Raw genomic sequence first — 72,089 nt, forward strand, 5'->3', positions numbered from 1 at the left:
CTCAACAGGAGCAAAAAAATAATTTATTTTTTTGGGGCGTTTAGAGCACTTGTGGTTTTCATATGCTCTGTTTATCAAATTAATACTCATATTGCCACATGAGAGTAGGTTACCGCAATATATACACACTATCTTCATGTGCACAAAATTTTCTTGGATGTTTGGCACTGTTTCCCGTGGCTTGGGCCCCGACAGAGTTACCTGTGCCGATGTCCTGGCTACAGGAGTTGGTGGGTTGTCTTGCAGGTCACGCATCTCTGCCCTGCTGTAATTCAGTGGATGCCACCTCTGCATATGACGATGCATAGTATAGTTGCCGTAACTATACTTCTTATCTGTGCCTCTAGATAAATCTTCTTTGCATATGAGGCATGTCACATAGCGAGCATTCACTTTTTTTTGTCCTTCAGGAAAAGAAAAAAACTGCCAAATAAAACTATTTTTGTGGTGAGATATCCGGGGCTCCTCACGTAAAAACTGTCTTGGCTGTACTTCCTCTTCCTCTTCTTCGTCCTCTTCCTCCTCTGTGTTGGGAAGGAACTGTGGAGGTGGTCCTCTCTTCCTTGATGGTGGTGGTGGTGGTGGTGGGGGTGCACCAGCTGCAGCTACTACTGAAGCCATTTTCTACTCAGCAAAATAGGTCTTCCTTTCACAAAGTTGAAAGTCAGAGTGAGAAAAAAGGTGGGGGCTTTCATCATTTTGGAAAAAAAATAGTTCTAAACCAATAAAAAGTGTTATTTTTAGGTCACATGACCTAGCCTTACATCATTAGGAAACCAAAAGTGAAATGAACCAATGAAAAGTTTTATTAACAAGTCACATGACCTGTTACGCTTAAGTTACGCGCTGCGGGCCGCGCCCCAGATCGCTTCCGGGGAGCTGCGCTTCGCGCCTCGGTTCGCGCTCCGGAGCACTTCCGGGTGCGCTAACGCGGCGCGTCATAAGACGCATTACGCGGCAACGCGATACGTCGCGCTTTCGCGACGCGCCCCGGATCGCTTCCGGGGAGCTGCGCTTCGCGCCTCGGTTCGCGTACCGGAGCACTTCCGGGTGCGCTAACGCGGCGCGTCATAAGACGCATTACGCGACAACGCGATACGTCGCGCTTCCGCGACGCGTCACGATGTTGATTTCTAACGCGGCAGTTGCGCAAACGGAACGTTTACCGGTTCGCGTACCGAGTCGCGGCACCAAATTGAGCTAACGGGAAGCTACCCGGTTCGCGAACCGGGAGCGAACCAAAACATAATAATAAAAAAAATTATTAATAAACATATAAAATATATTTTTTGATTTAAAGAAGAATACATTTTACAGCTATAGATATTAGTTTTTAAAAAAACAATGAAATTCACTGAAAAAACCATAGGTTATAGACCATATATAGTTAGGAATTAGCATTTACAAAACCTTGAAAATTCACTGAAAAAACCATAGGTTATAGACCATATATAGTTAGGAATTAGCATTTAAAAAACCTTATTTTACTCACACAAAACCATTGAAATTCCATATATAGTTAGTTGTACTAACTATATATCGCGCACCCGCAATCCACTGCTGATCATGTCACATATTACATCATTCATGACATGGTCAGTGACATCACTGATGACATCTCAAATGACATCACTGATGACATCACTGATGACATCTCAAATGACATCACTGATGACATCACTGATGACATCTCATTTGACATTACTGATCACAACACTGATGACATCATTCATGTGATAATACGATGAACCTCTTCAGACTCTAATATAACCTTAGATACACTCAGTGTAAACAGACACTCACAGACTGTCACTCATCCATGGAGTTACTCACACACCTAGTTAGTCACGCAAAGAATCAATCACACCTCCATTTCCTCAACTATACAGTTATACACACCTTACTTATTCAAACATATACTAGCCGCTCGCTTTGAGGTGTCTTTGCCCTGAGAATCGCTTGCCGCTACAGGAGTAGCTGAGGAGAAGCCTAATCACCTTTGCTGTCCAGAGGGAGGAGGAGACCATCTTTGTGGCCGCAGAGGAGGCGAGAGGCGCGGCCCCGGGACTGCGAGGACCAGCATTCAACACCAACAGCTGGGTCCTCTTCCCGCGTGAGCCACGCCCCCTCCCAGTGCCACGCCCCCACCAAAACGCTCTTCACCTCTCGCGGCCCCCGCTACGCGGGAGCCGCTCGCTTTGAGGTGTCTTTGCCCTGAGAATCGCTTGCCGCTACAGGAGTAGCTGAGGAGAAGCCTAATCACCTTTGCTGTCCAGAGGGAGGAGGAGACCATCTTCGTGGTCGCAGAGGAGGCGAGAGGCGCGGCCCCGGGACTGCGAGGACCAGCATTCAACACCAACAGCTGGGTCCTCTTCCCGCGTGAGCCGCGCCCCATCCCAGTGCCACGCCCCCACCAAAACGCTCTTCACCTCTCGCGGCCCCCGCTACGCGGGTGCCGCTCGCTTTGAGGTGTCTTTGCCCTGAGAATCGCTTGCCGCTACAGGAGTAGCTGAGGAGAAGCCTAATCACCTTTGCTGTCCAGAGGGAGGAGGAGACCATCTTCGTGGCCGCAGAGGAGGCGAGAGGCGCGGTCCCGGGACTGCGAGGACCAGCATTCAACACCAACAGCTGGGTCCTCTTCCCGCATGAGCCGCGCCCCCTCCCAGTGACACGCCCCCTCTCATACAAACAGGAACTTAAGTAAGTCCACTAACGCGCATCGCGGGACGCGCATGGGTCGCAGCCCGGGGCGAAGCCCGGGCCAAGGGCGGGCCCGTTGTTGCCCGTTAGTGCCCGGTAGAGTCCGGTCCGGGCCACCCCTCTTTGTCCCTATTGTTAAAAACTTTATAAACCACAAAAATCTTTCCATCTCACAGCACACAGGCTTATCGCATACGTCTATCATGTCCACTAGAACAAGAAGTAAATCTAAAATCAAAACCAAAAACGCTCTGGCTGTAGCCCAAATAACTGGAACAATAGACCAATTCATCTCACGGACCAACGAGGTAATTGACCACAGCATTTCCCTTCTTGAACGTAGAGTGTCACTGGACCTCATGAATGCAAAACGCTCGTCCTTGGGCCTTTTAGCAACCGCAGTTTCTCCTATTCGGCAATCTTTACCCACTTCTCCCCTTCCCATGTTGGTGACTGTTGCTGACATCAATACAGTCCCCTGCACAGTAGACTTATCTGTAACTCAATCTGAGTCTGATTCACCACCATCAGATGACTTAGACTTATGTATATATATATGTATTACATAATATATATATTACCTACTGGCGGGAACCAGTAGGTGGTTATATTTAAGATCTTGTTTCTATTCAAATAGCGTTTTTTCTTTTCCCAATATCTCTGGCGCCGGTTGACGAATCTTTGCAAAATTTTCTAAACTAAATGGCCCGCTCCGGTCAGCTCCTGCATTGAAAGTTTCAGGGTGATTCGTCAAGTGGGGGCCGAGAAAGAAGGGGGGCCCCAAAACACATTTTCCCCATGTTCATTTCCATAGGAAAAATTGGAACAGGCTACAGCCCGAACTGCTGAACGGAATTACACCAAATTTGGCAAAAAGGTAGCCCTTGGTTCAGAAAGAGCCCTTTTTCTAAAATTGTGTAAATCCATTCAGTAGTTCCTGAGAAATTAGAAAAAGAAAAAATATTGATATCTGAGCACCGAGGATGGTTCGCGAACACTTTCCATTGGTATTGTTCTCTGGCTTTTTAATTGGAACAGAGGGTAGTGAAATAGTGCAACAGTGGTGTATGTTTTGATAGAGCTTCTCAATGAATTGAATTGTAAAGAGCTTCACTTTGATTGGCTGCCAACACTCCAAACCAGGAAGTGTTGGCAGCCATGTTGTGACTCTGTAGAACCGAGTCACAAGAAAACAGTGAAAAAGGTGAAAAGCAAGAAAAGGGGGCAGGGTAGAAACACCCTGACCCACTGGGCTAGCTCAGGGGGTCCCACAGGACCCCCAGGGCTAAAAAAAGCATTTACAAAAATAAATAAACAGCAGAATTCACGTTGGGGTTGCGAATCCCACCGAAAAAGTTTAAAAAATGAAGCGCGGAAAGTGTACTTGATAATTCTTAAATTGTTTTATGTGGCCGTATTCAAAGATTATGCCTGCCTTCTGTAAGGCACGAACATTATACTATGGTATTTGATTGATATTTTCCTTTAGCATTATTCACAAACTTTTTTTTTTTAAACTTTATTTTTAAATTTTTTGCAAAATACAAAGCAAGAAAACCCCCCTGCAAGGCATCGTTAAAAACATTTGCACACAGATCGATGGACTCATTATGGCACATCTCGGATTAGGACAACATCTGAAAGCACACAAGTTCATGCAGTACAGTAGTATAACAAGCAGGTAACAGATGACATTGTGAGAAAATCAGGCCAGACCCAGCTCCATGCACTGCTCCATATCCCCTCAGTTGGTCCCTCCCCCCTTCCCCTCAGATTCTTTCTCAGAGAATAAATCACCACTAGTCCCTTCAGAGTCACTGTTTGACGAGTGCCCTTCTGCAGCCAACCCTACACATGGCTCACCACGCCAGCAGATCCTCCTGCAATTTCTCATCCGTCCTAGTGTGTTGCATGTGTGTTTCCTCTGTGAGTGTCCATTCCCTCACATCCTTGAGCCATGTGTCTACATCTGGGGGCCTCTGTCCCATCCATGTGATGGCGACCCTGCGCCTAGCCAGCACGAGCATCAATTGCAACAATTTGTATGAAAACTTCCATTTCCTTGGCTTCGGGACCAATGACAACAGACAATGTAAGGGTGTTAGTTCGATTCGGAGGCCAGTGGTGGCCGTTATCCAAGCTACAACCCCTGCCCAAAAACTCCCCACCAGCGGACATTCCCAGGCCAGATGCAAAAACCCTGCTTCCACTCTGCTGCACCTGGGGCAGTTGTCCCTTCTATCCTCCGAGAAGCGGCTCATCGACTTCGGGGTTAGGTAGGTGCGGTGCAGGAAGTTAAAATGGATAAGTTTAAAGCGTGCATTACAAGACACCCGCCACGTCAAGACCCCTATAGGCTTCCGTTGTCTCTGATCCAGAGGCGCTCCCAGGTCCGCCTCCCAGGCCGCCCATGCCGGTGGCACCGGAGGGGCAGAATCACGCTTCATAGCCGCATACAACAAGGCTATCAATCTACGTCCTCTGCCGCAGGACAATATGATGTGTAAGATATGGGTCATTGGGGGTATCTCCAGACACTTCGGCCAGACCGAGCGCACAATAGAACGCAACCCTTGGTAATGTAAGTATTGTCCGCCACTTAGGCCAAATGACTCCTCTGCCTTCTCATATGTCATGAAGCTCTCCGAGGGGTATAGATCTGCTAGGACCTCACAGCCCCGTCTCTCCATTCTCAGAAGGACATATGGTGTTCTATCTCTACCATAGGGGCCAGTATCCAGATCGGTAGATCCCTGTGAAAAGGGGCCGAGCGTAGGACCCTTTCTATAAAACGTTGCCGTACACCCGCTGTGTGTCTTACCACATAGGGTAGCTCGGCATCAGCTCCTGCCCCCCGCATCAGTGCCAGCTGAAGCTCCTGCACTGTCGCCCTTCCTGCAAGTAATCGCGTCTCCTATACATCCGCGTCTGCGATCCATCTGGCAGCCGGAAGTATCTGTGCTGCGTAATAATAAAGATCAAAGTGTGGGGCCTCCAATCCCCCCTCCTCAAAGGAGCGCACAACAGTAAGGAGGGCAACTCTGCTTTGCCGACCCGCCCAGAGCAGGGATGTGAGCAGCGAATTGAGGGTCCGAAATATCCTAGGCGGAAAAGGGCACAACGTGTTCTGAAGGACATACTGTGTCCTTGGCAGCATCACCATCTTAGAGACGGCCAGCCGCCCCATTTGAGACAGGGGTAGGGTGTTCCAAAAGGACACGCTTTGCTGGAGAGACGTAATCACCCGGTCTATGTTGCGGGTGAGGGACTGCTTCTCCGTCGAGGCCACATGAATGCCTAGGTATTGGAAACTGGTCTGTTCCCAACGCAGCCCAAGCTCTGGCAAGTCCTCCAGGGGAACCGTTTCATATCCCGATAGCGGGAAAATAAGGGACTTACTACGGTTAAGCCGCAATCCCGACACCTCACCAAAACGGTCCAGCTGATGTAGTAACCTCGGAAGCGCCTCCCTCGGGGTTTTCAGGTAAATCAAGTCCTCAGATACCTTCCACAGAACCCCTGTGTGGTACACAAGCCTGTGCCCAACACATGCGGGTTGATTACCGTTAGTGAAGATAGGAAAGGTTTGAAGGCAAACAACAAGCGTTTTTCTGTTTTACAAATACATTACACAGAAAATATCATTAAGCACCATTACAGCAAACTATACAATCAATCATCTGTATAGGGTGCATAAGCAAGTCGACGGCGTTTCGGTTCCCCTTAAAGAGTTATGGGAACCATCATCAGGACAAACAGTAATATTGCCTTTCTCATTAAACCTTACTTTGCCAATTATAGGCGATAGCGGCCGTGTTACAGAATCGTAACAGGTCGGCGCCAGGGTGTGCCGAAAGGCGCGGTCACAACGATCTTCCCTGGCGTCACGCCAGGGAAGATCGTTGTGACCGCGCCTTTCGGCACACCCTGGCGCCGACCTGTTACGATTCTGTAACACGGCCGCTATCGCCTATAATTGGCAAAGTAAGGTTTAATGAGAAAGGCAATATTACTGTTTGTCCTGATGATGGTTCCCATAACTCTTTAAGGGGAACCGAAACGCCGTCGACTTGCTTATGCACCCTATACAGATGATTGATTGTATAGTTTGCTGTAATGGTGCTTAATGATATTTTCTGTGTAATGTATTTGTAAAACAGAAAAACGCTTGTTGTTTGCCTTCAAACCTTTCCTATCTTCACTAACGGTAATCAACCCGCATGTGTTGGGCACAGGCTTGTGTACCACACAGGGGTTCTGTGGAAGGTATCTTTGTTCCACTTGTGTAAATCTTGTTTATTCAGTAAACTTGAAAGACCTCTGTCCGGCTGGACAAGTCCTTCCAAAATATAGATTTGATTTCGTCTATATTTATTGTATGTCTATCTTTTCATGCACGGGACCATTGTTGTTTCAAAAAATTGCTCCCCGAGGTCCCTGGCTGACTGTTTTTTGGGGTCCCTTGTTGTTGAAAAAGAATTCAGGTAAATCAAGGCGTCATCCGCATACAGCGACAATATATTGCATGTGTCTCCCACCTCAATACCCCATTGTCTCATCTCAGTCTGTGTCATGACAGCAAACGGCTCGATGGCCAGGGCGAAAAGTAGTGGTGAGAGAGGGCAACCTTGTCTCATGCCCCCTCCCAGCTGCCACTCCTCCGATCTCACGACTCCTAGACGCACCCTGGCTCGAGGGGAAGTATATAGGATACGAATCCAACGGCTGTAATTGGGCCACAGGCCCATCTTCCGGAGGACCTCCTGCAAGTAGCCCCAGTCAACAGTATCAAACGCCTTGGCCAAATCTACGGAGACCAAGACCGTCTGTTCTTCCCTACCTCGCACTTCGAGTTGGATATGGTTCAAACGTCTTAGATTCATAGCTGTGTTCCACCCAGGAATAAAACCGCATTGATCTTGGTGCACTAAGTGCTCCATGTGGGGTGCTAGCTATGTGGCTAATAATTTAATCAGAATTTTGATATCAGAATTTATCATGGTAATCGGGCGATATGACGAGGGGTCGTGTTTGTCCCCCTATGGTTTCAGGATCATGCAGATTTCCTCCTGGGCCATGCTCTGTGGGAGCACTCCACTTTCGACTGCCTCATGAAAGACCTGTAGGAGGAGCGGAGCCAATACGTCCCGGTATTCTTGATAAAACTCCGGTGGGAACCCGTCACTTCCCGGCGACTTTGCACGCGGTAAGGGTGCTAGTGCCACACGGACCTCGGTCAACGTCAGGCCCGTATCTAATTCCTCCCTGTCCGAGTCCGAAAGGGTTGACATATGCAGGCCCTGTAAATAGGGGAGATAAGAGACCTCTGAAATGGCAGGGTCTGCCGCGTATACTTGTCGTAAATGGGATTGAAGAACCCCAAGGACGGCCTGCTCTGAGTAAACCACTTGCCCGTTCAGGTCCCGTAAGGCTACAATACGCTCGGGAGTCTGCTCTCTCCTTAGAATCCATGCCAGGAGCCACCCTGACTTATCACCCTCCCTGTGAAGGCGCTGCCTATATTGGCCCAGGGTGTATTTGTCGAGTCTATCTAGGATGTCATGTAGCCTAGTTCGGGCTGCTTGTTCCTCTAGCTTCTGCGGGGCACTAGGATCCGCTATATGCTGAGCCTGCAGGAGGGTGTCCTCCTCTTTCTGGAGATCTCGGAGGAGCTGTTTCCGAACTCCATAGGTAAGCCCCATACAAGCGCCCCTCACTACTGCCTTCAGGGCCTCCCACTTAGTGGCCGCGGATAAGCCCCCCTCTCCCCAATTGAGGTCCACATAGTCCCCAATGGCTGTTTCCACGTGCGCTTTTCCCACTTGGTCGCTGAGTCCATCCACCGGGAGCCTTCAAGTACGAGGACGAACAATCGAAGGCCCCCATTGAACCATGCAAGCCACTGGAGAGTGATCCGATAAAAAACTGGCCTGGTGAGTAACTTCCACAGACATATTGAGCTCAGCATTTGCCACTAAGACTTTATCTAAGCAGCTGTAGGTGTTGTGTGTGGGGGAGAAGCAAGTGTATACCTTCTGCATTGGACTCCGTTGGCGTCAAACATCGACTGCCCCTATGTTTCCCATGACCTCCCTGAGCTGTACAGTCATACGGGGTTCCGTGCACTCCCGGGGCGGAGACCTATCCAGTGCCGGGTCAAGAATACAGTAAAAGTCCCCAAACCAAAGTGTCGTGGTCCCCAGGTCGTGGATCAAGACGTCTTGTAAGGTCCTAAAGAAGGCCGGATCATCAGTGTTGGGTGCAAAGGAATTTAAAATGACAATGTCCCTGCCATCCAGTTTAGCCCTGAGGAGCAGGTATCGACCATGAATGTCCGCTTCCATATACTGCATAGCGAACAGTTCCCCAGGGGCAACCCAAATCAGAACCCCCCTGGCATATGCAGAGAAGGACGCATGAAACATCTGTCCGTGCCATTTTTTGGCTAACTTCTGTGCCCCGTCGTCTACCAGGTGGGTCTCCTGGAGGCAAGCGATGGATACTCTATGTCTTCGAAGGAAAAAAAGGACTCTGTATCTCTTAGTGCATGTGCCTAGCCCCCTCACGTTCCAGCTCAGAAACTTGTGTCCCATGATTTCCAACCTAACCTACCCCACCGCAACCGCCCGCTCCCAGTGTAGTTCCCCTCCGGTGCCCGACCTGTAATACAAACGATGCCTAAAACATTCCCCTTGAACATTCCCTTTGAACAGTCCCCCCCTCCCCCCTCCCGCGAGCAATATACCAGCAACAACCAAACATGCCAATATGCCCTTTCCCTGCTGGTGCCAGGACGTGCACAGCCACCCCATTCGCCCAACGAGGCAATATACACTCAAGAACGAAAAAAGTAACTCCCTCCCCCCACCCCGACTCCCTGCAAGGCCCGATTCAAGACATTTATACCGGGCTCATACTGTCTAGCTCAGATCTATATATACTCCCACTTCCCCTGGCCATGCTCACTTTCTCCCCCTCTCTCATACCGTACCTAGAGAAGAAAGGCCTCTTTCATACTTCATGCAACACCCACACCCCTTCCTGAATCTATCCCAATGAGGACCAAGATCCTGTCGCATGTCATAAACTCCTCCCCCCCAGCCACTCAACTACTTCAAGATGGATCCACCGTCTCAGGAGTCCGACCCCCGCGGTTTCAGGGATCACCGGGGTATTTAGTGATATGTCCTCTGCCGTGACCTGCAGTGTGTCTGGGACTAATGTTTCTTTGGGCACCATAGATGTCGAGGGCGCCGTTCCATCTCCAGCTTCGGGCGGTTCCAGATGTAAGGCTCCATCTGCTCCCACCATTACTCTGCGTCTCTCCTCACTTTCAGCTGCCTCGGTTCATCGTCGTTGTCTGTTCATACGTCTTCTCGGTGCTCGAGCACCCCACATCCCGCGGTGTCCACCATGTTCGCCAGGCGGAAGGTCGTCTCCTCTTATCTCCAACCATTCCCAGACCTCCTCCGGGGAGTCAAAGAAATGAGCCTTCCCCTGAGCCAGTACCTTCAGTTTGGCCGGATATAGCAGCATGTACTGTAGGTGCATCTCCCGGAGTTCTTTGCTCTTGGACTTGCTGGGTGTAATCCGGGTAAATGGAGATTCTGCTGTTTTCAAAGGTGAGGTTCGCCGATTCTCTTGCTGTCTTGAGGATACAGTCTCAGTCCCGGTAATTATGAATTTTGGCGATTAGGGCCCGCGGAGGTGCCCCCGGCCTTGGTGGCGGGCCAGTGCACTATGGGCTCGCTCAATCACAAAGACCTCAGATAGGCCCCTCGGACACAGCTGAGTACGAATCCAGTTCCAAGGACCCTAATGTTACTGCAGCGCGCCCTCCCTTTCACGTCCTCTGCTCTTCGCTCCAGGTCTCCAGTCGTGGCCGTGAGTTGTGCGACTGTTTTTTTGAGGGCTGCCACCTCCCCTTGCAGCTGTTCTATGTTTCCTTCTGCGTCGGAGATTTTATCGGCCACCTTCCATAAATCCGCCCGCAACAAATTTACATCGATGGACACCGTCTCTATTTGGCGCTCCAGTGCCGAATGTGAACACTGGATCGCCTTTAGCAGCTCTGCCCGGGAGGGCTCCCCGGGAACCTCCGCCCCCTCATCTTGGCCCGACTGTCGTGTGATCCGCTGGGATGGTAGTCTTTGAGTGGTATATTGCGTTATTGTGTTTGGCTGCGTGGAGCGCGACATCCTATCTTTGCGCATTGCAGACGCCCCTCGTGTTCTTTTCGACTCCCTGATGGGTGGCGGCGCCTTCGATGTTTATTGACTGTACTGCCTTGAGGCCAATCACTGATCCCAAGTTCCAGGAAAACTCTTCGTAGATCCACGTGCCTACCGGCTACCACGACATTACCAGGGGGCCTGCGGCTGTCAGGGATGGCTCATTGACTTAGGGGGTCCCTCTCTGCCCCTCGCTACCACATCAGAGGGTCAATGCCCGTGCCCCGCCGCCGCTCCACCCACCAGGCACCAACGCTTCAGTGGGAGGATGCGCCCTGGGGCCGCAGGCATGCCGCACAACCCGCGGGTCTTGCAAAGTATCCCATCCATGACTGGCCCTTCCATGCACCCTCCCTGCCAAGGTTCCTCAGAGGGCCAGCACATCCGATTGCCCGCAAACAGCTTCCGCCCACCTGTCCGCTGTGCCTTGCAAGGAAGCCCTCAATCAACGACCCCGTCGCTGGTCCCACCTCGGAGACGGCCTGACCCTCAGCGGTGTATCCCGCACATCAGGGTGGACGCGGGTATGCCTGCTGATCTTATTGTCTCGGGGCCATCCCTCCAGACTGTGTTCTCAGTCCGACTGACGCAGGGGGGTCAAGGGAAAGCAGCCAGGTCCTATACCGGCCCCCAGGACCTCAGCAATGATTCTGGCCCAAAGGAACCGCTGCACCAGGTCTCCACCCTTAATGTCCACTCTCCCTGGGGTTTTCCCTACCAGATCTCGCTGTCAGATGTCAGATCCTGCGCTTCATGGCCGGCTCCGGTGGCAGTCAGTCCCAGGATATTCCAGGCGCGTTTCCTGCCGGGCCTAGCGCGGCCTCCAGATCACGCGGGGCCGTCGTCTCTCCCCAGCGCCGGCCGGCACGGGGAGTCGCATGAGAACCTCCTTGCCGACGGTCCCACTATGACTGTCCTCCACACTCCGGGCCCGCCGAGGACATCAGGCCCCCCGCAGGTTCCACTCGGTACTCTGTCCTAGTCTCAAACGCCGTTTTCATTAGGCCTTGGGGCCCCGCCCCTCCGGAGGTGCAGGCCTCAGTCCGGGGCCTCGCCTAGCGACGGGCCGCCTCCACTCCCCCTCGACAGGGCTCGCCGGGCACACACGAGACTCCCTCAACCTCCGAGGGACCCCGCAGATGGGCAAGGATCCCAGCGGTGATGCCCCCCCCGCGAGGCAGGTGCAGGTCCTGGGGTCTCAGCTGCTCCGCAGATCACGACCACAACCGCAGCAGTGCCGGCAGTGAGGGCTCCGTCAGCTCAGGCCGGTACCACCGCAATGCTGTTTAGGTCGGATACTCGCCGGCAGTAGGTTCCGATGTCTTAGTGACGCTGACGCGGATCCAAAGCCTCCGGGCCTCCGCAGGTCCTCTAACGCCAGCCGTCACCACTCTCCAGCCACAGGCCTCAGACCCCGGCCTCACGTAGTTCCAGGGCTCCGCAGTGCAGGCAGTTTTCTTGGCGTCGCTACCCACGGGACGCCTAATATCGCCCCAGGAGTTGCCCCCAGGTGTCAGGGCGTCGTAAAGTACCTGATTCCACTCCTAAGGAGCCCTTACAGGATGTACGGACAGGATTTCAGGGCCGATTTGCAGAGAGCCGGAGGAGCTCACATCCTGTCGGCCATGCTGCTTGGCCACGCCCCCAGCATCATTCACAAACTTAATTTCCTACTTGGATAATATTCTACTAATGAGTGGCAAAGAATGCCCATGTTATGGAGGGTAGAAACAAGTTGTGTCCAGAAGGTTTATCTGCGGACTGTGACACCATCCTTAAATCCCTCAGACGTTCATGCCACATATGTATGCAGGCATCAGTTGCTTGGATTCAGTGGTGAAATCTGGGAAATGAGTGAACATTCTTTCATCCCGTGGAAGCGCTGAGAACAATTGTAATTTCAATTGAATTCGTATAAAGCTTAACATCACTGAAGGCTCTTCTTTCCTTTTAGTGTAGTTGTTAATAGTCTGCGGCGAGATAAGCGCGTGAGTGCCCTGAACAGGGTGGTGTGGCTGTGTAAGGACCTTGGACGAAAAGTATTCCCGGAAGAGAAATTAATCGTTGATCTTCATTACAAATATATTCTCCTTAATGTTGCAGATTTGACACGAAAGTTCTATTCTGTTTGCCTTTTGCTACGTTTTTGTCTCAGGTACATCTGAAAGATTTTTATCTGGTTGGTACGAAGATGTTAACAGTGAAAGTGGTTCGGTTGTGACACTTATTGTACCCTTGTTTCTACAGAAATGTACTCACGTATATAGCACCCATTCCTTTATCTTGACAATGGCGTGGCAAACCCTAACTAAAGACTCAATAATGTGCTGCCTATTATTCCTCGTTGTCCTTTCAAGTATACGGGCACGCTTTATAATGCATTTCCATCGTTGTAATACCTAAAGGTAACAGCTATACTTCAACGCCCTGCGATCCTCTGTCATGTCCTCTTATCTTGAAGACGACCCCGGAAGTACTTGGGCAGTGATGTCCATTTGTTTAATATATATACAGTCAATCCGTGTTTCTTTTTGCCTCCCAATAATCTAATCTTTTCTGCAACAAACAGTTCAAAGGACTGGCTGAGCACATAAACGTAATCGAATAAATACTGGTGTTTTTTCTTAACATTACCCAGCTAATACTGATTAGGCTAATCACACTTGTACTTTTACGATTTACACAGTGCCCGACAGTTTTTTATTTTTAAATGCTTGATGAACTGAAGCAGTGCCAGAACAAAACTAGATTCCCCTTGTTGAAGGGTCCAAGCCTTGTAGAACCTGATTATTTGTATTAACCATTGTTTCTATGCTGAATACAGCACCATCTATGGCGTAGAAAGGATGGCGTGGGCTTTACTGCCATCCAGCAGAAGGCCCGGCCTACTGTTTTGGTAGAAAAAAACAATCAAACATTGGAGGTGCTGTGGGCCCCAACTCCATTTGGCCCCATTACCACTTCACCTGCTCCATTCGTGATGTCCATGCCCTTGAGCATAACATCCCAAGAGAACAAGGCCACGTTTAGTCAGATGGCCTCATACTGAATAGTGGATGTTTTAATTGTGTGGGTCTAGCAAGCACGGTAGGGTGGAAAGATCAATCAGATGATATGTGATGTAAATACACGATTACAAAAAACAAGTACGGCATTATCGTGTAACGTATGGCATGTTCTATAGCACCAAAAAATACAATGCCGTGAACACATATATAACGATATAGAGATTTCCAAAATGGTGTAAGGGATGTGCAAATATCACTGATCTGTGCTGTAAAGTTTAAATTCAAATTGATCATATTGATTTTGTCTACAAAGGCCTTGGCACTTTTTGCAGAACCCTTCCAGATTACGAAGACATCGTCGATAAAACACCACGGGCCTTATTTATGAAGTCCTTGCGCCACCGGTGCGTCACTTTTAAAATGGGAAAAAGTGACGCACCGGTGGCGCAAGGCCTTCATAAATGAGGCCCCACCATTTTATGACTTGTAGTTCCCACAGCTTGTTAAAGTGCCCCTGAGGACCCGCTCCTCCCACCAGCCTACGTGCAAACACCCGTAACTGGAGGAGAAGCAGGCCCCCGTAGCCACACCTCTCATCTGCTGATACACTTCTCAGTTGAACATGACATAATTGTTCATTGAACACAAATTAATCATTTTGATTATCATTTTGTTATGTTCATACAGGCATATCGGTCTTGTGTCCCAAAAATATTGAACAGCCCTTGTACCATCACTATGATTAATACTCGTGTACAAAATAATGATGTTTATCACTAAGAAGAGAAAGTCATTTTCCCACATTATGTTCTTGATTTTCTGTAGAAAGTCCCCTGTATCTTTGATAAAAGATGGTAGCTCAACCACAAAATCTTGTAGGAAAGAGTCCACGTATTCCGAAATTGGTTCAAACATGCTTTTTCTAGCAGATGTGATTGGGTGGCCATCGAATGACATGGTGCCTTTATGAACTTTAGGGATGAAATACAGTATTGGGGTTATTGGGAAATCATTATTATTGAGGAAACTCAACTCATCTTTTGTCAGCAACCCCTTTCATTTCCATTGTGTCTAATCACTAATTAATCTTTGTTTTTCTTCCCGGAGGTCCGGAACACTGGCCTTTCTCTAGCACGCTACATGCCCCAAGTGTTTCTGCGTTTCCTCCATATATTGGTTCCTTGGTCATAGGACAATGTTTCCTCCCTCATCTGCTTCATCAACAATGATCTCCTTATTGTCTCCTAACTTTTTCATCAAGTTGAAACATTGAACCTCCTGATGTTGTCTCCTGGGTTTTTGATGATTGATTGTCCCATTCTGTTTCTTTAATTTGTCGATCACCCTATCATTGAACACATCAATAGAATATCTGGGAATAATTGGAACAAAAGTTGAGGAATATTTTAACGGGCTTTTGGCAGATTACGTTATCTGTCTTCCTGCAGTCATGGTAAATGAATGTGTTGTAAAGGCATGTGTGGTAAGGATGTGGTGGTTGCATTGACTGCGCTGTTAAGGCATGCATTGTATTCGCATGCGTTGCAATGGCATGTGCGGTTCCATCATGCAACCCATTTGCTGACAATGATTTGTAAAATGTAGGTATAGTAATCCGGTACAAGTATGAGTATCATATGTTAGTATTAAAGAAATGAAGATATGGAACTGGGATGCTAAGCATGTGTGAGTGCATCAAAGACAAAAGGGTGGCATGAGCACTACATTTTCATTGATAATTGTTAGAAATGGGTGTCTCTAATTGGCAGAGATATGCACCTTTGTCCAAGTGGGACCCTTTCTTCTGATAAGGGTAAGAGAGTTGCACACTTTAGATAACCTCTGCTCACCCCCTTGGTAGCTTGCCAGAAGCAGAAAGGTTTATCCCAAAGGCAATGTGTAAGGTATCTGTACCCCAAACACACATTAACACAGTGAAAACATTACAAATGAATACCACACTAGTTTAGACAAATAAAGTATTTTTATCTAAACCAAATAAGACCAAATCTACAAAAATCCAACATACAAGTAGCAAGATACCTCTTTTAAAAGGGTCATTTCAAAAATAGAACTGTAGAAAAAAGTCGCTCACATGGAACCCCAAACAACAGTACCTTGGAAACAAGGTCAACAGGCGATGCATAATGCTGTGGATATGAGGCGTTAGTGCTGAGGCAAAGCAGGTTCCCTTCTGCTACGGGGGAGGCGAGGCGTTGAGTCAGTGAGAAAGGTTGGCATTGTGTCCGTGAGGAGGCGAGGCGTTGAGTCCAGGATAGGGAAGTTGGGCCACGTCAGTGATGAGGCATCGGTTCCGGTGAGGCGATGCAACATCAAAGAGTTTGTGACGTCTCCCTCTTCGGTTATCGGCTCCGTGATAACATGATGCTAGTGATGGCAGGGTGGCGTTAATGTGAACGCTGGTGTCAGGAAGGCCAATAATTGCAGGTGTCAAAGGGCATTGAAGGACATCGGAGCTTCGGTACAGGCCAGGCGGGGAGGAGTGTCGTGCACTTCATGAGTGGTGCTGCTGGCCTCGAGGCAGGTCGCAGCATCACTTGCGACATTGCAGCCAGCGTTGGGGTTGTTATTCTTAATTTGAACCACCAACCACAAAATTCTCAGGGCCCAGGAACTGAAATTGGAGCCCTTTTGAATACAGGAGTCCACAAAGGTGTCCAGGTGCTGGTCAGTGGGTGCAGGTTATGTGTTTGTGACCGTGAGGCTTTAGAAGCCATTGGAGATTCTTTTCCAAGCAGGGTCACAGCAAAGTTCTAGTCTTTGTTGTCTCCTTGGCAGAAGCAGCAACTACAGGCCAACCAAAGCACACACAGCAAAGGGATAGTACTCCTCCTTGCGGCTCTTTGGCTCTTCTCCTTGGCAGAGGTTCCTCTTGAGTCCAGAAGTGATCTAATTCTCGGGGGTTTCAGATCCAATATTTATACCCCATTTTCTCTTTGTTTTCTTTGCGGCAAGGGTTTCTGAGCCCAGTCCAAATCAGCTCTGTCTTCCCTTGCCCAGCTTCCCTACAGGAGGGGAGACAGAATTCGGCACAGGAGATACAGCCTATTCAGATGCTAGTAAAACTCCTCCCACTTCTCTAAATGCAGCCCAGGTCTATTCAGCTCAACTATGAGAAACAAAGGAAAGGCAGGGCACACCACTACCCCCCTTTAGGACTGTCTAGAGGGAATGCACATCCCCTACCCTGTCACTACAAAACTGTGTAGACAGTGTATACACATCTAAGCAAGGGTATACAGAATAGTTAGACAAAAACATTCCTACCTTCTAAAAGTGGAATTTTCAAACACGCAATTTAAAAAAACATCCTTTACTAAAAGATGTGTTATTAAATTCTGAGTTTGAAGAGCCTAAACTCTATTTTTCTATCTTGTCCCAAAGGAAAGTTACATTTGTAAGATGTTACAGTGCAGCTCCTGTGCTATCCTATGGGACGGACAGCCTTTCAGTAGTGAACAATGAAATACACTGTATTTCACTAAAAGGACATATACAACATACTAGTACATGTCCAACACACCAGTACATGCCCTACCTTTAACATACACTGCACTATGGGGATACCTTGGGCACACGTGAGGAGCGCCTTACTTGAAATAAAAGAGAAAGTTAGGGCCTGGCAAGTAGATGCTCTTGCCAGATCAACATTGCAGTTAACAACTGCACATGTAAACACCACAGTGGTAGGTCTGAGACACGTTTACTAGGCTACTCCTGTGGGTGGCACAACCAGTGCTGCAAGCCCACTACTAGCATTTGATTTACTGGCCCTGGCACACTCAGTGCTTTTTACAAGGGACTCTCTAATAAATAAAATATGCCAATCATGAACAACCAATCATAATCACAATTTACACAGGGTGTAATTGCAAATTGACACTGAACAGCAGTGGCAATCAGCCCAAAGCATCTAAGCCAGCAAAAACAAAATCCATCACACTGTCAAAAATGCAGGAGGTAGAGGCAAAAAGTCAGGGGAAAAACACGTCAAGGATGCCAAGTCTAACAATAATCGATTACTCCAAAATAAGCTTTGAGTAGATTAACATAGAGAGTAAAGAATTCCATTACCCAGTGGAAGTGATTTCTCTCAGGAGAATGTCTGCTTGTGTGCTATCCTACCACATCCGTGTTAGGTGGGACTTCCCGCATGTTTAATTTCTGTGTGTCAGCAAGAGTGTGGTGGTTTGTTGCCTTGGATACCTCACTTTCACTGACTTGACCCGACTATCTAGCACTTAGATCTAGCACAAAAATCCATATTTACAAACAATACACATCTCTCAGTCTGTGTGCATGGTTGACTGTCACGTGTGAATCATATGTGTCTGTATGTGTGCATGCACAATATAAAGATCAAGCCTCTTGACTTGGTAAACCTTGATAATAAGGAGGGATGTGAACCCCTACAGTGATGCAGCCCTAAACCAATAGGACAGTGGGCTCAAGGCCTTCACCGCAGTCTGGCTCATCTGGTGATTGCCAAATTAAAGAGGTGATCAGGTGAATTGAATCACATTAGATCAGAAAACTCAAGCTGACATCATCAAACAAAGAAAAACCTAACAATGCTTAGTGCTGGTGTTTGTTATTGATTCAGGTCTGGGTAAAGAAGAGTGTTATTTTTAGGAGTTGTGCCCTTTAAATGGATTGTCAGCCTTTCCCTACAGGTTCTCCTTTCATATCAAAACATTAAAATAAAACAACTTCCCCAACTCCAATGCCTACAGTAAATTAAAGTAAACATTTTGAGAGATGCAATTTAATCAGAACAGTTTGTATAGTACTCAATTTAAGTGCATTTATATATTGCTTACTGCCATTGGTGAGGCCTTGAAGACTTTACACAGGGTAACACCAGTACTCCAGAATCAAGGTTAGAGGTTGGGCCAGTGTAATTGGTCATTGTTTGTTATTGGGATTAGTCTTGTGTTCTCAAGCAAATCATTCCATGCACTTACTCTGCTTTCTTTATGTTGGATAAAAGTAGTAGGAAATAGGCATTGTTAGGAAAAGGGAGATCAGTGAGATCATGCAGTTGTTTGGTGGAGTTACTAGATGAGCCATAGGAGATAGTGGTAGATTGCAGGGAATCACTTTTCTGAAACAGGAAAGGGTGTGTTCTTTGAAATGTATTGTGGGCAATTTGCGAAAATATGTGAATAAAAATTAAGGCAAACATACAAGTGATGTAGAGAGGGGTTTCATGGGGAGAAGAGGCAGTCAAGAGGAGGGAAAGGAAGGAATGAGCCCTTTAAAATGTAAAAGGAATGGTTCCTAGCAGAAATGTTAAGTAAAAATCAGTTTTTCATTCTAGATTTTATATATACAGAGGATATTTTTTGAGATAGTGTGCAATTCAAGGATACAAGACTGCAGGAATAACATCATTATTTGTATGTATAAGTAGCACTAGAGTAGGGCAAACAGTCTGTCTACTTCTACGTTACCAAGAAAACCCCTGCAACTTCGGATGTTCAGCATGAAGTTCGACTCACAGTATTGATTATAAAGCGCAGTGGGCTCCATTTAGTATATCTCTGATTTCACATAGCACAAGATAGAGGGTAAGGACAGCTTCACCAAACAGTGGAAGTGTATTCCTTGCATTCCTGTGGGTGGAGATCCAGACACACGCTCAATATGTTGTTTGATAATGTTCGTATGTGACTTCATGTTATTATGTGGACCTTTTATTCAACTGATAAGCATTATCCTCAGAATATAAGTCAATAGTTAGAGTGGTGACAATGTGTTAAGTGCCTTAATTTAGCAGCATGAAAAATTTAGCAAGAGCGATCATTACTGGGAACTTCAGTAGCAGTTCATCAAGCTATTGACTGTTCTTTGGGTGCATACCCTGAACAGTCAATCCCTGCATAAGCAGGAATAACACAGACGGTGATATTAGAACAGTCTAGGGACAAGTGATGCAAGTCATGACCCCAGGTGGAAGTGACGATCCCCTGTGTCCCCAGCACTGATCATTGCAATCTATGGCCCTGCTTATGCCTTCCACCGGTCCTCTGGTAGTTGGAGCTTTTGCGGCTCCATACACTTGTGTTCACATGTCCCAGCCAGAACAATCATTCGATCCCACCCTTGTGGCTAATGCACAACACAGCTCTCCAGGCTCAAGAGAAATCGGCAGCACCAATCACAAAGTACTTGCCACACAAGAGCTATACTTGAGACATTAAGATTAAAATGGATTTATTAGAGAAATCTTTTTTCTGATGGTTCAAATGATTAAAAGTCCCATTCATCTCGGCCTCTTTAGATGCTGAAAAAGCCTTTGCCAGTGTGGACTGGTTCTTTTAGACACTGGTTCTGTGGAGCATTGTTTTCAGACCTAGACTCTGTTCAATGAGCTTAGCCAATTAAACCCCCCCACACCAAGTACAGTGCTTAATTGTCAGATATCAAAGCAACTTTGCCTATCTAGAAGGATAAGACAGGGGTGCCAGCTGTGGATGTGGTTATTTGCCCACAGCATTGAGCCAATGGTTTTTCATATAAGTGAGGCAGATGACATTCAAGGCATTACATTTTAAGAGAGCACCTACACATACTGACCCTTTTTACCAACAACGTCATTCTAATGCTGGGGATCTAGAGTGCTCCCTGATTTGTTTAGTCTGGGAATTGACCAAGTTCAAAGCTTCAAACCTTATAAAATTAACGCTGGGAAATCTGAAAATCTCAGTTTAACTCTTCCCATGAATGATATTGCAGTTCTACTGCTAAAATACAATTTCCAAAGGGCGTACTTCTCTGTTAAATATTTGAGGGTCAAAAATACACCACATTCAGCAGATCTCTACAGGACCAAATACAAACCCTACAGGATCTACATAGAGAGCTGACCAAATGGTCCTCTATTTACATCTCTTGGTCAGGCAGGAGAAATATAGTGAGGATGAATACCCTATATGCTATACCACTTCCATGCGATCCCAGCAAAAGCAGATTCTAAATATTTCCATAAACCTTTCTGGCAGTGGTAAATTGATTCATATAGATAGGTCACTGCCTTAAAGTACCCCTTTGTCTCTTTGCCTACTACAATGTCACAGGCAGCAGTGGGGGTGGAGGGATGACTCTACCTGACTTCAAAATATGCACTCAGGCATCTCAGATTAGAGTAGTGACAGAATGATCCACGTCAGACAATCCCAAGACTCATATGTAGAGGGTGGTTATAATGGGTGGGGTATAATTCTTTAAGGGGGAGAGGGTGTAGTCTGAAAGCCAAGATCCTGTGTAAGCCTTGTCTCCCCACGGCCTGCGTGAGATGAAGTTTGAGGTTATACTCTGTATGTGGTAGGCTTTGGGTCTCGTGGAAGCCTCTTGTTGCCAGCGATTCCATGTCCAGGACGCGCGCAAAGACGGACTTGTTTTTTTATTGTAGTTTTGATGGCTGTGTACTTGACTGTCTTGGGGTCCCAGTTCTCTATTGCAAGTTTCAAAAGGTCTTTGGCAGCGGCGAGACTGGCTGACCAGGGATTGCCGGGATCCAGAAAGATACTTTTTGGGGCAGACTTCATTGTGTTCTCTGAAGCCGCCGTTGTAAGTTAGAAGTATTTGCTCAGGGAGGCCATCTGTTCCAGTTTTTGTTGATTCAGGTTGAATTCTACCCGTACTAGATTGTTCCTGGTGCAGGCGGGTAGGTGGAATACCCTTTTATAAGCTGTGCAGTGAATTTTTTCTAGTTCTTTCTCTAGTTTTCCTGGGAATGCTTGTTGTGCATAATTAAGAGATGGTATTAGTTTTGCCCTCAGGACTCTTTGGATAGCCGTTGTTGTGGGGCTATGTAGAGTGGCGTATAGCTTGCAGAGGGCGTAAATGAGGCTTTTCCCTTTTGTATGCCTTTTGTGGAGATGGACTCCTGGGCGGCCCGTCTCACTACAACAAACCACCAAGTAGTTGTAGTGTTGTATGCAGTCCAGAGTCAGCACACCGAGCCTCCATTTTGGCAGGTTTTTTTTTAGGGTATTGCTCAAAAATTATTATTTTAGATTTTGATGGGTTGGCAACCAACTTATTTTTGACATTGTAGGTTGCCAGGGCCGTAAGTGCTTTTTATAAGCCTATTTTAGTATGGTGTAGGAGTACTAGATCGTCAGCGTATTGCATTAGTTGGATCTTAATGCGCCCAATCCTAGGTGTTGCTAATGTGGCTCCAGTCAAGGCTTGGCCCATTTCTGCGGTGTATAAATTAAAGAGCATCGGAGCTAAGACGCACCCTTGCTTTAGGCCGCGGTCCGTGTCGATTTTCTCGGTAGCAGATTCGCTCGAGAGTTTGATTCTTAGCTAAGTTCGTGAGTACAATGATTGAATTGCTTGTAGTAAAGATGGATTCATATTCCAACGTGACAGCTTCTGCCAGAGGATGGACCGATCTACGCCATCAAATGCTGCCGAATAGTCGACAAAGCAAGCAAAGAGCGGCAGGCTTTGGCGGGACGCGGCTTGTTGTGCTAGATATGACAGGGCTATTATGTTATTCACCGTTGATGCCCCAGGTCTAAATCCTGTTTGGAAAAAGGGCAAAAGATCTTCAGTACTGGCCCAGTTTGTTAGTTCCGCGAGAAGGGTGCTTGCGTAGGCCTTGCCCTCGATGTCCAACAGGGCAATCCTACGGTAGTTTTTTGGGTTGGATTTTGGCCCTTTCTTGTGTATTGGGTGCAGTAGCGACCCTCTCCAGGAGTCTGGAACGTCTCCTAAGAACCTACATTCACTATATAACTGGGTCAGATTGTCCGTCCAGAAATCTGTGTCGGCCCTGAACAGGGAGCCTGGCAGGCCTTCGGGACCTGGTGCCCGGTTGTGTCTGATCTTTTTTAAGACTGTACGAACTAAAGTTTTGCTTGGAGGAGGTTGTTTATCCAACGTTGTCAATGTGTGTACAGTGGTGTCTGATTCTTCACTCGCATTAAGGCCTTTATTTAAGGAAGTTCTACTTTGATCTTCTTTGTACAGTGTTTTCACATGAGCGGCCCGGGTGTCTGCATCGAGTGAGTTCTCTCTGTGATTTTCTCCTTGGGTTAGAGTATTTAGATATCGCCAGAATTCTTGGGATTTGCAAGGTCTCAGCAAATCAAAGATCTTGAGCCATTTCACCTCAATGCATTAGCGTTTTGCAGCTCAGACCTCCTTTGAGTGACTTTTTACAGCTTCTTTAAGTAGTCTTTTGGCGGATGCTGAGCCGCTTTTCTGATAGGCCCTACGTTTGGCATTTAATTGTTTGGCGCTCTCTTTAATGGCTGGGGCGGGTCCTACAGTATGTAATGGATGTAGGGGGGTTCTGCTTGTTTCTTCCCCTCGGAGAAGTGAGGCTAATTTGCTGGCGGACTGATCCCATTCGTCTATGGCGCCCCTGTTGTTTGCGCTAAGTTGCCAGCCAGCCCATATTTCTTTCCATTTGTCAAAATTCTTAATTGACTCTGGCCCCCATTTGATCCTTCTCAATAGCTTGTGCAGTTCTTCTCCGTTGGTTGCTCCAAAAGTGTGTTGTGCATCTGCTGTAAGGTTTAACGTGCTCGTTAAGGCGGCATGATCGCTTTCATTCCATGGGTGCACTGTATAGTTTTCCATGAGATTTTGTATTCTTTTACTTAATAAAATATAGTCTATTGTCATTTGGTTATTATGTGTAGGAGCAAGGAGTGCCCCTGGTTTGTTCCTTAAAGACAAAGCGTGTGCTGTTAGCAGGTTTTAAGACTGCATTAGGGCATTGAAAGCGTCTGTGGCCTCGGAAAGGTTGCTTTGTGTTGCAGTGACCCCTATGTTATGTGTATTGAAGTCCCCAAGGATGATGGATTCCATAGTTGCAAACTGTAAAAGCAGAGATTTTATCTGACTTAACAGCTGAGTCAGTTTGTCCTTGGCACCCAGCCCATGGGGGTTGTAATAAACGTTAATTAAGAGTATGGGGAGTGGGCCGTTGATCGTAGTGAGGCCTTTCAGGGTGCCCGCCAGAAATATACTTGATGTTGTTTTTATTTCTGTGAAATGTATTTTCAGAGAGTGCTTTATGAATATTGAGATCCCACCTGAGGGTCTTACAAATATGTTGTCTTTAATAGCTGGTTTGCAGTATTCTGCGTAGCCTCTTATTGATATTGATTTAGTTGCCCATGTTCCTTGGGTGCAGATTAGGTCGGCTCCTTCAAGAAATGCCAATGTCGCTGGGTTTTGAACGAGCTTTGAAATCCCCGCGACGTTCCAGGTCATGATGTTTAATCTTCGAGTGCTAACCGTCGAGTTGATGTACTTGGCTGAGCTATTTTTCAGGCGGATGCGGAACGGTCTCCTTGCTTGCAGGGGGACGGGTATTAGGAACTGGGGTTTAAGGCCTGTGGCAGCCAAGACCAGTCTTTGCTGATGTTCCCATTAATTGAACAAGAGCGGGTGCCCTGTCACAAATCTGTTATTATTTTAATTTTGTCGTTGTTTGTGAGATTTATTTTTGTGCCACCTTTAGTCCCCTGAAGGATAGACTCGGCTAGTGGCACTGAGTAGGTCAAGCCATTCGAGAATGGCTTTTTTTTGAATATTCTGTTTCTGAGCAACTAATGTTTCTTTTGAGTCGCTGTTTTTCAAAATCATTGGGTATTTTAACACAGGCTGGGTCTTGATTTTTATGACCCAGTTTTCCAATTGATTATTGTTTCTTTTCAAGGCCTCAGCCATGGCCAGATTGGTGAAGATTAGCTCTGTGGTCTCATTGATCTCGCTTGGTCCTGAGGTGAGGAAAGAAACGCACTCAATGTCTGTTCTTTTTATCTTTTCTAGGCCTGGAATATTTGCACAGAGTTTTAGGAGATTGCTGCGGATAAGGCTATCCCACTTGCCCTGTGAGACATATTCGGGGTACAGCAATATTTTCAGGTCATCATTATCTATAGATGGCAGATTTTGTTGGATGATTACCTCCTGCGGGTCGTGGGCCTTTGTGGAGTTTGGGGTTGTCCGTGCCAGGGTGTCCAATTCAACCTCTACCCGGTTTGTGGTGGCCACCATCTGCTGAGCTTTCATCTCAGCCAATGGTCTAGTTGGCATAGGTTTCATCTCTCTGTTAATGGTAAACTCAATTTTGCCTTGAGGCGCCCTATGACATGATGCTAGCGTAGTAGTTTGTTTATTTGATTGCAGAGTTTTTTGGTTCATGCTCGGGGGGCTCTTTAAATTATGTTCCTGGTCTCTCTGTAAGTCATGGTTTCCTTCCCCGGCTTGTTGTCCTTGTAAGTGATTGGAGCATCAGCTTTGTTTTTGTTCCCTCATATCCACAGGATTTAACTGATGGTCCGTGGGGTGATCCACAATATCATCAGAGTTAGTTTCGAAGTTAGTTTTGCCTAGTATAACCAAACATGCAGGATTTTTGTTTAGGTTCTGAGTCTGAGGTGAGAAATTGGTCTCATGTTAATCGTCAGCGTGAGCCTCGATCTCCTGGGTTTCAGGCAGCAACCACTTCCGGATGGAGCCATTGTTGTTGAATTTATTTTTTCTCTGTTTGTTCAGCTTTTTTATTTTTTTCTTATTTTTTCGAGAAAGATGGTGAGTGTCTGGGCTTCCTGGCTTTGGATTAGTTTGGGTTCCATGGTCGTTATCAGGGTTAGTGCTGGTTTTTATTGCATTTTTTTCGGCCCTGCCTAAGTGGTCAGTCACTGCCCTCGTTGTTTCTTGCGAGGGTTCTTTATCTTTAGTCTGTGAATCTTTCGTAGTTGTTAGCTGCTTGATGTTTTGCCGGGATTGTGAGATGTTCCGTGCCCTCGATTAGCGTATTCATTATCTCTGGAAGCAGCCCTCTTGTTTGACTATTGATGTTGTATTGGCCTGGGCTCTGTGTATCAATGCATTCAAATGTTTCAGTTTGGAGTATATCCCTGAAATCAAACCGGCGACTGTTTGTAGTATGTTTATTTGAGCGTCCAGTTTGTCAGCGTGCATTATTGCGGTGTTTGCCAATGAAATCAAGGCTTCATTGATTAGTGCTAAGTGATTTTCGATTTTGGGGCGCTTCTGCTCTTTATCAACTCCCCCTCTGGGAGGACTGGGGATCCAAGGATCTTTATTTTGTACTGGACCGCTGGGATTTGGGGGATTGGTTTCTGATGTTTCTGCTGTTTCACTTGTTATGTGAGCATTGACTCCAATGGCTCCATTGGCTCCACTAGCCTCAGGGCCCGTTTGCGTGTCCCCTAATTTTTGAATAGCTGAATTGCGTGGGCTATTGTGGCTGGGCATGCCCGGTGCCGTGTTTGTTTCTGGTGTTCTTTCCCCCCGAGCGATGATTATTTCTGGTGAAAGTGGAATGGCTAGGTGCTTTGGTGAGTGGGGTCCTAAAGTTCTGTTGCTAACGTCCGTTTGATGTTCTGGCAATTCTGGTGGTTTTTCCTGAGCCAGATGAACACGCTGCTCCTCCCGATACCCCAAGTTTGTCATCGGGAGTTGTAAGGTACAGGAACTCTCTGATGTCTCTGTTACCATCTATGCTGGTCGTTCTCTTTGCGGTGCTCGGACTGTTCTTGTTAGCCGTGGGCTCGTGTGTAGTGGAAGCCCTTCCCGGTGGAGTTACAGGTGCTGGTGCTGATAATAGGTCTCCTGTTTGCTGGTCCTCCGGGGGGCCCTCCTTGAGACTTGGCCCTAGTTTGGAACCCCCTCTGCCTAGAGGGTAGAGCAATTTTAATTTTTGCCGCCTTGCTGATCTGTGGGGGCGAGGCTTCCCTTGATGTTGGACCAGGTTTGAATTTCTTGTCCTCATATTTGAGATTGCCCTGAGTTCGCGCGAAGAAAAGTTAATGTCGATGAGGGAAAATAGGTTAAGGCCTCCTTTTAAAATTATTGGTGTGTTAAAACTACTGGCCTATTAAGCTGTTGAGCTGTTGGAGTAGTAGTTGAACGGTTGAGTTAAGGGTCTGCCGGGCTGTCGGGCTATCTGAGTGCCTTTAAAAAAAAAAAAAGAGAAATGGCCCTTGAGATGAGAAGACTACAGAGTTTGTTGCCACTTGGTTGGTTCCCAAGTTATTGCGCTGAGAGCCCCTAGTATTTAGTGGCTTAGTAGTTGTTCCTGTTTGGATTCAGGCTCCGAGCTTGCGTCCTTAGTAAGATAGAGTTTTTTACTAATTTAAGACTCGCTCTTTGCTAATATAAGTCCCCAGGGCCGGCCCTAGGCTTGTGCAAAGTGTGCACCTGCACAGGGCCGCCAAACCCCAGGGGCCGCCACAACGAGGATCGGATCGGAACTTAGGATCTGATAATCGTGGCAGTGGCGGCCCCCTGGCAGGATTTGGCGGCCTCCGGCTCCGACCCCGGCTAGCAATGGCAGCGTTGTTCAATCTTGTTGTTAATGTTTCACTTTGCCCAGCGACGGCGTCCCAGGGCCGTCAATCTAGCCCTACTACCAATGACCGTATGACGTGATGGCCCTGGGACAGCCCCCGCTGCCGCGCGCTGTGCGCAGTGCGGAACTGCACACCTGCTGCCGCTCTGACGCGTCACGGTGCGTCACGCTCCCGCCAGGGAGAGTACGTGAGCGGTGGTGCCACTGACTGCGTCGTCATAGTGTCTGCAGTGTGACTGTGAGAATAAAGAACAACGCGGCCACCGACGATCATCAGAGAAGAACACCTGTCCCGTGTCCGACTCCGAGTCTCCGGATTTCCAGGTATTGCCAGCAGTTCTGCAATGTATGCGCTCATGTGTACAGCACACTTACTGCATCTTTACAATTACTTTGACTGAGGACATTGTCACCATCCCGCAGCACAAACTTAGGGTAGCACTGGGCCTGCCGCTCTCGACGCCTCGCTGACCCTGCAGGCATCCCTGGACTGACCCCCACTTTCAAACCTCAACAGCTTATTACCTGCACTAATGTGCACTGGGACTTGTCTGCAGAATCAATCCCGGCGTCCGGTGTATCCACTCCGACCCCGGCGCTATCCAAACCGTTTATTTCGTTTCTGTGGAAAATAATGTGCCATTTTTTTTTCTTATACTATACTGTGTGGTAGGAGGTCGAGATAAGGCAGCCAGCTTTACCGAACGGTTGGGTATTGTAATTGGCTGGTTGCAAGTGGCATCGGTTGGATCAACTAGCGGCTTGAGGTTTTGATGTGCATTATGTTTCCAACAAAAATAAGATGCATTCTAATAGTAAGCCGTCGTAATTCTTATCAATAACCAGTTCTGTCACACACTTGCAGGCCCCCGGACCTTCCTCCATAGCAGTTTGAGGTAAATTGTAGGCCCAAAAATTTAAGATCAGGGCATAATTAAAATCACTTGTATTTTGCATACCCTTCCGCCTCCACTACAGGGAGTACCCAGCCTGGCAGTTCGGGCTGGACTGTTGGAACAGGCGCCATCTTTACAGAGCGACATTGTCACTGCGGTGAAATCTTGCACATATTTGTAATGCAGATGCTGGCTAGATATCACAAAGTCTTTTTCTTTCTTTCTTCCAAATCAGTGTTCACAGGCTATTTATTATTTTCCTGACAATGTACCATGTTAATGATAAATAGGGAAGAGCACCGAAAGAAAAGTGTGACATCAAACGTCCTTCTGGAAGTAGTCAAAGACTTTTCAGACATTAAAAGGGACACACTTCTTATCATTACAATGACATTTAATTGTAAAGTAAACTGGCTGTTTGGCTAGGTTCCCTTCCTGACGACTGCCTGGCTTTAGTTAAATATATGGCAAACTGTCAAAATTAAGGGATGTTTGCGCCTTAATTTCTCTCTGATTGATTATTAGTATTTAGGGTTTCCGGATCTGGATTTACTTGGAGTGAAAGATCTTGACCCACTTTTTTTTAACCAGAAAAATCATACAATGCATCACCCCCCCCCCAAACACCCACACCCTTTCTCACCCCTTACCCTATGCACAGGTCCCCCTATAAATGTTCAACCTACTTACAGCAGGTGGTAAATGTATGTGGCAAATCCACATGGAATATGGGGTTCCTTGTGATTTAATGGCTGGAAAAAACGACCTCACGCACTGAGGGGCATATCATCTAGAAACTGAGTTAAAATTATCGCCGCTTTAGCTGCAGAAAACTGTCCCTAAATCGGCAATGATGGGCTTGATAATACGCCCTTGAGAATACCAATAGAAGCCCATGTTCACAGCAGAACATGGGCTTCTATTGCAATTCTCAAGGGCGTATTATCAAGCCTCTTACCTCCACTTTAGTTTTCTGAATTTGGAATGGCCTAATTGCGGGCCCTTTTGTTTAGATTTCTTTTTTGGGTGGACAGTGGTGCAACCTGGGGTTGGTGCATTAATCTGAGCAGGGGCAGAGACATGCTGTGGAAGCTGTACTGACCTTGGGTCAGTAAAACCCAGGGGATACTCCTGTTAGGCCACAGGTACTACTGCTAGTGAATTATTTCTCTGTGGGGGGTTGTGGGGGTCCGGTGCCCCTGTCATGGCCCTGGCACTGCAGCTGCCTGTGCGCCCAGTCCCTCATGTCGTGTGTCTCCTCCTAAATTGTATCGTTCTGGGACGAATTTGGAAGGGTAGGAGCAGCCGCAGGTACTGGTCAATCTTCTAACGACTTTTCTGGACGTATTATTAAAACACCTTCCTGAGCTCCGCCCGGTCCGGACCCCCTCTTCCGGGGCCCCCACCTACGCTCCCTGCACAGGGCCACCATGAGCCTAGAGCCAGCCCTGAAGTCCCCCACAGGGCCATGGAGTAGGTGAAAATATAAGTGGAGAGCTTGGCGCGTTTAGGGAGTTTTTGACTGACCTTGCTGCGTGAAACAAAAATTAGTTGCTGCTTCAGCCACGTTCGAGCGCTGCCGGCTCCTACCGCGTTAAAATGGTATTACGGCTTCAGAAGCGTTGAAGAAAATGCCTCGTGGCTCCTGCTATTTCAAACAATGTTTGTGGCTTCAGCCACGCTGATGGAGTAAGTTGCGGCTCCACGTTGGTGACCTGTGTTAAAGGAGTGTATGTTCACTTGTGAGCAGGATGCTGCACTGCCGGCCCAGGCTAAAGTGCCAGTTGCTGCTGGGCTAGAACTATTGTGAACCAGATTGGAGAAAGATTGAGAAGTGAAGGCAAGGGAATATAGTTCCGAAGTTAACCAGCCGGTGTGTTTTGCATATAGCTCTGATTGAAGCCTGTTCAACGTTGATGCCCTCCACCTCTCTGGAGGGATGGCTTACCACTCCCGCCACGATTGAGCAAAGTTGCGGCTCCAGCCGCGCTGAAACAAGATTTGCAGCTCCAGCCGCGTTGGAGGACGGCTCGCGGCTGGAAACAAGATTTGCGTCTCCAGCCGCGTTGGTGGGCGACTCGCGGCTAACCCTGGGCGTAGTGTGCGGAGTGGGGCTCCGCGGAGCTACGCGAAGTGGGCGCACAACTACGCCCACCCACGCACTCCGCGTAGCCCCACTCCGCGCCGCCCGCCTCCCTCCCGCCCTCCCTAAATACATAAATAAATGTAGAAAAAGCTTTTTAAAACACTTACCTTGTCTGCCGCGTCCCCGGGGCTCCCTCTCGCCGTCCCGCCGTTCGCGCCGCCACCGAATCGGATCCTAATGCGCATGCGCGGGCGGCCGCGCATGCGCATTCCTCACGAGAATTGCGCATGCGCGGCCGCCCGCGCATTAGGATCCAAAATGGCGGCGCGCATCGCGGGACGGCGAGAGGGAGCCCCGGGGACGCGGCAGACAAGGTAAGTGTTTTAAAAAGCTTTTTATCCATTTATTTATGTATTTAGGGAGGGCGGGAGGGAGGCGGGTGGCGGCCGGCTACGCTCCGTCTGCGGAGCGCGCGTAGTGCCGCCTGGCTACGCCGCCTACGCAAAATGCGTAGGAGGCGGCACTCCGTGCACTCCGTGCACGGAGCGTAGCTGGCCGCCCAGGCTTACTCGCGGCTCCCGCCGCGTTTGAGCACAATTGCGGCTCCAGCCACGCTGAAACAAGGACTGCGGCTCATGCAGGAAACAGGATTTGCGGCTCCAGCCTCGTTCGAGGACGGCTCCCGTTACAGGCAAAAATGCGGCTCCGGCCGCGTCAAGCAGTGGCTTGGAGACTCAGCCGCACCAAGAGGAGGCACTCGCCACGCCGAAAGTGTTGTCTGCGCCGACGGGATGCCCCCTCAATAGAACACCGAACCCACGGGAAAGGAAGCCGCCGCCGACAGGGCTTCTGAGCCCCGCCATCTGCGTCAAACCACTCCGAAGGCTTCGGTAGTAAGGAAAGGTAGGCTCCCTTGAATGACTGCTTCTCTCCGGATGATCTTTCACTGCCTCGCCGTACTATTGTAACTGTTCACTCTGAAATGTGTTTGAGTTTGTTAATTGTGGGCTGCATTTAATGTAGTGTAAAATATTATTTTTTAAAAAAATATTTATGTTAATGTTTTAACTTATAATACATAATTTATATTTACATTAAAGGTTTATTTATATATATGTGTATATATATTACCTACTGGCGGTCGCCAGTAGGTATATATAGTTAGGATTTTTTCTCTATGGGATTTTTGAAAATTCTATGTCTAATAACTTTGGCGTTTGTGGACAGAATTGGCTGAAATTGTCAGGAAAATTGAACATTTTGTTTCTGAGCAGCCCCTGAAAATTTGGGGGGGTTTCGTCAAGGGGGGGCCGAGAAAAAAGGGGGGTCCCAAAACGTGTTTTTAACATTGAGTTTTCAATAGGGTGGTTGGCCTCACTTTTAGCCCGAACGGCTGAATGGATTTGCACGAAACTTGGCAAAATTGTAGGGACTGGTAGCCCGATGTGCCTTTGCTAGGTCTCAATATATGTGCTCCAGTGGATTTTGAGAAATTAACGTTCAAAAAAAGATATATATCTGTAACAGCGGACCGGGCAGCGCTCCAGTTCGCGTACTTTTCGCGTTACGGAGCTTTGTGAAGCGAAGCTGATTGGTTCTCCGGCGTCTGTAAACATTCCAAACAGTCCGTAGCGGCCGCCATCTTGTCTCTCGGTAGGATCGAGAGACAAGAGGAGGCCAAAGCGAAGGGGCAAATGACCATAAGGGGGCATAGTAGATCCTCGCTGACCCCCTAGGTTTGATGTGGAGGTTTTAAAAGGGCCCCGCGGGGCAAAAAAAAATAATAATAATAATAATCGAACGGCTGAATGGATTTGTACGAAACTTGGCAAAATATTAGGGACTGGTAGCCCGATGTGCCTTTGCTAGGTTTCAATATATGTGCTCCAGTGGATTTTGAGAAATTAACGTTCAAAAAAAGATATATAACAGCGCTCCGCTTCGCGTACTTTTCGCGTTACGGAGCTTTGCGAAGGTGATTGGTTCTCCGGCGTCTGTAAACATTCCAAACAGTCCGTAGCGGCCGCCATCTTGTCTCTCGGTAGGATCGAGAGACAAGAGGAGGCCAAAGCGAAGGGGCAAATGACCATAAGGGGGCATAGTAGATCCTCCCTGACCTCTTAGGTTTGATGTACCATTTTGCCAAGTTTGGTGTAATTCCGTTCAGCCATTCAGGCTGTAGACGTATCTAAATGTCCTATGGAAAATTGCATGGGGAAAACACATTTGAAAGTGTTAAAATTTAGAACCAATTAAAATGTTACTTTGGTTTTGTATTTGTGTGTGATGAAAGTTAATTGGTTATGTATATATCTAAAATGAGAGGAAACCACAGCCATTTTGTGATACTACTGTCTGAGGTACATTTGTGAGGAATTTTTGGTGCTCAATTTCTGGTGTTTGGTTTACACAGTACTAACACTTCTCCTACTTTTAAAAAGGTGAGTTGTTAATTTGTAAGGGGAACTATGTTGTACACTTTAAGATAATTTGAAAAATGTTTTCTGTTATTTATTTACAGTCCTTCTGTTATATTAAATACTAAAAACGATAAATGAAAGTGATCATTTTTTTCTGCAATTTACAGCAAGCAATTTCAAAATAAAATGGCTCACAATGAAGAGACCGTGGCAATTTCTTTTGAATTATCCACTACATTTATTGAAATTGACAGCACCAATAATGAAGTATTCTCACAAGGAGGAGATGACTTGAATGATTTTTTGGATCAATCTCTTGATGGCGAATTTATCGAATGTTTGGAGACCATAGAGTTACAAGAATCATCATTGCAGACTTTTCATGAGGAGATTCCAGATGAGATGATTGAAGAGGAAATTCCTGATGAGGACATTTTACTAGTTCTTTCAAATTTTGAAAATTCAGAAGAATAAATTTATATTTAGAAATACAAAAATTGTTTGAGACATTATTCATTTTTATTTTTAATTTATGAGGTTGTAGCGAAGTGATTGTAGTATAAAATGAGACTTATAGTATAGAGTGGAACATTTTTATGTTACATGGTAAGTTTACTCATATTTACTTCCCTTCTCCCACTATATTATCTCCAATGTGTATTTGACATCTCTTCTTCATCTCCGGCCTCCATTCTCTCACTGTCTGTCTCTGATGCATCTTATCGCTGCCATTTTGTGTAATTACAGAAGAGAGTAAAATAAAATAGTTCGGAACGTGAAAAGGGGGCAAAGTAGAGTACCCCTCACCCCCTAGGCCTTCTCAGGCGGTCCCAAAAGGATCAGTTTCTGCTTTCCTGAGAGATTATGGTATGAGTTCCATATACCACAATAACTTGCATTACAACATGCAAGATATCTATCTCCTATTACCAACTTTTGGAGATATTCGCGCTAAGCGCGAATATCTCCAAAAACTAACACCTGCCCTGAGCAGTTCTTAGCCATTTTATCCAATGGGAGGTGGATAACATGGCTAAGAGCATTAGCTCGGTAATGCATGAATATCGCTGACTTTTTAGCGATATTCATGCATTGCGGCCGTTTTTTATCGCATTTGCGATAAACCTTGATAATAGCAAGGTTTATCTTCGATAATTTCTGACGATGCTTAGCGGTAAAAAATTTGTTGCTAAGCATCGTTAGCGATAAATATCGCTTAACTTTGGCAATATGCACCAACGTCTGTTAACGTTCGATTCGAAGGAAATGAGGAAGTGTTGAAAAACATTGTCTGCGCCATCTTGCCTTTTTTGAAATGCCACACTTTTGTTGTGCACGGCAGCCATTTTAGATGCCTTGACCAGACCCACTCTCTGCACGCTGTCGATTCGTAGCATGGCTCCCCACCCTCGCAAGCATCTTCCCCAGGCACTGCTCACCCCCGCTCTCTGTCTTATGCATGGGCAATAAACCTCCCCCCATCTGCGCTGCTCTTCCCTGAGAATCACACTCTGTGCCCGCCCGACACCTCCCTTTCGCCCTATTCACTACCGTACCCTCTGACACTCCTCTTCCTCTGTGTCCGATTGTCCAGGCCGGTCCTAGGCTATCAGCTAGCCCTGCAGATGTAGTTTATGGCCCCAGCTGTAAAGAATCACCCCTCTTCAAAGGAGTTATAGTAGATCAAGGCCCACACCCGATGAGATCCGTCACACCACACGTGTTCATACTATCTGAAAACCATCCTGTATTGTGATTGGGGAGGGGACCGAGCCTGAAGCGGAAGATTCCAGGGATGACTCTTTGTACATCAAAGTTTTTACAATTATGTGTCACATTAAAAATATATAGCACTCCAACAAAGTAGTAGGAATATAAAACTTTAATAACTTATAAATATATACAACAAAACAAAAACAGTAAAAACATTTAAACAACGAAGAGACCGTGGCAATTTCTTTTGAATTATCCACTACATTTATTGAAATTGACAGCACCAATAATGAAATATTCTCACAAGGAGGAGATGACTTGAATGATTTTTTTATCAATGTCTTGATGGCGAATTTATCGAATGTTTGGAGACCATAGAGTTACAAGAATCATCATTGCAGACTTTTCATGAGGAAATTCCTGATGAGATGATTGAAGAGGAAATTCCTGATGAGGACATGTTACTAGTTCTTTCAAATTATGAAAATTCAGAAGATGTTGCCTGGGTGCCGCACTGATTTGGGTATCCGGCGTGGGGCATCCCGGGGGGTGGGTTGTCAGTAGCGGTCTGTTGTGCGAATAGTTCCAAGGCAGCAGAACGCGCTGAAATCTGGATGTCACGAAGGTGATGTCTAGTAAGTTGCCGCCCAGCAAATAACGGCGTGGGGCGCCGCGGGGAGGGGGGGGAGGCAGTCCAAAGTTCCGTTAAAAGGGCAAAGGAAAGGATCGGTGGTTTGAACCATCAGTCAAAAAGGGGAGGGGGTGCAACAATTTTTCCTACCGGGTCACACTGTGCTTTCACCGGAACTGAGGTCTGCAGGATTCTAGTCATTCAAACTGAGGCTGGCACCAGCATGGGAGCGCCGACGTCCCGCGGCTACAGTTTCGTCACTCCACGGGCGATCATGGCAGTCATTCCCCATCGGGGGTGTCTGCGGGGGTCGGGGACTCCCGCGGCTCCTCTAGAATCTTCAAGGTCGTGGAGGACTACGGTGGTGGAGTCAACCAGTGACTGGGCCATTTCTTTATGCTGGGCCCGCTCTTGCCAGGTCGACCGCCATTTTGAGAGTTCGGTAGCTACTGGCGATCGCGGGGTCAAATGAGCGGACGGGCTCCACCCTGCTGGGCGAGACGTTGCAGCATCGCCACAGTGGAAGAACCCTTTTCCGGGCGCCTGGAGCGCTGAGGGTGCAGCTGGGAAGCCTCCACCTGGGGAGGCGGGAGAGGCCTGTTCGCACCGTCTCTCCCTCCCAGTGCACCCCACGGCGTCTCGCTTGAGATTTGTTATGGCCGGACCAGGCGATGAGGACGAGAGGGGGGGGGGGTCGGAGGCATGTGCAAGACATCCCCCCCCCCAGGGTTGTTGCAGCAATTATTCAAGAAAGAAGAAATGTCCCGTCCGTCTTTGGGCCGGACCTCCGGTGGATGGCGGCCGGACGCCCTTTGCTCTGGCCCCATGAACGGGTTCCTTGGCTCATCGGCTGCAGCCGGATCCCGTCGGCCCCAGCCCCCGGCCGTTGGTGGCCGGACCGGGAGAGAGTGTGGAGGGACAACCTGCAACTCTCAAGGGCCACCGCGGCCGGACTGGGAGAGAGAGGGGAGGGTCGAGGACACGGACATTCCCCCCCCCTGAAACTCTCCAGTGTTGTCAATCCCCCTGGCCGGGTCCCGCTGGCCTCGGCCTCTCCTCCGGCTACACCCTACGTGATGATCTCCTGGCCGAGGCGTGGCAGCAGGACCCGCCTTATATGTGTTGCTTCCGGCTGGGCGTAGCCGAAAACCTGTTGCCCTTTGGAAGTTTCTAGAATGGGGCGGATGTCTGCTGACTTCTATCTTTCCCAGTTTGCCGTTATTTGGCCGTGGCAGGCGGTGGGACAGACACGTTTTGGGGCAGTGAGGGGCGATGTTTTCAGGTTTCTTATTACGGGCTTACTTCTAACGTTTCTTGTTTCTAGGACAATAATAGGTTTTATCATTACGTATTGTTATCGTTTCTTTGTTTGTTATTTAATAAAAAGTTCATCAGTGGCCTACTGATTTTCGTTTTCCTATTCTTTTCTTTCCAGGTTGTTTCATGCTAAAGTTTCTGTTAACAGGATACAGTGATCACTTTGTTATTATTGCATATGTCCTTTTCACTAGGGGTGCTCTCTGGTCGGGCCAGATGACCTATCTCTAGTAAATGGTCCGGGTGAAACAGGTGCATCAATCAGTGGGGAGTAGATAGGCATGACAGATTACAACGGGGGAGAAAGGTCCGCATTACGTACCCTTTCACTACTTGCAAAGATTTTCCTACGTTTATTTGCAAACAGGGAATACTTCAAAAAAGAACTAATTCCCAAACAGTCAATGTTCGGACAATCAATCAATCAATGAGGAATGAAATAGGTACGACGTGTTAAAGGCTTGCGTTACCTACCCTTCACTATCTGCAAAGGGAGAGAGAATATTCCTATTCTTCCTCGTTTGCAGAGAGAGAAGATCCTTAAGAGAACCAACTTCGAACAATTCAATGCTCGATTCAAACAATCAACAAGGGGTACTGTGAACACAAATGAACGCCGCTTATGTACATACACATTGCTATTTTCAACAGGTTGTTCCTAATGTTTCTATTTTAGCGAGGTCAAAAAGAGATCCCATTAGTGGCCTACTGATTTTGCTCGATTCCTTTTGTTTTTTTACACGATTTTTCGCTATCTGCAAAGACTAAACAGAGTATTGCGACTCTGTGCTTGTTTGTAAATAGAGAATGAACCAAAGAGAACAATCAATCAAATGGAGAGAGAAGCAGGCACGACGGATTACAACGGGGGCAAAGGCCTGCGTTAACTACCCTTCACTATCTGCAAAGAGAGAGTACTCCTAATAGAAATGAGGGGTGGGGGGCAGCATTCAAAGCAGATCAGTGTGCATAAACACGAAAATGTTTTTACTTACCACGTACTTGACTTTCGACAGCTTATGATATTTGCTATTAAAAAACCATTGAAATTCACTGAAAAAACCATAGGTTATAGACCATATATAGTTAGGAATTAGCATTTACAAAACCTTGAAAATTCACTGAAAAAACCATAGGTTATAGACCATATATAGTTAGGAATTAGCATTTACAAAACCTTGAAAATTCACTGAAAAAACCATAGGTTATAGACCATATATCGTTAGGAATTAGCATTTAAAAAACCTTATTTTACTCACACAAAACCATTGAAATTCCATATATAGTTAGTTGCACTAACTATATATCGCGCACCCGCAATCCACTGCTGATGATGTCACATATTACATCATTCATGACATGGTCAGTGACATCACTGATGACATCACTGATGACATCTCAAATGACATCACTGATGACATCACTGATGACAACATCCAGTGACTGTATGTTTCTGTAAAGTTAAAATGTGTCTTACATATTGAAGAATGAGTGGAAGTATAAGTGTCTGGACAAAGGATTTAGTAGGTGCATGACTGAATGTATGAGTGAGTGATTAAATGTGTCTCACTGAGTGCATGGGTTAGTGACTAAAGTGTCTTAATTTGTGCATCATTATGTCTGTTGTTCTGTAAACTGCTGCATGTGTTGATCAGTAGCTATATGATTAACTATATGGGTTACTGATTGATTGTCCAAGTATTTGTATGGGAGACTGAGTGTGTGTGTGGCTGGCTGGGAGGTGTGTGACTCTGTGCAGATCAATGTGTACTTGTATCAATGATTGTATAACAAGGTAAGTATGTGTTAGTATATGTTTGAAAATGTAAGGTGCTCTATGTTTAACTGTATAGACAAGAAAATGGAAGTGTCATTGATTCTTTACAGGACTGACTAGGTGTGTGAGTAACTCCATGGATGAGTGGGAGACTGTGAGTGTTTGTATAGGTGTATGAGTGCATATGATAGTGTTGTAAAGATGAGTGATTGTATGTATGAATGATTGTATGGGTGAATGAGTGAAGGTGTGTGTAGACGTAGGAATCAGTGAGTGCGTATGTAGTAACTAGTATTGGTGTGTCATTGGTTTCAAAAATTATATTCTGTATTTAACACTGGGTGAAACAGGTTATATTAAAATGTGAGGAGATGCATTGTATTGTCACATGAATGATATCATCAGTGATGTGGTCATTGATGTCAAATGAGATGTCATCAGTGATGTCATCAGTGATGTCATTTGAGATGTCATCAGTGATGTCATCAGTGATGTCACTGACCATGTCATGAATGATGTAATATGTGACATCATCAGCAGTGGATTGCGGGTGCGCGATATATAGTTAGTGCAACTAACTATATATGGAATTTCAATGGTTTTGTGTGAGTAAAATAAGGTTTTTTAAATGCTAATTCCTAACGATATATGGTCTATAACCTATGGTTTTTTCAGTGAATTTTCAAGGTTTTGTAAATGCTAATTCCTAACTATATATGGTCTATAACCTATGGTTTTTTCAGTGAATATATATATATATATATATATATATATATATATATATATAATTCTTTTTTAAACTATGTTTTTAATATTTCATAATAAAAAATATTGACAATTTGTTAATTTATTAAATTAATATAGAACAAAACTAAATCTGCATGTTTTTTTCAATTACATTTATTATTTTTTCATTTTGATCTTTTTTAATTATTTTTAAGCATGTTTCACTTAATTATATTTATTATTTCATTAATTTTATATTACTTTTAAAACATTTAAAAAAGTCAATATTTTTGCAAAATATGCGGACCATTAGGAATGGCGGGCGGACAATGTCTGCCCACCATCATGACGGTAAACGGGACTGATCGCAAGAGGTGCGGCGGTCCCGCTGTGCCTATTAACCCTGGTGGTGGTTGCATCCTATATATTTAACATTGTGGCAGGCAGTGCTGTATTTAGCACCCACCACAATGTTAAAAAGGCATGTGTGCGGTGCCTGCCACCTTGTGCATACAAATGTCGGGGGTACCATGGGTCCCCCCCAAGTGCAGCCACCCAACCCCCTGGGGGCCCACAATGGGCCCCCAAAGAAAAGACTGCATGCCTTTCCATGGAGGACTCTCCGCCATGGAAAGACATGAGACAGTCGTCATCATAATATTGATGGCGGTGCCTTCAAGGCATCACCACCATATCGCAGGCCTTTTCCGCCCAGGTGGATTACCTACCGACGGAAAACTGGCGGACGGTCTTTCTGTCCGCCGGGGTCCCCACCGCCATCGTAATATGGCGGGGAAAATGTTAGGTGGGCGGACGAGATTGGCGGGCGGATCGTCTTTATTATTAACAACAATATTTAGGATTCAATGTTTTTGTACTTATGTGTTTGTAGATAGGAAGCCGATATTCTGTCACTCTATATTTTTACCTCGATATTGTGGTAGCTCGATATTCTTCTCCCCGATATTCTGTCAGGAATCCCAAAAAAGAGGTTACCAGAGTGTGCCTTAACCTTTCTAAGTGGGATAACATTAAGTCCACTCTTAAAGCTCCCCATTGGGTACCTTTAGATTACAGGACCAAACTCAAGTGTCTCAACCACCTTCTCAAAGTCTAATGGGAATAAGGCTCAAAACACTTGCAAACCTTACTACCAAGCTCCACCCAACAAGAAACCCAATGCTCATTGGCTGCTAATTTTATCAGTTGTTCAATTGGATGAATGACTGGTGATAGAACTCCTTGGAATACAAGGTCCAAACCAATGGAATGTCTTCAGCCTCTCCCTGAATCTAAACCCGATTGCAAGCACTTTGCGAAAATGCTGAAATCAGAACTAATCAGACTTGCTTTTTAAACAGACCTTTTGGAGTCTCATGATCACATGTCTCCCCATCACTTTTTATTTTCAGATTTTGTTATGTCTGTCTGAGATAACCTAAGGTAGCACATATAAAGCTTTTAAATAAATAAGCAAAATATACTTGTGGGTATGTAGAGGAAATTATAATTAAATGGAGTTACTGTGGCAGCAAAAAGAGAAAAGTGGAACAATATGTCTCAGCACTCTAGCAGCTGTTCATGATTAAGCAATCATAAAGGAGATTTTGATTTACCAATATTGACTGAGAGGATCACAGTTAAGGTCATAATGAGAGCAGAGGCAGGGACAGCTATAGCTAGACAAGAGATGTGATGGTTCAACAGTATAATGAAGAGGTCAGAAGGTGATTAGTCAGAAGATATGGGGCACGTGGCTTGATGCTAGCAAAGATGGCCACCTGCTAGCATAGCCCCATGGCGATTTGGAAAAGGTGTTCGCCTCCCAATGCACTACGCTGTACTTGCATCATAATTGAAGGTGCTGCAGACATAGGATCACCCACTGTCCTTAGAGCTCTGCTCAAAACAACATGATAAACGGTGAAAGACCATATTCTCTTCATAAATTGCAGTAAGCACATTTACCTGTCTGGAATTGTGTCGGCCAATTTGTTTTCCAATTATTCCATGCTGATAGGCATTTTGCATGGCGGTTTTGACTACTGCATGTTATTTTTTTTATTTTTTACCTATAGTCACCTGCAGTCATCATTTCTCTATATGAAATTGCCGACCAAAAATGGCTCCCCTCTCTCCTCAAGCTGCAACATATATAACTTAGAGAATGACTCCAGCTAGGTGAAACTATACCTACCTCTTCACGTTACTCATGTTACTCAATATAAACAACAAAAACAAACGAGAGTTGAGGCAGAGAGCTTGCACCTAATTATTAGGAATGGCTTTTGTAGTATAGCGAGGTGCTCAAAACCAGGAAGTACACCCCTCTTTACTTCCTATTGGGAAAACCCAAATAAAAACAAAGACAAAATTGGAATTAGCACACATCAAGAATTATAACATCATTAATCTTCGTAGCGCCATATGAAAAGATGAGTTTGTTGTTTAATATCAAAATAGCTGAGCCAGCAAATATTCAAGATGTCTAAGCTTGTGTGTCTTAATACACACAAGCTTAGCCGTCTTTAATCTTTGCTGGCTACCACGTCCGTTCTTGTTATTTCGATATCAAAACAATGATCTCAGCTATTATGATATTTAAACAATGAACTCAGATTATTATTGACATCTGACTGATTCATTCTATCCAACAATATCTTCGTACGTTGATGTGATATATCCAAACCTTCTACACTGTATCTTGAGCCCTGAAGAAGTCTCGACAGAGACGAAACGCGTTGGCTTAAAGAATCAGTGCTTGACTATTTGGATTTTAAAAATGTGTGATACTTATCAATAAAGATCACCTTTTTTTACTACAATTGGATTTTGGACCCGTCCCTCTCCATCATTTCTATGAACTTATAGTGCTATGAAGATTAATGATGTTATAATTTTTGATGGGTGCTAATTCCAATTTTGTCTTTGATGTTACTCAATGTATTTTTTACAGCCAGGAGTTTTTCATTTGGATGGCAGTGTTCCCTTTGCACTAGTTTAATTGACACTACAGTTCTCTATGCTTCTAACCCCCCCCCGCCCCTTCTATTGATTTGTTACTACAGTGACTTTCTCCTTTGAGTTTATGGGGAAAACAAAGACTTTCAAATATATTTCTATTCGTTCACACTCACAACCTCTGTCGCCTGATTTTTTGGATCCTAATCTCTTTTCTATATTACACAATATGGATGATTCATAACTTACTAATCAATCGTCTATCGTTAGTAAATCTTTCAAATATACCAATTTCTATCACCAAACCTACATCATTAGTTACTGGTACTACTGTACTTTCTTCAAACAAGAGGGTTAAAAAAGATCCCCCCTGATCTACTAAGTCTCCTTCACCTATATCTATACTACTCCTAGAGAAAATAAGAGCCCTTAAGCCATATATGGAAGAAACAAAAAAATTGCATTCAATACATCGACGACAAATGAGCACATAGTGAAACCCATTCAAGCTACTACTCAACAAGCCACTCTTCTATAAACTGAAGTTTCTTATTTGAAACAGCAAGTGGGAGACTTTGAAAACCAAAATAGATTGTATACCCTTCATATGTATGGCTTGCTAGAGGGTTTAGAATGATCAAATCATATTTAATTTTTTCAGTCATTTCTTCCAAAAGTTCTCAGTCTTTCTGAATCTCTTATATTGAATATTCAGAGAGCATATCAACTAGGGCATAGTCCACGCACTGTCTCTTCCTCTTAAAAACGAAGAGGTGTCATCCTCTACTTTTTTAAATATACTGACTTATTGAAAGTCCTGCAGGCTGATAAACTTGAAGGTTGAATATCTTGGCTTTGATCTTCATAGTTCTTTCTCAAAACTTCGTCAAGACTATGGCATACAAAAGGAAAACATTTCTATATATGCTACTGGCTGCTCAGAATATCAGTGCTAGATTTGTACTATTTCACCTTTGTCTTTTTGAAGTAACTTATAAAACAAAACTGCAACCTACAAAGATCCTACTTTACTGCAGACATTTTTGGTCAATTGCATGGATTTCAGTCGTGCCTTCTTCTGCATGTGGCTTCACCACCCTTGATATTTGTTTCATTCTTCATTATGTCATATTTGTTATTTTTTATCTGGATTCTATTTCCTTTTTTCCCTTTCCTCTTTTCTGTCCTTTTCACTTGTGCTGTCCTTTTACATTTTCTTACTATATACTATTATCCATGTTTTTTGGAAAGTGTCTTTACATGTTTCATACTATTTTTCATTTCTCATCTAAAGTATAGTTTGCATTTAATGAATATTGATTTCCTTTAGATTATGTTATGTGTTATTTCACGGACTGTTAGAGGTTTAGGTTCACATATAAAGAGACAAACAATACTCACACATTTATCCAGACTAAAAGAAGATATTGTATTCCAACAAGAAACTCATGTTGTAGCTTCAGAAGTTCAGAAACTTAAACGCCAATGGGTGAGAAATGTTTTCACTTCCCTTGGTTCAAGAAACTGGAATTGGTTTGTTATTCTCTGCAATAAGACTTTAAATACTAACCTCCTTTTACAAGATTCATATGAAGAATGTAGATAGGTAAAAAATCACTTTCTGATGAACAAAACTCATATTTCTTTGTTCAAAGTATATTCATCTACCAAACATGATAACACTTGTTGGCCTACTATTTCTTCTAAATTAATGTCCATCTCCACAGATTATACAATATTTGGAGGAGACCACAAACTGGTTTTTTGATCCATATACAGATTGTGTTACTAAAACCACTTTTGTCCCATCTACTGTGCATCAACAATTAATTACAACTATTGAACAACGGTCTCTTATTGATAGATGGAGATTCTGCAATCCATCATTGTGAGAATGTACATTTTTCTCTCCCACTCACCTCTCAATCTAGAATAGATTATTTGTTTGTTTCTAAATCACTAGCACAACATATTACACATCCAGATATTGGTTCAATATTGATGTCAGATCATGTCTCCAATACATTAGATTTAGCTTTACTTCCTAATGACGACCTCCACAGATTATATAACATTCGGAGGAGACTGCAAACTGGTTTTTGATCCGTATATAGATTGTGTTACTAAAGCCACTTTTGTCCCATCTACTGTGCATCAACAATTAATTACAACTATTGACTAACTATCTCTTATTGATAGATGGAGATTACGCAACCCATCATTGAGAGAATGTAAAACATTTCTCCCACTCACCTATCTCAATCTAGAATAGATTATTTGTTTGTTTCTAAATCACTAGCATAACATATTACACATCCAGATATTGGTTCTATTTGATCTCAGATCATTTCTCCATTAAATTAGATTTAGCTTTACTTCCTATCACCATTGGTAACAGAGGATGAGGTTTTAATAGTTCCTTATTACTAGACATTACTTCCAAATTTGAATCATTTACAACTGGATTATTCATTCTCAATTCCTCTTCTGACCTCTCTCCTCATATTTACTGGAACACATTCCACGCTTCGAACAACGATTATGTTATCTCCTGTGTTTCCAAGGAGAGGAAATTGAATTCTCAAAAAGCACTAGAAATCATGACACATATTAAACACCTGAAAACTCTTTACACAACTACTAATTCTACTATGCATTTAAATAAACTAATTACAGAAAAGTTCTAGCATAACAAGCCCAATACAGAAAATGTTGCTTCATACCATGGTAAAGAGAGTGCTAAATATTATAAAGGACAAAACAAAGCTGGGAAACTATTGGCGACTAACCTTAAAAATAACAAGCATTTGCAGTGCAATAGGTCTCGCAGCATTAAAGTTTGAGTTATTGGCATTGTGTATGACATTTTTAGCAAACTTTGAATTGGTGAGCAGTGAGAGTGTGTGCAAGACTATACTGTTGCTCACAGCTGTTATTATTCACACAGCTCTAATGATGCACCTCACGAATGGGGCTGACGCAGTTATTATTCACAAAGCTCTGATGATGCACCTCAGGCACGGGCTCACAGCTGTTTTCATTCACACAGCTCTGATGATGCCCCTCTGGCACGGGCTCACAGCTGTTATTATTCACACAGCTCTGATGATGCACCTTAGGCACGGGCTCACAGCTGTTATTATTCACACAGCTCTAATGATGCACCTCACGTACGGGGCTGCCGCAGTTATTATTCACAAAGCTCTGATGATGCACCTCTTGCACGGGCTCACAGCTGTTATTATTCACACAGCTCTAATGATGCACCTTAGGCACGGGCTCACAGCTGTTATTATTCACACAGCTCTAATGACGCACCTCACGCACGGGGCTGACGCAGTTATTATTCAAAAAGCTCTGATGATGCACCTCAGGCACGGGCTCACAGCTGTTATTATTCACACAGCTCTGATGATGCACCTCACGCACGGGGCTGACGCAGTTATTATTCACACAGCTCTGATGATGCACCTCAGCCACGGACTCACAGCTGTTATTATTCACACAGCTCTGATGATGCACCTCATGCACGGGGCTGACGCAGTGCCAAGGCAGTGCAGCATCTTCGCTTGCTGCGCTGCGCTGCATAAACTCTTTGCAAATATACCCCTAGTTAAGTATGTTGCGAGGATTATTTGCGAACATCACCTAAGGCACCATTAATTTGTCAGCTGTTTAAACTTGAGTCTTGGTAAAGTTCTTTGTGCCTGGTGGAAGCGTGCACTGGCGGCTGGTGGTGTGTGTGCATGGTAAAAGCGTGTACTTGCGGCTGGTGGTGTGTGTCTGATGAATGCGTGCTTGGTGAAATTGTGCGCTGGTGGTGTTTGTGCCCACTGAAAGCGTGCACTGATGACTGATGGTGTCTGTGGTTGGTGAAAGTGTGCACTGATGATGTGGTTCTGTGTGTGGCTGTATGTGTTGTTGTGTGTGTGTGGTTGTGTGTGTGGTTATGTGTGTTGTTGTGGTTGTGTGTGTAGTTGTGTGTGTGTGTGGTTGTGTGTGTTGTGTTTGTGGTGGTGTGTGTGGTTGTGTGTGTGTGGTTTTGTGTGTGTAGTTGTGTGTGTGTGGTTGTGTGTGTGTGGTTGTGTGTGTGTGGCTGTGTGTGTGTGGGGCGTCCAAAAGTACAGTTACACCAGGAGACCTACAATAGACACACAGAGACAGAAGGGGTCAGAGAGAGGGAGATCATACCGTGGTGCAGAAGAGAACACAATGCGACATGGGACACACATGGTAAAAGTGACGAAGAAGAGACAGGGACATCTTGGGATACAGACTGGCAGAGAGTAGATACTCAGAATAGAGACACACCAGGGGTCGGACACAGGGACTACAATCAGAGGAGCAGCAGAGAACAGACTATAGTAGAACAGAGACACAAACCTGAAGACATCTTGACAGAAATAGAGATTAGCATACACAGTGACAACATATTCAGGAAATAGAGAAATTAACAAAGTAATCAGCAGGCCAGTGCCTCCAAGGCTAGTCGAATCTGATGAAACTTATGTGGAGTTGCAGATTTATATTGACACGAATCAATGTGCACCAGCCCTACCTGCCTATCAGATGGCACGCCTTTTCACAAATCAGCCCATTTCTAAGCAGTTTTCCCGTCAGACACACGATACAGGGTGCACTGAAGCAGAATGCTGAAAACATCCTCTCCACAGAAGGTGCTCGGCAGGGGGGCACTAAATGAAATTACAATACCTTTCAATTTAAAGAAGTAAATGTCCTGCCTATTTAAAGCGGTGCCCGTACTACAGTAAGTGGTTCAGTCCCCAGTATATACTACATACATGCAGTTAGATCCACTCCCTTTCACAATAGGTTAGGCAAAGGTCCTTAAACATTGAAGTGTCACGCAATGTTCAAGTTAGGGGAACTGAAACCATTCTATTTGTTAAAAATGCAATATCAATAGCAGGAACTAATAGGGAACTAAAATTCTCTGCAAAGGAAGCGCTCTAAATAGCCTTCTTAAAGTGCCAGTGAAATGTCTGTCAGTCCAGAATTCCTTGGTGACGCCTCCTCTTTCATGACCTTTGACCTATCCTCACAGGAGCCACTTCCCTACAGCTGCCCACATTACCTAAAACTACGTTTGAAAAACACGGTATTTTGAAACGAGTCCTGTGGCAATCACCATGACCGAGTTTCCTGATCATTAGGTAGAAAAGCACTCTTGCGACTCCGCGGATCTTGTGAAACACATTAAGGTGTTTACACAGTGGGCGTGGCTGCTCTCGGATGGTCAGCCCGGGTCACACCCAACAGCTACACAAGCGGCACTCTCTCGTCTGCAGGTCTAATAAATCCCTTTTGTTGGCAGTCCCATATTTAGCCTCTTCAGGGCTTTATTACTCATCACAATCAGTGTATCAGCTAAATAAAGGCAAGGCTCAGATTGTGATCAGGAAGGATCTGTCAACAACACAATAACAAAGAGGGGTGCTTGCCAGATCGATCACCATAGAGACATGGACCAAGAGACAGATGATTGCAGATGAATAACACAAAAGGCACTGTGCTCTTCAGGATTCATGAAATAAACGCCACAAAGGAGGATACGAAAGAGAGCTACAGAATGGTTTATTCCAAATCATTGTTTCTGCCAAGAAGGTTGAAAGACAGAATACTTTTTTGAAGAAACATTGCCCATTGTATCGCAAGTGGAATTTGTTGTTTCATCTGTTTCAACAATTTTTTTTTTAACGGATTATTACTTTGGTGATGGAACAGTCATTATATGAGTTCATATTACTTGCAGCCTAAGCAAAGGCAGTGTCATGTAACATGGCATCGCTAAAAGTACATTCATAAGCTGCAAATAATGCATATCAGCCCCGCCCATGGCCATGAAAGGAGCCGCTGCTGTGTGATGGCCGCTTCTCTCGGCTCTGATTTCATCCAGTAACTTGCTGTAATTAGCCGCCTGCCCCTGAGCTCTTACTGCGGTCACGGAGTTTTCGCTGTGAGGAACCAAGCCGCCCATGGTCATTTTCGCCCGATTCAGTTTTTTGTCTGCGAGTGGAACAGGAGGTGTCTGTGGACACCGGTAATGAGTGCCGTTGTGTCACAGCAAGGCACCGAGCTCCGAGGGGGCCACAAGCTGTTCTGAGTTTGTATCAGAGCTCCTATCTGGACAGAGAGGACGGCGGAATGAGACGGGAGAAGCCCCGAGTTAATGACATGGAGGAGGATGCTACGGTAAGGGTCTCGATAAGTGTCAGGGAATTAATTGCTCAGGGAAGCAAAGCAATGTGGCAGTGAGACGATATGCTACGAACTCTGGGCTGGAATCTGCCGAAATTTAAAAAACTCACGTGCGGGAGCAGGAGTCGGACCCTGGCAGGAAGGGACAGGAGGCCTGAAGATGGCAGATATGAAGATTTATATCAGGAAGAGCACAGATTTACTTTCACTCGAGCACAGGAAGTCCAGCGAGGGACGGCAGTCTCCGTCAACCTGTTTCTCAGCGCCGCGCGCCCCTCTGCAAACGAAACCTATGGTGGGGGTGGGACTTCCGTCTTGTGCGCGAAGCCCGCGCCCTCGGAGTGCCTGGCCTGAGGAGCAGTGGTGACGCGGGGCTCCCATGCCCGAGGGAGAGCCCCGCGGAGGCTGCAAATGTCCGGAGTGGCGGTAAGTGGCCCTTACTTGTAGGGGGGATGGCGGGGGTGGCGGTGCGCTCGTGTGTGTGTGTGTGTGTGTGTGTATGTGTGCTCGTATGTGTATGTATGTATGTGTGCGACAGCTGGGGGGCTCGGTGCACTCGTGTGTGTGTGTGCGCGTGTGTGTATGTGTGCGGGGGGGTGTGTGTCTGTATGTATGTGCGTGCGTGCATGGGCGCTCGTGTCTGTGTGTATGCGCATGCATGTGTGGTGTTGGAGCTTCCCAAGAGACAGCAACTGGCCACAGCGAGTGTGTTCGCGTGCGCGTGGCCCGCTCCAATTGCCTTCTCGGAGAGGAAATGCACGCGGCCAGGTGCTGTCTCCTGGAAAGCACGCAACTGCAAACACAACAATGATGGACAGAATGTGGATCAATGTCACACATTCACCCCAGTCAAAAGATCTGGGCCCAAATCCATCGTTTTTCCACTCCACACCACCCTGGGTTAGACAATGGCGATATGCAAATCAGCGCTGACCCTGTTGCCCCATGGGAACAGTCCAGTCCGAACTACAAAAGCCATGTCCTTCCCAGAACGGAAACAAGCATCCGAGGACCGGCCCGGTTTCGAGATAACACCTCTCATCAGCCCGGCTAGCTTGATTCCAGTGGTGTGGAGTGTCTGGGACTCACGTCTGAGCATCCCCAGTACACTTAGAGCGGTAACTGCAAACACAACAATGATGGACAGAATGTGGATCAATGTCACACATTCACCCCAGTCAAAAGATCTGGGCCCAAATCCATCGTTTTTCCACTCCACACCACCCTGGGTTAGACAATGGCGATATGCAAATCAGCGCTGACCCTGTTGCCCCATGGGAACAGTCCAGTCCGAACTACAAAAGCCATGTCCTTCCCAGAACGGAAACAAGCATCCGAGGACCGGCCCGGTTTCGAGGTAACACCTCTCATCAGCCCGGCTAGCTTGATTCCAGTGGTGTGGAGTGTCTGGGACTCACGTCTGAGCATCCCCAGTACACTTAGAGCGGTAACTGCAAACACAACAATGATGGACAGAATGTGGATCAATGTCACACATTCACCCCAGTCAAAAGATCTGGGCCCAAATCCATCGTTTTTCCACTCCACACCACCCTGGGTTAGACAATGGCGATATGCAAATCAGCGCTGACCCTGTTGCCCCATGGGAACAGTCCAGTCCGAACTACAAAAGCCATGTCCTTCCCAGAACGGAAACAAGCATCCGAGGACCGGCCCCTGTCCATCAACTGTGTTTTTTGCAATTTCACCCTGAGTGTGCTGGGGATGCTCAGACGTGAGTCCCAGGCTCTTCACACCACTGGAGTCAAGCTATCCAGGCTGATGAAGGCTGATAGCCAGAAACCGGTCCTTGGATGCTTGATTCTGGTCTGGGAAAGACATGGCTTGGTAGTTCGGACTGGACTGTTCCCATGAGGCACAGGGTCAGAGCTGAATTGCATATAGCCAGTGTCTAACCCAGGGTGGTGTGGAGTGCAAAAAAACGATGGATTTAGGCCCAGATCCTTGTACTGGGGTGAATGTATGACATTGTTCTACATTCTGTCCATCAACTGTGTTTTTTGCAATTTCACCCTGAGTGTGCTGGGGATGCTCAGACGTGAGTCCCAGGCTCTCCACACCACTGGAGTCAAGCTATCCAGGCTGATGAAGGCTGATAGCCAGAAACCGGTCCTTGGATGCTTGATTCTGGTCTGGGAAAGACATGGCTTGGTAGTTCGGACTGGACTGTTCCCATGAGGCACAGGGTCAGAGCTGATTTGCATATAGCCAGTGTCTAACCCAGGGTGGTGTGGAGTGCAAAAAAAACGATGGATTTAGGCCCAGATCCTTGTACTGGGGTGAATGTATGACATTGTTCTACATTCTGTCCATCAACTGTGTTTTTTGCAATTTCACCCTGAGTGTGCTGGGGATGCTCAGACGTGAGTCCCAGGCTCTCCACACCACTGGAGTCAAGCTATCCAGGCTGATGAAGGCTGATAGCCAGAAACCGGTCCTTGGATGCTTGATTCTGGTCTGGGAAAGACATGGCTTGGTAGTTCGGACTGGACTGTTCCCATGAGGCACAGGGTCAGAGCTGATTTGCATATAGCCAGTGTCTAACCCAGGGTGGTGTGGAGTGCAAAAAAACGATGGATTTAGGCCCAGATCCTTGTACTGGGGTGAATGTATGACATTGTTCTACATTCTGTCCATCAACTGTGTTTTTTGCAATTTCACCCTGAGTGTGCTGGGGATGCTCAGACGTGAGTCCCAGGCTCTCCACACCACTGGAGTCAAGCTATCCAGGCTGATGAAGGCTGATAGCCAGAAACCGGTCCTTGGATGCTTGATTCTGGTCTGGGAAAGACATGGCTTGGTAGTTCGGACTGGACTGTTCCCATGAGGCACAGGGTCAGAGCTGATTTGCATATAGCCAGTGTCTAACCCAGGGTGGTGTGGAGTGCAAAAAAACGATGGATTTAGGCCCAGATCCTTGTACTGGGGTGAATGTATGACATTGTTCTACATTCTGTCCATCAACTGTGTTTTTTGCAATTTCACCCTGAGTGTGCTGGGGATGCTCAGACGTGAGTCCCAGGCTCTCCACACCACTGGAGTCAAGCTATCCAGGCTGATGAAGGCTGATAGCCAGAAACCGGTCCTTGGATGCTTGATTCTGGTCTGGGAAAGACATGGCTTGGTAGTTCGGACTGGACTGTTCCCATGAGGCACAGGGTCAGAGCTGATTTGCATATAGCCAGTGTCTAACCCAGGGTGGTGTGGAGTGCAAAAAAACGATGGATTTAGGCCCAGATCCTTGTACTGGGGTGAATGTATGACATTGTTCTACATTCTGTCCATCAACTGTGTTTTTTGCAATTGTCTCCTGGAAAGCACAGTCGCTGACAATAGATCTCTGGCGAGACAGCGCTTCGCGTTGTAATCGCCACGAGACCTAAAAACCATATTAAAATTGATTTCATCCTAGAGCAGATTCCTTCCCTGTGTTAAAGAGGTAGATATTTTAAATTAATTCAAAACATATTATAATACTGTCCACATGCCTGAATTAACACCTAATCCAGATGACATCTAACTTTAATTATCCTCTATTCCCAAAATCTTTGATTCTTCCATAGACTTTGCCCCACTGGAAGCGATATCACCACAAAAGACATTGCTAAAGCAATGAAATTCATTAAAACTTTGAAGTCTCCAGGACCTGACAGTTTGCCCTTTAAATTGTAGTTGCATTTTTTAAAAACTTTTAGTCCCAAAGCTTCGTGAATTATTCTCACATTTTGTTTCTACAAACTCATCTAGCTGCACTTTTCAAGAAGCACTAATTTGCCTCACCCTTAAAAATGGACGTGACCCACAATCATGTAAAGATTAAAGACCCATCTCTCTAGCGAATTCTTACTACCAAATGTTTACCAAAATCCTTGCTCTCTTTCTTTATTCCTTCCTACCCCTTCTCACTGGTAAGGAACAACCAGGCTTCATCAAAGGTCAACACATCTCAGATAACACTAGAGCATTCTTTATTATGTTAACTAAATCAAATAAATATTCACAATCATTATCACGCTGAAAAAGCCTTTAATCGCATCGACTGGACATTTATTTTTCACACTCTTTCTTGGTTTGTTTCTGGTCCCAAATTTATTTCCTTGATATTTTTTTTTTGTCCTCATTTGCCTTACCCTCAATTTGAGAGATACCAACCACCTTGCGAGTCCTTCACTTAGGAGCGGAGCAGAATACACTTTATCCCGTCTCCCGTGCCAGGACGCGAGTAGTTATAATGGTGGCAGGGAGGTCCCAAGATCAAGAGGGGCTTGCGCTGACTCCATCTAGGTATATTTCAACCTATGGGACCAATATCGTTACGAGGCTAGACCCGGTCCAAGGAGTGTTTATGGCATAATCATAGGACCCGGGGAAAAAAAAAACCCGGGGTGCTATCTCCACTTGGTCAACAGTTCCCAAAAAGCCAAGTTACGTTTACTGCATGATCTATTCAGGTCAACCTTGGATGTTTCGTATAGGGACGTGACCCAACCAGAGTGTGATGGGGCTGTTTTCTGTACCCAATGTAGACAGATTTGCCTTCTGGCCAACAAGATGGCGTAGAATAGGAGGGACCTGGCCTTGCCAGTAATGTTATCATCCAAGCAGAAGATGATGAGTGGCAAAGTAATTGACAGTGATGTGTTTAGGATGGAATTTAAAGTAGACTTCACTTCCTCCCAGAACCGGACGATGTCAGGGCAGTCCATGAACATATGGATATCAGATGCTCCCATATGGTTGCATTTATTACATTTTTTGTCAGGGAGAAATTTAGAGAGTTTCAATGGTGTGATATATGCACGATGAGCTGTGAAGAGTTGGTTTAGTCTTAACCATGACGGTTTCACAATTTTGTGAAGTAGGGTGAAAGAGTTTAACCATACCTCCTCACAATGAAGGCCAGTCGCCTCCCCCCCACAGTGCATCTGGAAGGGCAAACTCCCCATCAATTTCCTCCAACAGCTGCCAATACCATAGGGCTACCCCCTTTCCTCCCCTTGGTCGTTCCACTAACTGCTGCTCCAATATGCTGGCCTTCCCAAGTTGTGCACCTTTGCGGCACTGGATTCTCACCCAGCTGTCCAGTTGGATGTACTTAAATCTGGAGAGCCTAGGGCCAATATGGTCATATAACTCATCCCAGGCTATTACCGAACCTTCCTTCAGTAACTCTCCCCATCTTATAATCCCGGTGTCCTCTAGTGAGGAGGACAGGCTATCTCTTAAACATAATGGTAGACCAGGTGAGTCCCATATTGGGCCGAAGTTAGAGTAGTAAGACAGCCCCAATCTTTTTCTGATGGTTAACCAGGCATTAGCCCATGACTGTAAACATTTTTGTTTGATTTTTTTAAAGAATTTCTGGCTCCCAAACTTCAACATGAACCCATCCTCTGGTACATTTGCCCCAGTGAACATGGCTCTATATATCGACCCACTGGGAAGGTTAGATGGTGCTTTTAAAAGCATCCTAGAATGAGACATCTGAAAGGCCTATGCATAGTATAATAAATCAGGCAGAGCAAGACCCCCCTTCTCCCTCCTCCTCCTCAGCTTTTTCCAAGCGAGTCTGGTAGATTTATAATTCCAGATAAAGGAGTTAATTTCTCCTGGGACTTAACAATCATTTTGACTTCGAACGCCAGAGGAATAGCATTAAAAATAAACGTGAACTTAGGAAGAATACACATTTTTACCAGATTGACCCTGCCCATTATAGAGAGTGGCAAGTGAGTCCAAGATTTCAGAAGCCTTTTACTCTCACTAAATAATCTGTCCAAGTTGGTTTGACCAATACTACCAACTTCTTGAGTGACCCGTATCCCGAGGTAGCGCATAGATGTTGAAATATTTACACCCACCCGTATATCAGGTATGTTCCATGCCATTATTTCAGTTTTACTCGAGATGATATTGTAGCCTGAGATATACCCAAACTCCTCTGCCCGCTGGATTACAGTGGGAAATGACAGTACGGGGTCAGATGTAAAAACCAAGATGTCGTCAGCATAAGTGCTACCCGCCTTTCCCACTCTCCAAACTTGAAAGATGGAATATTGACCTCTTCTCGCAAGACCTGGGCAAACGGTTCAATATATAAGTTAAAAAGGAGGGGGAAAGTGGGCAGCCCTGCCTCATACCTCTAGTGATGTCAAAGGCTTCCGTCAAGACCCCATTGATTAGCAACCTAGCCGAAGGGGCTCCGTACAGCTGGACTATAGTTCTACAGAAGTCCTTCCCAAAGTTGAATTTTTTAAGTACGTCGTTGAGATAGGGCCAGTTAACCCTATCAAAGGCCTTAGTTGCATCTAAGGTGAGGGTGGCCAATGGTAGGGAGAAGGCTGAGGCAATGTCTATAGCCCCTATCAGGTCGTGTGTTAGGTCTGATAATTATCGGCCCTTTGATGAAACCTTTCTGGTCTTGGTGAACTATGGTGCCAATTACACTGCCCAATCGTGCCGAAATAATTGTTGTGAAGATTTTATAGTCATTGTTCAGCAACGATATTGGTCGATATGACCCGCATTCCGAGAGAGGTTTCCCTGGTTTCGAGATGAGGACAATTGTGGCCTCACCCCATGGTTTTGGAGGTGGATCTCCATCCCTTAGAATACCATTGAATAGAGCCGTCAACACTGGGGCAATGACATCCTCCAATGTTCTGTAAATCTCACCCGGAAGACCATCTGGGCCAATTGCTTTCCTCACCTTGGCCTCCGTTATCACCATCTCTAGGGTATTGCTCTGTACTGTTGAGAGGGTAGGAAGCGTAATTGCCTCCAACCATCTATCCCTTGCTAGCTGGTGGTTAGGAAGATCTTCCTTATAGATCTCTTCAAAGAATTCAAAAAAGGTGTTTCCTATGTCTAAATTAGAGGATCTTGCCGAACCCTCCCTGTCAAACCTTATTTCTCTAATGTATTTGAGGGCTTGGTCAGATTTTATTTTCCATGCCAGTACTTTCCCTGCAGCTTCTCCAAATTCGAATTGGGAGATCTTGCTCACTTCCCACCTTTTATTTACTCTCTCTTGTAAGATGTTTTCCAGTTGTGATTTTAATTCATACAGTTTCGTCTGCTCCTCTGATGCTCCTAGGGACGGGCCGATTTTTAACTCTAGTAGTTTCATTTCCTGCTCCAGGCTAGCTGTCATTTCTCTACAGTTTTTTCCGCCGATAGGAGGCTCTATTAGTAATCTGACCTCTTAAAAAAGCCTTAAATGCCTCTCAGACTACAGCCAAGGCTGAGGAGTCCAAATTTAGTTAAAAAAATAAAGAGGACTCTGCTACCAGAAACTTAACTTCTTCGTCCTCAAGCAAGAGTGTCCGATCAAACGACCAAGATGGAAATTTAATCTTACTGTCGGATCTCAAAGTGAATGTTAAAGCGGAATGGTCTGACAGATGGGAGGGGAGATAATCTATCATTGTCAGAGTGTCCTTCAAACAGTAGCTGAAAAGGGCATAATCAATTCTAGATTTGTGTTTAAAACGGCTATTCCGGAAGGACACCCCCAATTTGTTACCAGCTCTTTCTCTCCACAAATCTGCTAAGCCAAGTTGGGTCATGATTGCAATAAGTGTTTGCCTAGACTTATCAGAGCTACAGGCTTTAGAGTTTACTGATTTATCTAGCCTGGGGTTGAGCACGATATTAAAATCCCCCATCCAGATCACCGGATCCTGAAATGTTACCAAATGGTTCCGAACAGCATCCAAATGTGATGGGTCATCTGAGTTGGGGCCGTAATAGCCCACCAAGATACGAATCTGACCGTCCAGCGAGACTCTCAATATCAGCCATCTCCCTGTGTGGTCTTCTTTGTAGTCCAGAATTTGGGCTTTTACTGATTTTTTGAAAATAAATATTACCCCCCTGAAGTTTGCGTTATGGTCTGTGGAGCAGAATTTATCAATCCACCTCTGTTTTTTAAGTATAGCAGTGGCCTCTGCTTTAAGGAGATGTGACTCATGGAGGACTATGATCTGCGCTTGGGAGTCTCTCAAATATTGTAGAATACGATACCGTCTACTTTTCACGCGCAGACCATTGACGTTCCAGGACATATAATGAACGGATGTCATGCTATAGTGACTATCCATTGCTCCTTCAGACTTCTACGCTCCCACTGGCGGATTCCTAATATTGACATTTTAAAAATCTGATGTTGAAAGAAAGGACAGGCTAAGAAACAAAAAAGGGCAGACTCATGAGGAATTTTTGCTCTTTTTAATCTCCTTCCCCTCCCCCCCACCTCCCCCCCCTGGGGAACCCACCCCTACTTACTCTGGCCTTGTGTCTGGCCAGATTTACGCCCGCCAACAGCCTTACCCCTCAACCCCACACTGCTACTGTATTGAGAGGTATGAAGCTGCTGTTACCAGCCAATATGGACGTAAAGAAAAACCTTAGGTAATATCCCAAGGATACCTTTATAGTGTGGTGCAAAAACTTCTTTATTTTTTCCTTTTCTGCCTTTTTCCCCTTTCTCTTTTTTTTAATTTTTTTATTTTTTATGTAGTTTATGTGAGTCCCTTTTTTTGGGGGGCGGGGGGGTTTCATACTTTTGCTAGATCTCATGTGATTGTTTTTTTTTTTTGCTATAACCCTTTATCATTATATTCCTTTGTACCCTTATTTGTTATTTCTATCCTAATCGTTACTTATCCTTTATTAGAGTTAGTAGTTTTGAGTTGCTTGTTACAGAAAACTGGGAAATCTTACGTTTAGGCATAGCTGTGATATTCCAACTGAGCCTGAGTTATTTTGCACTCTGGGCCTGGGCATGATCTCTGATGGTTTCTAATATTTCATCGGCATCCTGTGGAGATCGGATATTATGCATTTTATTGTTGTACATAATCCGCAAAAATGCCGGAAATCTCATCTGGACTGTGGCACCTAATGACCTAAACTTGTACATGCGCTGCCCCAACTCCCACTGTCTATCCAGAGTAGTTTTGGATAGATCTGACCGTATCTCAAAGAAAAAGTCTGGGCCCTGCATCATTCTGGCTTTCAGTGCGAGATTCAAAATCTTTTCTTTGAGTGCGTATGTCAGGAAGTTTATTAAAACCTATCTAGGTTTGTTTCTTGCTGGATTCAAGAGAAAGGTATCCCGGTGAATTCGCTGAATATCCCTATCTAAATCTTCGACTGTTTCCTCGAGGTTAAGGGAGTCTTTTAGTAGCTTGGTTATAAAGTTTTTAAGATTTGCGCCTTTATTCCCTTCCGGGATCTTCAGAATTCGAATGTTATTCCGTCTGGAATAATTTTCCAACACTTCAATCCGCTCCCGCATACTCTCCCCATCTCTTTGCAGTGTTTGTATTTTGGATCTGGCAGTTTCTAAGTTTGATATCAGAAGCCCCACAGAACTTTCCAATATCTCAGTTCTTTCACAGAGGCCATCCACCTTTTGTTTGAGCACCTCACAGGATGCTCTTATATCGTTCTGATTGGCCTTAGAGACTGCAAAGTCACATCTTATCTCCTCCCTCATCGCAGTTATGGAACTAACCAGGGCCTCGAGTGTGTTACATACTCCCAGGTCCTCTTGACCCCAATCTGCACCATCCCGCTTCGCCTCCTTTCCTAGTGTTACTGCCATTTGTCTCCCTTCATCTGCCAGCTCATCTTGTAAGATGGGTGTCCCCCCCACATTGGTAGTCTCTAAGAATGTCAATGGGCCAGACGGTAAAGTAGAAGGTGAAGAGTTAGCTGTAAGTATGGTGACATCTAAGGGAGCCAAGGGCGCTACCGCTTCGGAAGACAGGGTAGAAGAGGAGGCCAAACCAGAAGCAGGAATAGACAGACCCGATTGCAAAGCCTCTCCCTGGAGGTTGCCATACCTTGTGATATGTCTAACACTTGGGGCAGAACTTTAAAAAAGGAACGCAACAATGGTGTTATACCTCCGGATATCTTCGGGTTTTTATTTTTAGTCTTTTTTTGCTTAGTGCCTTTACTTCCCTCCTTTGTGGCTGCACCCTTGGCTTCACTTAATTTTATTTTACACTCCTGACCTGTGATTGGAGCCAACTCTGTGGTGCACCCTGGGACCTGTAGTTTATTTTCCTCTGATCTGCGTCCCTTGCCTCGCTTCCTAGTCTTACTCCTAGTGTTTCTCACAAAAAGATCTTTACTTTTACTGCCCGTATTAAATCCATCCCTGGCCAGCCTAGTCACCTCACATTTGGACGTGAAGGAGTCTCCCGAGTCTCCCGAGTCATACGAGTCAGCCGATTCAACCACTTCACCGTCCGCAGCCAGCACCGACGTCTTGCCGGCCAGAGGAGAGAAAGATCTTGACAGGGCAGTGACCTCCATCTTCGTTCCACCCCCTCTCTTTCCGCCAAAGATTGCACCGAGGAGCCCCCGAGCAGCAGCCGAGCGGCCGCGCCTAAGCTCCACGGCTGCCCGCCTCCAGCACGGGAGAAAGGCGGAGGTAGGAGGGGGAGGTACTGCAGGCAAACACATCCACAGAGTCCGTCAGAGATCGATCGGATAGAGAGCCAGGACCGTGCAAACTCCACTAACCGAAGAGTTGTGCTAGGTTACGCCCTACGGCATAGCTCAGTTACCAGTTGCAGTGCAAGGTCTCAGAAGGCTGCTCAGAGCGTGCAGACCGCTCTAGCCGACGGCCGCCATGTTTCTCCCAGCCTTTTGATATTTCTTTTATATACTGTGTCAAAAGCATTCATTTTTGAAAATATTCTCATTTCTTCCTCTTTTTCTCTATAACAGGGTTGTCTTCTTTCCCCTCTCTTCTTTTAATTTTTGCATTGGGACCTTATATATTTCACTTCACTGCCAGCTTTCTTTGCAGAAGTCAACTGTTCTACAGCACACTATGGTTATACATTAAATCCAGATACATGTGAAATTCTCCTGCTTAAAATCTTATGCTTCAAAAAATATTTTATTCAATCCTAATTTGCTTCAAATTCTCATAAAATTAAATATCTTGGTCTCTAGTTTGCATCTCTTATTAACAAACAATATCCTTAAATCAAAATAAAGATATAACCAAGTTTTCTAGCTTAACCAGTAGATGGTACTCTTTATATTTATCACGGTGGGGTAGACTTGATACTATGAAGATGATGCTTGTACCCATTATTTTTGTTACCATTTCTGAAGTCCCTCCTACCATTCCTGCTCACTTAAAAAAATACACTATACTTTCCTTCTTCCTATGGAAAAACCTTGTATGCCTCTTCTTAAGCTTAAACTAAGTAAGTATCACACCAGTGTGAATTTTACAGACTTCTAATCTTAACACACCGCTTTCTTACTTAAACAATCTTCCGAATGGTAACTGTATTCTTCTACAGGTTTCTCCCCCTTTGGAAAGATATTGAATTACCTTTTCTAACCCTTTTCACTTTTAAAGAATTCCTATCTTTTACCCAGAAAGCACTTTACAAGTCATCCCCTGTTCACAACTACTTATAAATTACTCAGACCAATACTCTTTCCCCATCTCTCAGATAAAGAGCATTTTGATCTATCCTCTATTTGGCACACCAAGCGTCTAAGAATAAAACAATTTTTGGGAAATCCTGGAGAGACAAAGGTTTATTTTGGATACATCAACTTACGTCAAATGACTCTTTTCTTTCATTTCCTCAAGCGCAACTACTATACAATCTTCCAAAAAGAAACTTTTACAAATGTAATACTATAATACAAGTCATCACCCATACTTTAGCTACACTGCCATCACTTATATCTAGCCCAATTTATGGAACTCAACTTATCCCTTTACATTCCAACTCCCCATCGCTTTATCTACATGCAAACTCCTTACTAAGGCAGTAGACATCAGAAATAAGTCAGAAGTTGAAGTACAGTGGGAAATAGATCACCAGGTTTCATGGCCTGTCAAACTTTGTGATAGAATATGGTTGAAATTGCAGAAAACACCGCACAACTCATAATCGATATTTTGTTTATAATGGACTCCAGTTACTTCACATAGAATTAATCTCAAATACTAAACAAACTTTTGGACATGAAATGCTACCGCTGCAGAATTATACCATATTCTCTTCTGCTGCCCATCCACACATCAATTTTGGATGAAAGTTTGAACCCACATTTCTATTTTTCATGCAAATATTCCATTTTCTTTTTCAACTGTTTTTCTTGGAAGTCTGTCTGATATTTGGGGAAACAGTACGTGTAAAGTTGATGTACTTGATTTCTTAATTGCAGTTTCTTTTTAGCAAATTGCTAAACACTGGAAAAACTCCTCAGAACTTTCTTTAAAGCTTGGTGGTACAGCATCTGTTACAAACATAGACTTGACAGAGCATGCATCACTTTGATTTCACTTGTTAATAAAAAAAAACATTTTAGACATCTAAACACCCAATTGCTGCGCTTCCCTGCATACATACTTCTGGGCCTTCCAAATCCCTTAATCTACCCTCTGAAATCCAGATATGTACGGCAAATGGGCATGGCTTTAGGGGCTGCCACCCAGAGCAGTCTCAGCCACTGGTGTCTCACCACATACCCCCACACACACTAACTAGCTTCAGAGGCTATGGCATATCCTGGGCATCGAAAAGATTACAATGTCCCAGACCGGGAAGGGAGAAGCATTTGGGGATCTGTGTCATATGTATGTGTCCCTGCTTTCTCAAAGGTTCGGGGAAATGACATGCTCAAGATACCTCCAACTGCTATACCTACCGGAGACAAATCAAGCACCACCAACCTCAAATCACTGAGCAAATTCGCTGACTGAAAATTTCAAGAGTCCCAATGTGGGGGTGTGGGAGGGAAGGGAAAGGGGGGTAGTTCGGGGGGATGTTCATTCACTGCCAACACGAAATTAGCAGCAACATGTTAGGCCTCAGTGGTTAAATGCCTACTGTTGACTGTGGAACCTGCTGTTGACACTGTTTGTTTTGTTGAAATGCTAATGAAATAACTGAACCATAAAAAGACATTATTTGTTTGCCAGTTACCATCTTTTTAGACACATCAGCTCGAAATTCTATTGCCTCCAGCCTCTACCAGAAGGGGTACCTAAACCTCCATGAATTGTATTATTGTTCTCCCTCAATTGTGATATACTTGTAATTTTTGCTAATCATTTTTTGATATTGACTATCTGTTTCTACAACTATCCTTCCACTCTCATCCATTTCGCTTTTATATTTTGCCTCTATTACACCTCTTCCTACTCTCGTCTCTCTCTTTCTTCTTCTCTTATTTGTATCAAATTATTATCCATAGGCAAATTATTCTGTATCAATATGATATTCTGTTTCTTCATAAAACACTTTCTAAATCTTAATACTCAGAACTGTACTACAACTGTGTAATAATTGCAGAACTTTTATTTAATAAACTCCTTCTTTAAACTAAAAAAAGTCAACAAATATTATTTCTTACGCAATACAGAATCAAGTATCGTGTTTCCTCAGGCCTTTAAATGTCATTTTGCATTTTAGCAGATTAGTGAAAGAGTAAACACATCTCAGTTCAGAAACACTGGTGTTTATAATAGAGTGGGAATAGTACTATCTAAAGCAGGATTAAATTAAGGATCACACACATTTGAACAGGACTTTCTCATTTTAGAACAGTCTGAACATTTCTTTATGAAGCACACATTACTGTTTGCTTTATAATACAACTATTTAGTAACTAATAAAAGTTAATTTGACGCTGGTTTGAATGCATATCCCTTTCATGAAGATGCTGTTTCCAATTGCATCTGTTCGTATGTATCAGTCAATGGCAGCGATCCAATGCGCATGATTTGGATATGAAGCATTCATGCAGGGTATAGAGTAGATTTTTGACATGTGTCACCGATGACTAGGGCTGCACCCTCTAGCTACAATTTGTGAATTAGTGGAGCAGACTTCAGCAATCCTCAAACTAATGATAGCAAAATATGCAGCCTAAAAAGAGGCCTCGACATTCTTTGCCTTCCAAAAGTTCATAGTTTAAATCAGATCTAAGCATATGGCGGTTAAAACAGCTGTTGAACATATATCCAGTTGAGTAGCAGCGTGGGAAGGGAATACTTGGCGTGTTTATCACCAATGGAGGAATGTAAACAGCCCTCGAGTGTTTACTGTACTGTGTTCCAGGAAAGACATATCTGTACTGCTCCTCCCTGAGGGCAGTTAGTAATTTTAGCAGCCGTGGTCACTGGGCACTACAAAGGTTAGTCAGCCTAGATGTTTGAAAATGTTAACAAGTTAGTGTAAGTAGATTTCATTTATTACAAACATTGATGAATGTACCCTACTTAGAATGTACTTGTTTTTTAAATAATACCAAACTGTTACCATTTGGTTTCAAGTATTGGCGAGGTTAGTAGGCTCAGCTTTAATGTTGCATGCACAAATGCCATATACCACATTAAAGCCAATCATATTGAATTTGCCAAGGCTGGGAAAAATGTAACAAACAGTGTTTTGTGTATGCAATGCATAAAGAAGGTAAGAACTGAATGTGACAAACAATCCAATAATGGAGTGTACTTTTCAGTTGTAAAATAGTCTTGCATTCCAATAGAAACACTTTTGGGATGGTGGAATGCTACACTAAACAACCAATGGGATGAGCTCAGAGAGCAATACTCATCCAGCAGTGCCAAAGCCCAATTTTGGCCAGATTACGAGTTTGTCCGCGTGGGAGGGGGACTACCATGCTGCCACCACGCTCCTACACCGCCAAACCTATGTGTGCACCGCCTGCCAGATTACAAGTTTTACAGTCACTGGCGGGTGGTTCTTTGGTGGTCCGACAGCAGTTCCTATGAAATAGGCACCACCATGGTAACGTAAAAGGCAGTGCCTGCACGGCATGGACTGGTGCAGTCCATGCTGTGCAGGTTCTGGGGTGCATGCACACAGGGGGGGTGCACCACATGTGCCCCCCTGCATACACCCCATGGCCCTGAGGCAACAGGTGGCCCTGTAGACCCCGCTTTGTTTCCTCTCCACCATGGTTTTCATGGAGTAAGAAACACCCTGAATACCGTGGAGGAGAGGATACTCGTCATATGCTTTGCGGGACCATGGAGGTCCCGCCAATTATATTGAGGCATCAAGACTGCCGCTCCACCACCAGGGAAGGTTGCGGTGGAGCAATGGTGGTCGGACCACCCAAGCTGTAATAGGGTGGTTGAACCGTCAGTGTGGAAATGCCCGCTCGGCCACTGTGGCTACAAATAGGGTCCTTTGTGTGTTTCTTAAAGAATTGTTAACAATAAGAATTTCAGATAGCTGCGCTGTCAAGCCATACCTAAAACAACTTTAAACACTTTCACATTTTACAGTAAAATAGGTATATTTACTATCAGCAATAAAGACCATACACTGATGAACATTCCTAACATCTTATTGTAAAAACAACAGGTATAGTAGAGTGTGTCTTTGTTTGAGCATCTCAAGGCAGACAAGCACAACATCAGTAAATTATCTGCTAAAATAATCCCATTTACAGAATAGGTTGCTCTTTGTATTCTCCTCCTCCTCTTCGAGGCAACTAAGATTCTAAGGATAGGCCTCTCAGTTTCAATCTTAATGTGAACCTTTAAATGTATTATCTGTTGTCTATAATCTGTTATCTATGCCTGCTGTCTATTACAAGAAAACGTATATGGGTCTGGGAACTATTCTTCATCATACCTTACACAGCATAATCATATCAAGATTTCTAACACATCCAAGTCTGACCTGATGCTCCTCATACAACCTCTCAGCAACTCAGAAAAGACCTTAATTAGTGTATTCCAGTTGCTCCAGTATAAAAATATAAATACAATATGGCAACTCTTATTTACATTTAGCATGTCCAGTTATAGGCTACTCCTCATAAAATCATTTTTCTTTCCTGAGAAAATGTATCTGCCAACTACAAAGGCATTGAAGACTGAAGATAGACTTTAAATCTTATATTCTTAAGACTGTTTTTCAGTATGCAGTAATCCAGATCAGTGTATATTTCTGAAACAGGTACCTTCTTTTTTTACTCCCATTGCCTCAAGAGACCTTCCAGAAAATGCGTGCATGCTATTGCAAAGGAAAAGACACATGGACTGCCTTGCAAACTCCCCCTCTGTTCCTAAAAAATAGTGCAGTCCAGATACTACACTATTTATGTCACCGAATATATTCTTCTGATGTATCTTTTAACTACATTTTACAATAGGCCTATCCCCTAGATACTTATGCTCTTGTACATTCTCTCCAGAACTACTTCTTAAATTTTTTTGTAGCCAACCTGATCCATCACTGTTTCTGAAAATACATAAGTTTGAATTTGGACCGGTTGTTCTTCACATTGTGTGTTGCAGAGTACTTTTTAAAAGCATTCAAAAATTGTTGTAGCCCTAGCCGCATAATACCATTGAACACTTGGTCTTCCTCATACATGATTACTTATACCGATTTGCTCTGCCAATGCTGAGGGTGTACACACATGGAGCTAAACTTTTCAGCAAAGTGCATTTGAATGTAAGGAAACTGTGCTATAATCCATCCCTGTTACAGGGCACTGCTTGTCGTAATATCCTCAATACCTATTTTATTTGGAATTCATATATCATCTTAAATAATTTCAAGGAGATTCCTCTCCACTCTGTCTATGGTTTTTGATTTATCGATGAAGGTACCTGCAGAAAATGTCCCCTTTTTGGGGGGTCACCTCCATTTTTTTGCTAGATTATATTGCAGTTTTTTTACTTTGCTTGCTGGGACACTGTTGAATATGGCCCAGTACATGGGCTCTTGCCCCTAAAACATGGGGAAATTCACTATACACCTAATTGACATATTTAAGTTACGTGTAAGTCCCCAGCATATGGTACAAAGTGTACCCAGGATCTGTAAGTTAAATGTCGCTAGTGGAACGCAACACTTATTGAGCCACCACTAGAGTGACATTGCAAAACACGAACGCAGGCCTACCACTGCAGCCTGTCGGTGCATTTTTCAACTACACAGTAAACCAGTCAAAATAACCCCTTTTGAAAGGCCTAAGCCCACCTTTTAAATATTAATATGTGACCCCCAACTAGTCATTACTGTTCAATAAGGTAGGGTGCATGGTATTCTAACATAAGACATGAAATAGGTTGATTTAAACGTTGTTCTTACAGTGACAGGTCCCCAAATGCTATTTTCGCTGTAGTAGGGTTATCTATTTCCTAGGAAAGCAGTTGGATATAATACTTAATTGAAATAATGTTATCTTCACTTAGGAAACAGCTACAAAATTAATTCTTGTACTTTTTAAAATATGTATTACAATCCCAATTCATTTGGTGAAGTCGAATTTGAACAAAATATTTTACAAAAGATACTTTCAAAAAGTCACCGTTATGTGCCTAAAAGCCGCTGGAAGTCCCTTTGCATGAGCATCCATCTGTCACCCAAGAGTTGAATAGGCCCCTTTGAGGTTTGAACTTGCTTCCAGAGCTGAGACAAATGCCTTGGGTGTAGAGAGGTGTTCCTGTGATTACAATCTGGGCAGTGCTTATGAACTTAATTAACTTCAAAGAGGCTTACCCTGTCACAGGAAGAGATAGGTAACACCTGGACGAGGCCCAGCCTTTATCCCAACAGCTAGCCATTCACTAATCGGAATGTGAGTATAGAAGCCCCAGAACATGCTTTGAGTGATCATAGAGGAGGGGGTTGCTCATTTTCCTGGCCACGCAACTAGGGTGGGCAAGGGAGCTCTGCACAGAGGCCGAAAGATTGTGCCTTGTTTGATTTAGATAGCGAGGGGCACTGATGGATTGTTTGCAGGAGGGCCCACAGGAACTGCTAAAAAAGTGCATGGTGTTACCACGTGAAGCATTTCCCTATTGGTTAGGAAGGTGTTAGAGTGTGTACGATGGCTGTCGGGTTTACCGCCGAACGACACCGTCATGGTTTCAGGACCGACCGACCTCAGGTCGGTGGTCCCAACACTGCAATTACAATGCGACAGCACATGGCGCTGTAGCATGCTCCCATAAACCGGCCATAGCACAGGCTTCTATGCAGAAATGGGAGATTCTGTTAATCCCTGCACCGTGTGGCAAGCACCTTACGGTTTCTGAGTTATGGAGAAGGTTTTGGTTTACGGTCGGACTCTGCACGTGAGAGTTGTAGATCCAGTGAGACATATTGCTTATTGTGGTGACTACGAGGAAGCCACGTAAAGCTTAATTATAAATAGCTATGTACAGTACACAGAGTATGAAAATCTTGAGAATCAGAGAGTTACAATCACCAGCCCCTGAAGAAGGGAGTGCATCCCAAAATGCATTGGACGATTCAATGTTGAAAAGATTGTAATCACAACAATTTGCAATGTATTGTATGCAGTAATACAATACATTTAGTATTGTATCTAGGTGATAATAAGGAGACTACAGGAGTGGTCTCTGTAATAGAACGGAAAAATATGTGTATTTTGGTTATGAATTCGAAGAGCATAAAAAAACTCAACAAACTGTAATTTATGATGAAGTTTATTTCTATTTTATGATAAGTTCATTTGCAGTGCTTGTGGGATCCAAAGAATCACATTCTTTGGCAGTATTGATAAAATATGTATGTGTAGGTCAGACAACATACACACCCACAGATGCTCACACCGGTTTAAAATCGGTAAATCAAGAGAAACACAGTGTGCACAATAACTTCAGAAGTTATAGGCACCTTAAGGTGCCTACCACACTGTGCAGAGATTAACAACCCGCCACGATAGGCCCCCCTTGGCCCACAACTGGAGGTCACAGGGAGAAAGTGGCCCTGCTAGGGGCCCCCAAAGACGCTTATCGACAGGCTTTGCATGTCAGAAAGCCTGGCATGGAAATACAGTTGGTGGAATCGCCGTCTTATTGGGATTATGTGCCTGTTCTGACTGGCCGATGGGCTCCTGGAGCCCATCGGAATCAAGCTGGAATGACTGGATGGTTTCACTTTCAACCACCTAGATTATAATTAGGCAGTTGTAAGTGAAACCATCGTAGGCTTTCCAATCAACATCGCAATAGGCCACTTAATGTCTTCTTTGGAATAACAAGATCCACCCTGAGAAGCTGGGATCAAGCTTAGGAGTGGCACTTTATTTAGACAAGTAAGAAACAAGTGACATAGACACGTCATTAATCTAGAGTAAAAACACACAATAAAAGATTAAATCACAGTAATTCCGAAAGAGAGAGAGAGAGAAATTGAATATAAAAATGCAATGAGACAGTATAATCTTATCTAGTAATGAAATATCAATAAATCGATCAGCTAGCTGGGAGCACCTCTTTGTGAAAGACACTCTACAAGAGGATCAATGAGTTGGTCAGTGGACAGTCCTTTTATACAATTTTAATGAGGAACTGGTGACTGCAGAATCAAAACATTAGCAGGTGTGTGACTACAGAACATAACAAAAGCTGGGCAAGTTATCAAAAACAATTTACTTCACTTCTTGGAATATAAGAAAGCAGAAATTAGAAAATGTACAGAAATTGACCAAAGGTTACAGCTTCTTATGCGCCATGTAGCTCTCTTAGTTTCAAAAGCTAGCAAAACATCAGGTACAAAGTTGTGGTTGGCCTCTACTCTTAGCCCATATTGTCTTCTAGATGGCAGATGCATCCTGTTTAGCCCTTCATGGTCACGTAAGCACAGAGGACAGGTGCTAGGTGACTTGTTTATCAGCAAGGCAGTGAACCTGAGGTTATTGGTCTTCAAAGGAGAGATTCAAATGAGGTTAAAAAAGGGCAGACGTTTACGGCAGTGTGAACAATGCAGCATAACCCTGTCTATGGCTTGCTAAAAGTCTTTGAAACTCTTAGGCTTCAGGTGTGGACAGAATGGGCCTGGGGCATTATATGGTAAAATAAGACCCTGCTTCAAAGGGGCCAGGTGTCATCCCCACCCACAGGCTGGGACCAGGTGTAAATGAAGCACCTTTGGCACACTGTTCCGAACATTACCAAACTTGTGGAAGACAGTAGATGGACTGCACCTGCTGTTGAGATCTGTTAGGAGAGCATAAAGGCTGGACCTGCTCCCACTTGTGTCAAGGACAACGAAGTAGACACTAAGGGTCCGTAGGCTGACCGCCTGTTAACCTACAGGGACACAAAATCTGCAAGAAGCCCACTTTCCTGTAAGCCCAGCTGACCAGTTTCCAATTGGTCTGCCCTGAACCCTGCCGTGACCAACCTGGCAACTGAGCCACCTACGATACATAGTCAGTGGGCCTAACTTCGCCCTAACTCCTGCTGCATTATTTTGTCAGTACTGGAATTCACCAGCACTGAAGCCTTCCTCAGTTCCCAGCTGCTTTGTAATTATCGTCACGGTCAAAAGGGACCTGACGACACGAGAGTCCTCCAGAGTTCAAAAACGTGAACTTCTACCCCCATAAACTGTCCCACCTAAATCAATGGCTTTGCAGAGACTCCACCTCGACCATGGAATCCACAGACTCTGAGCACCTTCTCTTGACACCAGCCCACTGCCTTTTAATGAAGGCTGCCTACGTTGGAGGAAACTTTCCCACAAGGACAAACCTAGTCCTTGTACCAACCCTCACGCCATGATGGTCAGCTTTGAACCTTACTCTGTCCCGTTCAAGCACAACCAGATGACCATGGTTGACCATAATGCTTTTTCTTTTTAGTGCTATTTTGTATTTAAAACTTTAAAAATTAATTTATCTGGTTCCCTTTACTACATTTTAGTTCCACCATATGGGGTCGCACACTGCTAAAACACCAGCGGGATCGCCCCTAAGGACCATGGTATTTGTAGTTCCGTTTCCTGCGATGCATCTTCTCTCGAAGTCTCGCGTATCTTCAATTCTTCGCCATCCCTGTACACGTGTTTCGGGGTATTTATCCCTCATCAGCAGGGATTAGGCTATCTTCTGGGGTTGCTGCGTGCCGCCAAATATTACCAGGATTAGTACCACACAAAGGCGCGCAGGTGCGGGGTCCCGAGCTCGTCAGCTCCAAGCTCCAAGGAGCATAAACCTTCACCATATGGGGTCGCACACTGCTAAAACACCAGCGGGATCGCCCCTAAGGACCATGGTATTTGTAGTTCCGTTTCCTGCGATGCATCTTCTCTCGAAGTCTCGCGTATCTTCAAATCTTCGCCATCCCTGTACACGTGTTTCGGGGTATTTACCCCTCATCAGCAGGGATTAGGCTATCTTCTGGGGTTGCTGCGTGCCGCCAAATATTACCAGGTATAGTACCACACAAAGGCGCGCAGGTGCGGGGTCCGGAGCTCGTCAGCTCCAAGCTCCAAGGAGCATAAACCTTCACCATATGGGGTCGCACACTGCTAAAACACCAGCTAGATCACCCCTAAGGACCATGGTATTTGTAGTTCCGTTTCCTGCGATGCATCTTCTCTCGAAGTCTCGCATATCTTCAAATCTTCGCCATCCCTGTACACGTGTTTCGGGGTATTTACCCCTCATCAGCAGGGATTAGGCTATCCACAGTCCTTAGGGGCGATCCCACTGGTGTGTGAGTAGTGTGCAACCCCACCCCCAATTGTAATGTTAAAGCTCCCTCGAGCAGTTGGCTGACGAGCCTGGGACCCCGCACCTGCGTGCCTGAGTGGTACTAAACCTGGCAATATTTGGCAGCCCCCGGCAACCCCAGAGCACGGCCTAATCCCTGCTGATGAGGGGTAAATACCCCGAAACACGTGTCCAGGGATGGCGAAGATAGCGAAGATAGCAGAGAATCGAAAGAAGATGCATCGCGGAACACAAACTACACTCACCACAGTCCTTAGGGGCGATCCCGCTGATGTGTGTGTAGTGTGCGACCCCACCCCCAATTGTAATTTTAAAGCTCCCTCGAGCAGTTGGCTGACGAGCCTGGGACCCCGCACCTGCGTACCTGAGTGGTACTAAACCTGGCAATATTTGGCAGCCACCGGCAACCCCAGAACACGGCCTAATCCCTGCTGATGAGGGGAAATACCCCAAAACACGTGTTCAGGGATGGCGAAGATAGCGAAGATAGCAGAGAATCGAAAGAAGATGCATCGCGGAACACGAACTACACTCACCACAGTCCTTAGGGGCGATCCCGCTGGTGTGTGAGTAGTGTGCGACCCCACCCCCAATGACATTTTAGTTGTTTTCGTGGCATTTTCCCGGGGAAGAGGACAGGGAACCTATGTAGGAAAATGCCTCTTTTTTGCATGGCTATCCCCATTCCTTTGTTAGATTTTGTTGCCGGTTTTTGGACTTTGCACACTGGGACACTGCTGTCCAGTGCTCAGTGCATTTGCTCTGATACCTAAAACATGTAAAAATTGGCTAAACTCCTAATTGGTATATTAAACTTACCTATAAGTCCCCAGTATAAGATAGAACGTGTAACCAAGGCATGCAAGTTATTTGTCACTAGTGGAACGCAGCGCTCATTGTGCCACCAACAGAGTGACAGTGCAAAACATGACTGCAGGCCTACTACTGCAGCCTGCCTGTGCATTTGTAAAATTGCTAATTCGACTTGTCAAAATAGCTTCTTTTGACAGGCCTAAAACCTCCTTTTAAATATTAATGTCACCACTAAGTTGACGATAACGCCCAATAAGGCAGGGAAGAGTTAAATGTAAAACATGTCCCTTTAGTGACAAGGTCTCAAAATCTATTTTCTGTATTCCTTAGGAAACCATTGGGAACCTACCATTCACTCCAACTAATAATCCACTTTCCGGCCGGAGCATACAGAGGTAAATACATTACTTTGATTTATTTCTCTGCCACCATTTGCCATGTTATACAGTTGTATTTTGCTTGCTACAGAAATCTGTATGATGGCTGGGCAACCGTTCCTTCAATTCAGCTCAAACCAAGTGACATATTAGGATTCCACTGGCGAATCTCTTACCAGTGGTGGCTAAAGGAATCATTAGACTGCTCTGGTGAGGTAGTATGCCAGAATGTCATTGACAAAAGTGTGACATAAAAATTAATTCCTCCAATGGGGGATTATTGTTGGAAACAATATTTAAGACACAGTAGTTTCTCTGTCAAAATGTTATCACAATATTCTGGTACTGTACCTCCAAGGATCGCTTGGCCCTTTCTTGTATATAGGGATGATAATGCTGCCTCACCTGCTGTTAGGGGTTCAACAGAGCCCACAAATTGAGCAATATCTTAAAGGATTCTTCCTAAGCAGCAGTATTTTGTTTGATAACCATCAGTGTCCTACCTTTGATCCCATGTGCATGCATTATAATCTGTTCTATTTTGGCATCCCTAATTATGTTTAGGTCCTCCCACAGTGTCTGCAAACCGATAAAACTACATTCATATGTGTCTTATTCCATGGGGTATTTCAAAGTATGCCCTACCTTCAGACTCACCTATTAGAATATAACATGTATTTGTAAAGCACAGGATAGCCTGTAGGTATCTTAGCACTGAATACCAGATGTTTATTGTTAACCAACTCAATGGTACTCATTTTATCAACCTCATATGGCTGAAAGGCTCAGTAGAACCACCCGGATTTGAACCTGTGACCATGAGGACGAACACAGGCCCCTGTAGTGAACCCATTAGTCCACTGAGCCACCAGGCCTGGTATTAGAGGAGACTGTCTCCTTCAGATGCACCCTAAATCCTCCAGACTTACACTTCTAGAAGGCTTTGCCATGTTGTCTATTTGTTGACACTAAAATGGAGCCTCCTTGTTTCTCTTGTTATAAGGTATGTGTTAGAAATGGGATTTCTGGTAGGCTAGGGCAAGCGCCTAAGCTAGAATGAAACCACCACTCTGGTCAGGGCAAGGGAGCTACACGCTGAAGCTAACCCCTGCCCACCCCCCTGGGTAGCTTGGCACGAGCAGTCAGGCTTATCCCAGAGGCAATGTGTAAAGCGTTTGAAAAACACACTTACACAGCAGCGACACACTAGGCACACCACAAAAGAGACTCCACACAAAGTTATATAAAACAAATAGCCTTTGTATTACTCATAAAACAGATTAGATT

The sequence above is a fragment of the Lissotriton helveticus genome, chromosome 10 (assembly GCF_964261635.1).
Source record: "Lissotriton helveticus chromosome 10, aLisHel1.1, whole genome shotgun sequence".
NCBI lineage: Eukaryota > Metazoa > Chordata > Amphibia > Caudata > Salamandridae > Lissotriton > Lissotriton helveticus.